We start from the raw sequence: 70,764 nt of genomic DNA, 5'->3' as shown, positions 1-70,764 counted from the left end.
AGCACTGGGTGATAGTTCTCCTTTTTATGCAAAAAACAAAACAAAAACCAAACCAAAACAAAAAACTCCTGTGTATTTTAATTATGTTTTTAATTATTCCTAAGATGCAGAAGTCCTCAAGTTCAACAAGTCCCCACGATCCACAAGCAGGATAAAGTGGAAACTTTGTAAAATATGCTTGAAAGTCTTAGAAGGTCCCTTTGAAATCAGCACTGCTGTTCACAGGTGTAAAATCACACATTAACTTACTCCACGTATATTCGGGGGACAAAAACTTTTAATTCTGGGTACTGCTCGTTTTTTAAAGAGTGCCTCGAGGACTGTGGTCTTGGGGAAAGCAGAAGGGCTGGAGCAGGGTAGGATGAAGACCCTGTGTGCCAGGACCCTCTTCTGATGGAGTCAGCATCACAGCAGTGGAGGAGCTACAGGACCATCCCAAGCAAGGGCTCTTGGGAGCTTGAGAGGTCCTTGGAGAAAAAAGTGCCTGAGGCACCAATCTGTCCAGCCATGGGGTGTCTGATTTGAATACAGAGAGGGTGCAGAACATGTTTTAACTTTGCAAACGTGTACCCAGCACTGAGATGGCTCCACCTGACTGCACCAGCGCCACGGAACCTGCAGGTACCGGCCACTAATAAGGGGATGAGGTGGCACAGCATCTGTTATTTAGTACAGGACTTTTAACTATCTGTTGGAAATTAAAACTTACCTTGGGCACAGGAAGAATATATAATTACGTGTGGACTGTGCTATGAAGGTTGGAGCAATTTGCTTTCTCCAATTTGCCTATTAATTCAGTTTAACACTCATGGAATTAGTAGGGCTGTTCCATCCATGTTCATCCCCTCATTTTTATTTCCTTTTGGAAAAAAAATTACAGCTGTATCATGTTTAATAAACCTTGAACCTGAAGAGGCCAATAAATTACAAATTTTAGGTGTGGTTTTGAAAATGAGGGTGATACTGGAATTAAATTGGTGGGTTGGGAATTGCCTTGAATTCTGAGCTCTGGCCCAGACAACTGCTTACTAGAGACGGTGCAGGCACATTAGGGATTGAATAGGAACCGGCCACACACAAATTTCAGCTGGAAACCAGAAGAGAGCTGTTAACCATTACAGCAATCAAATACTGACTTTTCTGAGGGGGTATTTGGAATGGAAAATCTCACTGCTTTTAAGTTGTAGTTTATTAAAGTCATTATACAATGCATTGTCTGCAGCAGCAGGGGACAGACTTGATGTCTCAGGAGTGCTAAGGTGCTGCGTGACATTGATCACACACCCTGATATTTGAATTTCAGAGGCAGCAGTTGCTTATCCCAGCAGATGCCTTTCAGGTTTATTGTAGGGTGAGTTTTCTTCTCCTGGGCATGTAGATGAGTTCTACTTTAGTGTTGGAAGGATTATGATATGAAGCTGACATGTACTGATGATTCAGGCTATAAATGGACTACAAACATTGTCAAGGAGAAACTTTCCTGCATGGAAGAGACTTCTCCCATTAGTTCTGGAGTTTTTGTTCATTCCTTCGAAAAGCTGCCAGGTGCTTCCAGAGAGTCAGTGGAGTGGGCCATTCTTAGTTTGGCAGATCTCTGTGCTGCAGCTGCTGCAGGTGATGCAGCAAATGGAGACCTCTGCCTGTGGGCTCCAGCAGTGCCTGGGGGCTGCTCTGCAGACATCCTTCTGTGCAGTGGGACAGGTAACACCCACAGCAGGGAGGACAGATGATAGGCAGGACTGTTCTTCTGGGTTTGGACTGTATTTTAGTAGCAAACCCCCCCTTAACAAGTGAAACCAAACACATAGCAAGCTGCAACAACAATTTTTGGAGAGGGACCCCTCAGACATACACCCGCCTTAGTTGCCCTCTCTGGACCTCACACTGTTTCTCTCTGTTGGCCATGTCAAGGAAACCCTCTCTGTGTACAGTTTTTGCTAAATCCATTGAAAAAAATCCACACAAGAAGTAAAGTATTTCCTTTTTGGGAACCCAGTGTGGCAGAAATGCTTTGCCACTCTTTGCCACTTTACATGTCAGGGCAGCCTTTTCACCCTCCATAGAGCCACGTGTCTAATCAGTGGACCTAGCTGAGCTACTCATTAGAAACTTGGCCAAACCACAAACATTTGTTTCCTTGCTTTATGCCAAACTCAGAGAAAGGACGAGGGAGTGGCATGGAGCTCATGTTAATGAGTTCTTCATTCCCCACAGAGAGATAATCAGAGCACTGCTCAGAGATTCATCAACATTTTTTTTTTTGATTTTTTTTATTAGCACTTTGATGACCTACATGTTTGGGTTTTTTTTGAGAAGTTACTTCAGCTAAGAGCTAGATAATTCCTCATGCAGCTGTGGTTTAGGAAGTAGCTCAGGGGACACACATGCCAAATTACTTTAGCTCTAGTTAAAAAAAAAAAAATAATAAATATACCACAAGGTTTCCTGGGTGCCTCCCTTTTCAATCAGGGGCATTATGTCCTCAATCCGTCTCTTCTGGGTCACGTGTGGGGGGGTGGTTTCTTTTTCAATCTTTGCAGCTTCATGAGCTGTACAGCAGAATGCCAAGCACTGGTGGTACTGCGTGTTCCCCACAGACAAAGGCTCTAACAGCTCCCTGACCCTGCTCGCTCTGGGAGGGAGCTCCCTTGGGAGCAGTTAAAGGCATTTCCAGGGACCAGCACAGATCCCACAGAACCCAGCGGGCTGCCTGAGGAACAGAGCTGCTGCATGCTGAGAGCTGGAACCTCTTCCCTGTTGCTGCAGGGTGAACCTCTAACCAAGGGATTCTGCAGTGGCTGCTGAGGAGCCTCTGGCCCTGCACGTGTGGTGGGAACTCACTGCAACAATCTACACTTTACAGTGAAAGCCAATGACAACAAAAAGCTCTCATGGGCTTGGCAGAGGCTGCTCAGAAATTATCTAAATTTTGGTATTTGCAGCTTTCCTCATGTAAGGAACTGCTTATGGTGGCAGTCAATAATGGCAGCTGCTCAGGAGTCCCTTTGGTTTAAAAGTGAAGAGCTGCTGGCCTTTTGCTGTCACTCAGGAGGGCCATCGGATGGAAAATGTTGTAAAATCTCTTCCCATGCCTCCCCTGCTCCCCAGTGACCAGATTTCCTTCTGGTCTTCTGGAGAGAGCTGTGAGAATATATACATTAAAGACAGGGATGTAGTCAAATATTGCAGGATAACCGGGGTTATGAGAGTGTTATAAAGGGATCCGATTTACTTTTTCCTGAATCAAGCCCCAAGTGTTTCCTGTCAGACCTCGGTACAATGGGATACAAATGTACAGTCCATTACGTTCACATTTCCTCCAAACTGCTGTCTCTTTCCTTGAACACAGAGTACAGGAAAGGATGCTTTCTGCCCCCACTCATGTCTCTCAACTGACTTTATCTCATTCGAAAAGGGAATTGAGACATTTAGCATGCACTGCCTTCAGTAGGTTGCCTCCCTTCTAATGTCTATTGCCTTAGGATGAGAGAGGTTGTAAACATGGAGGAATGCCTTTGATATCAGAGAGTTTCACTGGAGTAACATCAGCATGAATGAATGCAAAATGAGGTCCATGGGGAATAAAATGCTAAGCCTGGGGAGAAAAAAAAATCAAGATTCACAGCACTAGTCCAGAAGAATAGTAGCTCATACCATATAAGAACCCCATAGTTCTCATTTCCTCCTTATCCCTTCAGGACAGGAAAGAACATCCTGCTCTTCTAATATGAACAAAATAAAAGTTATTTTTGGAAGGAAAAACTCATGTTCAGAGCACATTTTTAAAAAGACATCGCTAATCTGTGATTCTGATGATGCATTTGGAGCACAGCAGGTCCCTTTGCATCAAGAAACCCACATTTATTGACTCAGCACCATCTACGCTCAGGCAAAAGATTTGTGTTGGTTGAACAAGGTGGGGATTCTTTGTCAGCACATTAATGGTGACTTGAAGCTCAAGTGCCATCTCTGATATCGGTGTGCTCTCACCAGACACACACCAGCTGGGAAGCCCAGCCCTCTCCTGGGGGAGAGGAGCCTGGAAGTATGGGAGCCTAAGGTCATGGCACACTGATAGATGTGCATGTTGACTCAGTAAGTCTGAAAAAGGCTCTTTGTAACTATCCTGGAGTTCCACTTTCTTCTCCATTACCCCAAGACAAATTGAATACAGGACAAAGACAGAGTCCCCCATGCTCATTGTTGAGGTATCTTGGCATGCTATGCTTTTTCTGCTATCTCAGGGCCTGCAGAGGAGCATGTGATGCAATTTCCTGGACAAATGTTTCAAAGTTTAGAGCATCAAGTCAAATTCAGAGCTGTTAGGGCCAAGTGTTGCTTTTTGTATTTGATGGATCACTTGAAAGGACAGCACAGCAATGAAATCAGCCTCAGATTTGTTAATGTGCATAAACAATATTAATTCATGAATAATGTTTTATTTTGGATTTTGATAAGTAACTGTCACTCCCAAAGCTTCTTAGGAGGCAAGTAAGATAGAAGAATGTGTATTAGTGCAGTATATAACAATAAGGACAAACAAATTGTAGAGGACTTAATAATTTACCAATTCAAGATTAGCAAACAGCTAATGTACTATAAAAAGAGTTCCACTTTCCCTTTAAAAACCATTCATAGAGTGTAAGATTTTAGCTCCTCTCAGTGTCAAGGGCCCCAAATACCTAAGCAGTCTCTTGGGAATGACCTCATCTGTAGTTTCTGAGTGTATTCCCAGGGATTCGTAATGCTAGGAATGGCTGGATGGAAAGCTGGGGGCAGGAGCTCGCTGCCCCAGCACAGCAGGGCTCCCCAGATTGCAGCACGGGCCAGCAGTGCCTACAGAGAGCTCCTGCAGCATCCAGAGTGTGCCCAGGGCAGTGTCCTCCTGTCACTGCAGCCATCGGAGCAGGCTGAAAAAAACCATCCCGAGATATTCCTGTGAAATCAGTGAATTACTCACATACTTAAAGCACTGATTTCCCTGGTGGGACAAATTGTGTTCAGTGGTTTTCATACGAAAGGATGTGAGATTGCTGCTGCTGACTGTCTCCATTTGTTCTCAGACAGGAAGTGGAGAAGGGCAGTGGGACCAGTGATGAGGTCTGTGCAAACAGACACTGGAAACTCAAATCAGTCACAGAAGTATGTGGATAGAGAGAAAAGAGAAAAACCTTTGCTTCTCTTTGCCCAGCAAATCCTGGTAATTCTTCAGAATGTGTACTAACTATTTCCAAGTATGTCTCTTACCGTGTGATGATTTACCCTAAATTGCAAAGTCTGTGGTTTTCACTGGGATATCTGAACTCTCTGGTTCTCCACAGGGGAAAGATAAATGAATCTACAGAGCAGACTTCAGTGTCACAGCTGAGGGAGATAAGGAAACTGTGGAGAAGTAAAAGCACAAATTCCCTTTAAGAAGGGAATGAACAAGAAGGGTATATGAACAAATTCCCTTTAAGAAGAATGCATAATTCTACACACCATCACTTACATACCAGAAAATAATACACAAATCCACTATCTAGTTAGAGTTCTGAATGTGTGTGTTATAGAGCAGATGAAGCAGCTCAAACTACTGTGCAGAAAACAGATCTTGGGTTGTCTAAAGATAGATGGTGAAAAACTATCAAACATCCAGAGTTTCCTAGACTTCACCGGAGTGAGAGATACATCAGTACAAATTGAGTCTCTGGCCTCCTGGAGCTCTGCAAATCATCAAAAAGGACATTAATGTCATTAGCAAAACCAACAAACGTGCCTATACTTATTACTTGTTTGTAATAAGATTTGGCTAGTGTATAATTAGCAGGCTGCAGAAGTCTTTTACGACCTCTGAGAACAGTCTCTGCCATGCTGAGGCTTACCAGAAAATTCCCATTCTTTCCATGTAGTTACAACTTCCCCATTGATTTCTACCCCATCAGATGGACTGACATATGTATATGCTACATGTCATATGAATCCATGTGAAATATATATATACATACACATACACATGCATTACTTTGGTTTGATAATGTATTCCACAAGGATAATCTTTGACCAGGAAGACTTGTTCCCCAAGGGGCAATAACACTCTTCTGCCAAGAGTAGACACAGGATTACCCATTAGTAGGCTTGCATTAGTTGGCTTGAGCATTGAACACATCTCACTGTGTGTGGTTGATCGAGCTGGTTCTCTGCCCTTCTGCTGGGATGCTTTTTTCTCAGGGCTTAAACATGGCTGTAGTGAGTTCTTTAAACATGTGTCTAACTAGGGCAAGGGAGGTTGGAATGTCACTGGGACAAGTCACTGAGTAGCTGCTGAACTGGGGCCTTGATTTGGATCCCAGTGCCAGCTGGGTGCCAGAAAATGGCTCTGAACAAGACAGCAATTCATGCCACCACGTTATAGAAAGCCGGGGGAACGTAATTCTTTGGTTTAGGCTTGTATGATGGTGGATGGGAAAATGGCACACAAGTGTTCATCTGACACTGAAGCAGATGAGAACAGCGGTGTTGGAGTTGGCCCTCTGTCAAGCTGAGCTGCAGCTACAGATCAGGCATCCTGCCTGGCTTTCAGATAGGAAACCAGCTCCAGACCTCGCAGCTCTGCTGCGTTTTTCTACAACGGGGGGCTTTTCAAAGCTGTTGAACGTATACATGAGAACCGGCTGTTCCACTTCCTTTTCCAACACCAGAGGTGTAAAGAGGCCAGCACATAGCCAAGAAATGGGGCCCTGAGTCAGCTGGGATTTTCTGAGCATCTGACTGATAGATACCCTTCCTCGGATGGAGCACTCCAGCTGCTGGAGCTGGCTGCTGCTGCTGCTGCTAGGGGCCAGCTCTCAGGTTCCTTTAATGTTCTCTGTGCTGTGCTCTGAAGCTCAGCTCAATCATACAAGTGCTTTGGGAAGCTGGCATGTTGTGCCCACCCTGGGACACAATGTGCTTGGGACAGCAATGTGCTGGGACTGTGGGAATGATTCCTTCCCATCTCATGGATGAACAATACATTCCCTTCACTTGTGATATTGTTATCAATGATTCCAAATGAGATAGAAAAAATTCTTTCCATGCTGTGTAACGAGCTTCCTGGCAGAGAGATCCAGATGCAGATATGATACTCATGCTCTGGTACTTTCAAGAATTATCAGTGTAATGTTGGATGCTAATAGAAAGACACTGCATGTTAAAAAAAACCCAACGAAATAACTGCTGTAATTCTGTTGCTGCTGCAAACTTGGTGTATGAACATGGGCACATCTTCAGGAGAAAACATTTCATGCCCAAGCCAAAGTTTTCTGATGTCCTGACAGATAGTCTTTCAAATCCCATTATAGCAGGTATGGCCATAATTCATAATCTTTCTTCTACCTGGGTGCTCATTTTCCCAATCCTCGACTAAAGTGTCCTGAGCCACTGATTTGTCTAACTGGATCCAACACTATGCTTCTGTTTTGAAGCCTGCTAGCAGGCAGACAACACCAGCCAGTTTTACTTACAGAGCCCCTCTGGTTTCTGGGGAACTTTCATTTCTCTCAATGTCAAACTGGCAATTCAAGACTAATGAACTGCTGTGAATACTCTGCTTTATCAGAGGAAATAGTTGGAGGCTGAAGTCTTGGTCCCTAACAAGTTTTTGCGAAGATATTAACATGTCTTGCCAAGACCTAGTAATTCCCTCGCAGCCAATGCAACATTCCTCAGAGGCCATAAGGCAAGACTGGAAAGGGGGATCATGTGGCTGGGCCCAAGCTGAATTAGCTACTCCAGAGAAACGCCCTGAACATGTGACTTCTTTGCAGACATGGATCTAAAGTAACAAACCCACCTGACTTTGGTGAATCTGTTCAAGACATCTATTCTCAAGATGTGTTGTGTAGGAAAAATAAAAATAAATTTTCAAAAAGGAAATGAAGAACTGTACATACAATGCTATAGCCATAAGAAAACAAGTATGATTGATGATTGGGGTAAAAAAAAGGAAGTGGGGAAGAAGACATTGCCCAGCTATGCCTACATTTTATTTGCTTGCTCTCCTGTGAGGAAAGTATCAGGAGAAGAATAACAGAAAAATGCTACCCATATCCCCTGTAACTGATTATGCAAAATACTGTCCTTCTGGGAGCTGCTTACAATAAGTTAAACCTGACTTTCAGGGGATGAACAGCAGGTTTTCAATTATGGCATTTGGGACCTCTGGAATGGGGATTATGAGAAGACAGCATAAGTCAGATGGCCCTTGTGAGACGTGCTTTTTATTCAGCGACAGATGAGACCTCACACTGGTACTCTTGCAAGCACTCAAGGTATGTACAGTAAAGGGCAGCACAAAGATCTTCAAACAGGCTCCAGGAGCAGCGGAACATGGTTTGGGCTGGGGGAGGATCAGTGCCTTGGATCCCAGGGTGTTACCATCGCCGTGCCTCTGCTCAAATGCCATGCAGCTAATTAGTTGTGGGAGCAGCCCTGGTGCCTGCTGGTTGGGTTACCTCTGTGCCACATGCTATTGCTGAGCTATTTCCCCAGCCTGAAGGGCAGGGGGAATTTTACCAGCAGGTTCAGTGAAAACAGGCCAGCAGGCTGTGCTTTGCATCTCCTACACTAAGAATCTTTACTTGGTTCACCACTCATTGTTCTGACAGTTGTCTCATTTATTCACTTTTTACACCAAAATCCATTCCTCTAAAGCTTATGTTTAGCCTAAAGCTTCAGCATGTGCTAATAGTATTAATCATCCTGGAAATAGCTCTGTCTGCTCTGCTATCAGCAGCTATCTTGATGACACACTGTCCCAGCCCCACATTGCTTCCCGGCTCTCCGGGGGTGGCTCTCGAGCAAGTGCACAGCAGGGAAGGGGGACAGGAGGCAGAAGGAAGCAGAGGGGGATGCCCTTGGGCTGTGCAGCCATATTTCAGAGGCTGTGCCAAGGTGCATTTAGCTGCATTTTCAGCCCTGGTTCTTTTGGGGGGGTCTGAGCTTCCCCTGAGTGTCCCATCTGTCCTGGAGGAGGCATCACACAGCAGGTTTGGGCTGGTAAACATGGTCTAGAAAGCTTCCAAGAAGGATCCTCTTGTCACAGGCTTTAGGGGCAGATGGGACTTGCAGATAGGAGAGCCAGGTCTTGGAAGTGCTCTGGGGTCCTGCAGTTCAGCTAAATGTTGATGTTGCTGTGTGACCTGCCCATAAGGTTTTGCCTTTTTACTAGCCTGACTTCTGTGTATGCTTCTCTTCAGGAAAAGGAAGGATATTCTGGAGGGCTTCAAAACCTTATCCTGAATATATTAAGAAATAGCACTATGTGTGGAATCACCAGCAGAGAAATTAAACTAAGAATAAAAATAGAGTTTCTTTCTGTTTTCTGATTAAAAAAAAAAAAGAAAGAAAAAGCAAATGCCCAAATCTTGGACTCTCATGTTTCTAATGGACAGTCTCCAAATAAAAACATCCTCTGGGGCAATGCCATGTTCCCTTCACTATTGTCTGAACCAGTTTTTCCCTTTTTTTCTGATTGTATAATATCTCACAGCCAGCTATGGCAATTGTGGAAAAATGCCAGTAACAGTAGTAAGGGTGCAAGTAACACACTGCCAGCTTTTTTGAATATAATTTAGCTGCTGAAAACCAAATGATGGCTACAAGCATATGACCAGTCACCTGCCTGCTTCCTGGCCCACGGCTTAAGAACTTCAAAATAGTACAAAAATATTTGCCAGGTAATTAAAAACCCTGACTTTTACGAAGGTCAATAGAGATGGCTCTGCCAAGGAATGCACACACAAAAAAATTCCAGCACAACTGGCAAACCACTTCCCATGTCTTAGTTTTCTATTTTAATATGATGCAAAGTACTTGCAGACCTGACTTTTCCATGATCCACAGCAGATGCCAGAAGAACAAATTTCCACTCAGGGCATTTGGTCAGGTAAAGTACTACTGTACTGAAAGTTGCACATGATGGAGTAGTCATTGAATAGGAAAACATGAGGTCATTTTTAGATATTGATAATTCATGGAAATGTAAAATATATGGGGCATAAGTGGGAGTGGAGCAGAATACTGCTATGGTAATTGTCCAAGAAATGTTAGGCTTTTATTCACAAATCAATTGACAAGGCAACAAGTTCATCTGAGATCATTGTGTATCTGAGGTGCTTCTGCAGTACTTGAATTTTAGAACCCTAGTATCCCATAGCAATGTAAAAATATTGTATGTGTAGTTGAAATTAACATCGTCACCTGACTTCTTCAGCACTGATAATTTATTTTGACTCCGTGGTCCTTGGGGTAATATTCTTCCTTCAATTCAGAGAATACTGTCAGCATTAACAGTGAATCATAGACAGGAGAGAATAATCAGCTTGCAGCTTCATATCTTTTCCAGCTAACCTTTTGCCATGAAGCATTTTTAAAAGGCAGAAAATGAACATAAAATTGAAAGTTGACTGAGCTATTTCATGATTTTTACTACAGCAGCAACAATATCCGTGCCACTAAACAAATTTACTGAGAAAATTATTTTTGCTCTCAACACTGTTGGGAAAAAGCCAAAGTTCCCAAATTACAATTCCCAAGTTCTCAAATTACAACAGTACTGCCCAGGCTAAACACATTTTAAAAAGTGAGGATTTTGTGCTTTTGCTTTTGCTCCCTCCAAAAATGCGGCGCGTTTCTTGCCTCATGAGCTGACATCCTGTCAGCCACATTGTTTTTTAATCAAATGCTTTCCTTTACCTGTTGCTTGACATTAACCCATTGCTCCTCCTCTGGATCCTCTCCTCCACATCTGTGCTCCCATTTCCTTTCTGCTGCTGTGCTTTTTAAGTTAACATCAATTTTAAAAGTTCCCTTTTAATCAGCCCAGGCCTGCTGGCATGAGCTGTCAGCAGTATTCATTTCTCTGGGCTCTTGCCTTGTGTTGCATTGCCTTGGCAACAAGATTTAGCAGCAAGGCAACAGTCTTGAACTTGTCAGAGTCTGCTGCAACGCGCCGAGCATGTATTACTCTGCAGCACCTCAGGTTGCTATAACAACTACTAACAATAAAACTCATCTCCTGGCTTTTAAATACAGGAACTTCTACAGTCTGTTTCCTGGCAGGACTGCAGCAATATTATGTGATTCCTGGCTGTGCTTGTTTTGCCTTCTCCTTCCTTTTTGCACATGATAGCAGCCTGCAGGAGCTGGGGAGGGCAGCGCAGCCCGTGTCGCGTCGGCGAGCAGGGGCACTGCCAGGGCTGACAGTGGGGCTGGGGGAACAAAATGCCAAGGGATCCCAGGGACAGTGCAGGCCACAGAGCCCCAACAGCAAACTCTAAATGCTCCAGAATGGTGATGCTCAGCACCTGCCTGCATCAGGCCTTTGGCTGTGGCATTTTGGCTTTTTCCCCTGTTCCAGCAAAGTACACCTTGTGTGGCTGGTAATGGCATCCTGGGGAGGAGACTGCAGCCATCAGAGGTCTCTATCAGCACAAAGTGCTTTCTCACATCCTTGCAAATGTTCAGCTGGCAGTATTGATGACAATAAAGGAGCAGTAGAGTGTGGAAAGTTGGGCAAGGGACCAATGACCGTCATAAGATCATATAATATCTCAAGCTGGAAGGGACCCATGAGGATCATTGAGTCCAATTCCCTGCTCCTCACAGTAGTACCTACAAATAAACCCTATGACTGAGAGCATCCTCTAGATGCTCCTTGAACTCTGGCAAAGTTGGTGCAATGACCACTCCCCCAGGGAGTCTGTTCCAGGGATCAAAAACCTCCCCGTGAAGAACCTTTTCCTAATGTCCAGTCTGAACTTCCCCTGACACATCTTCATTCCATATTCTCCTGTCCTATCACTGGTCACCCAAGAGAGATCAGCATCTGCCCATCTCCTGCCTGCTGTGAAGAAGCTGTAGCCTGCAATGAAGAAATCCTTCAGTCTCCTCTTCTCTGAGCTGAACAAACCAAGATATCTCAGCTGCTCCTCTCAGTCTTGCCCTCGAGGCACCATCTTAGTTGAACTCCTCTTAGCACAGTCTAATAGTTTGATGTCTTTACATTGAGGAGCTCCAATCTGCACAGAGTACCCTGCAGCAGTGCAGAGCAGAGTGGGACAATCTCCTCCCTTGACAAGCTGGTGATGCTGTGCCTGGTGCACCTCAGGACTGGGTTGGCCCTTTGGACTGACAGGCGCTGTTGGCTCGTATTTAATTTGCCATCGACCCAAAGCCCCAGATCTCTTCCTGAGGAGCTGCTCCCCAGCCTCTCCTTCCCAAGCAAGTACATATAACCAGGTCTGCTCAATCCCAGGTGATGTTTGTACTGAGGTACCTGTGCCCTGAAAAGCATGGCTTGTCACGATACAAATGTTGCAAATTAAGTGTGAATCACTGGTGCTAGGTATTTAAAAACCTCTTAGCAGAGACAAGACTGTTAGTGCCAGTGGAACTCTTTATGAGGAATATTTTCAGTCAATGAAACTGCAGGATGAGGATGCAAATTGAGCCAGTGCAGAACTACGAACCATGGAAATTTCTCAGCAGCTCACCCAGTGCCCTGTCACATCTCCTTCCTGTGGCTTCATTCATGAGGACAGAGCAAAGCACTCATCCTTTTCCTGTATGTCACATCCATGAGTATCTCGTGCAGACTCAACACCATTCTCACTTTTCCATAACATGGCTCATATTTCTTCAAAGGGACAGAATTCATAACCCATGACGTGAACAATGGGAAGGCTTGTACAAGAATAACTCAGGATACAGCTCATTTCAAGCGTGGTGAGGGATGCAAACAGGAACAGAAAAGAAGCAGCAGATCTTTCCTCCTTTATGAGTGAAGCTCAGGTTCTGCAGCCAGGAAGCACTGCCTGTGATACAGCAGTGGGATGTGGGAGGAGGCAAAGCTCTCTCTGAGCAAAGGTCTGTTTGTTTATAATGTAAAAATGGTGCTTTTCACCTTCCACAGTTGCTGCCAGCTGAAGGACAGTGACTGCAGGTGACAGGAGCTGCTGGAGATCTGGTCACACTGCTTTGCACTGGCTGCCTTCCTGTGGGGCTAAAAGCTGAGATCCCTCAGGGTCCCCAAGCACAGGGCACAGCCTGGACCCCCAGGTCTTCTAGAAATGACCCCAAGTAGGACTCATGTGGGTAATGCTGATGATAAAAGAATCAGTACAGGGCACAAAAGTTGCAAGCAAGGAGCATCCCTGGATATGCATGATCTTTCCACAGAGAAAAAAGTGACCTCATTTGCTTTCTCAGGCTCCTACATTCTCCTTTACAGAGTTTTGAGTAAACATTCCCTGAACAAAGTTGCTAAGAGTCCAGCCTGACAGAGATGCCCTGGCCCTCAGATTTCTCTGGAGCGCCTCATATTTCATGTTTCATTTGGGAAAAAAAAAAAAAAATCAGCCTAGGTTTTCTCACTCCTAATCTAGAGTTTTGGTTTAACAGACAACACCAACTAATCAAACATAATGAGCCTTTATTTTAAGGAAAACAGCTAATTTTAAAAGCCCAGTTTTGCAGTTACGTCTCAGGACAGCAGTGTCTAAAGAATTGAAATGTCATAGGTGGGGTCTCAAATGTCCCAAATCTCTCACAGATATCAGCTACAGATCACTGTCCCTGGGACATGAGAGTTAAGGAACATGGCCAGACACCAAAGTAAAGCACCTCAGCCTCACAGTTTGGTGTAATGTGCAGGGCATGTGCCAGCATCCAGCTTTGTGCCCAGGTGCTGATCACAGCCTGGAAATGCCTCATGGCAACTGCAGGTTTGTTCCAACAAGGCCAGGCGCAGAGCCTGGGCCACATTTTTAAGGTTTAAAGTTTCTATACTGAACACATGTAGAATGTTTAATCCCAACTTTTCTCTGCTTTGTGCTGTTATCTGAGACAGACAGTAACCCAATACTTTGTGTCTGGACTCCTGCACTTACTGGAATAAACATCTGTTTCTTGTACTGTGATTCATTTAATATATTATACAGCTTGGGACACCAAATTATTTCAACACATTCAGGCTCAAGGGATTTTTCAGCAGGTGAGTGGGCCTCGCTCACAAAGGCAGTGACTTTGGGTGGGAACTGGGCTTGTAAAATGTGGCCCTTTTATATATTTATACAAATAAATGTCTATTACTCTGCAAATATTAATTAGAAACAAAATCCACTGGCAATCTCAGCTGCTAAACTGGTGTTAACATTGGGAGGAGTGACACTATCCCAAACCAAGGCAGGAGCTCACAGGAGGGTTCTCATTCACCTCCCAGGCAGACAGGACCTAGCAGACACCTAGCTCCATTAGTTTTATTGCTGGAGCAGATAAGGAAACCTTGTGTTATAAAAATATTTCCCAGGTGTCAGGCCAAAACATGGGCAGGTCACTGCACCCTGTTAATGTTTGTGCTAGTGAAGACTTTGAGGAAAAAGGCATCATAGGAACTGGATAAAGTCTCTTTTGTGCAATGAGCATGATTTTAAAATTTATATATGGAATATATTCATAAATATATGCAAGTCATCAGGATATATTTCCTTGCCAGAATGGAGTTTCATGCAGGCTGAACAAAGGGTCTCCTAAAGCATTTAACACCAGTGCTGCACCAGTGACCACTGTGGTCTCTTTTGCATACATTAGATCTAGCTTTTCCCATCTCTTTTCCTGCTAGAATGGACAAGGGAAAATTAAGAGTCCTGGAAACAGCCACGAGGCTCAAATCTGGGCCATTTGCAAAGAGGCAAGTGCAGGTGACAGGGGATGTGTGTGCACTGTGTGGTGTTGAAAGGGAGCCAGGCAGAGAATGCAGCAAACATTTCGTTTTCATCTGAGTCGTTAAAGGTTTGCAGGCAAAGCCTGAACATCTGGTATTTGACTTAAAAGAGCAGACGTGGAAATACTCAGATATCTACCTGGCCTACTGCTGCCTCCCTTTCCTTTCCAAATGTGGCTGCTGGGAACCACCCAGCCATGATCAACTTCCAGCACTGGCCAGATAAATTGTCCTCCCAAGAAAAACGAAGATAAGATCTCCAGATAGGCTTGTTTCTTCTCTCCCTGCTATCTTTTCCCCCAAACACAACATTTGTTGTTGCAGTTTCTAGTTTCACTGTTTCCAAACACACAAAATTTATTTTAAACATGATCCAAGAGGACTCATGCCACATGTTTGAAACCTTCATTTAAGTCAGAGCTGAGAGCTAAAAATACAAACAATTTTTTGCTGTTCTCAGGCCCTTCCTTTTCTTGGCACATTACAGCACTGCTGTTATATACTACCAAAACACTGGCTTTGATTGTTGTTAGGTAATTTTCTAGAGTGGAAATAGGAAGAAAACTGGACTTGCTGTCCCCCAGATGGACACAGGTGTGCCCCTGAGCTGGGAGGATGTGACCCTGCCCTGCCAGAACTGAGATGTGAGCATGGCCAAACTCACTTGGGTTGTTGTGAGTGAAGCAACTTTCACGTGACAGTTTGCAGGACAGCCCCTGGAAACACAAACACAAGAGGGTGGTTATTGTCCAGGCAACCCCAGCGCTCACACACCGATGGGAGGGACTGTTCAGTCATGTGTGCAACCCTGTAAAAATGTGTTTTGGACCTGTGTTGGCAGGGAGGAAGCGATACCACACTTCACCTCCAACCCTCTGCGTGTCTCCTGCTGCATTTCCCAGCTTGGAAACAGTGCGGAGGCTGTGGCACTGTGGGGCCATGGCAAAGAGCCCGATGGTCAGGGAAGCAGGGCTGAGAGCACCCTTTCATCTGCCCAGTGGCCAGGAGATGTCCCAAGCCACTGGCAGACGCCACTGGCATCCCCTGTCCTTGGCAAGAGCTGTGTGGATGCTCAGCCCCCTGCTGCAAATCCTCAGTTTCTATTGCCCTCTCCCACAACAATCTGCATTACTTTGAGGGGGAAAAAGAAAGACTTGGTCACAGACTGGTTGCTGGGTCACTTCTGACACCACCAGTCTCACCAAGGTGCCAAATAGCATCTGCCATCAAAGGCTGTGGGATGCTTGAGATGGGCAGGGGTCATTTTTGGTGATTAGATTGCAAAGCAGGAGTCTAAATTTCACAGGTGCCCCAAAAGACGAAGGTGAAGGAAATGAAAGTTACAACCACAATAAAGGTATAATGGGTATAGGAGGGTTGATAAGATAAAGTAAGTTCTTTTATGGCTTGTTTCCTGGCCTTGATCACTTGATAGAGATGAAGATGACAACAGTTAATGGCTGTTATTTGGTGACGTTGGTCTCTGGGAATTTTGATTGCTACTCCTCAGGTCTTCCTCCCTCACCCTCTTTTTTTGTTATCTGATGCAAAAGCAGTATTATAAGGACATAAAAGATAGCCCAATTAGGAAAATTTAATCCAAAGCAAGGTAGATTGAAGTGCTTCCATAAAAGATCTTTGCATCAGAATTTTTACCATTTTATATGAGGTCAAGCAACCACTTAGAAAGGACAGATTCATCTCTTCAAACATTTCATAACATATATCATAGACAGCTCTGCCTGATAAATGAATTATTAAAGATTTTACATTATCTACATTGGCAAGTTCATTAGGACCACTTCAAAGCTTCCCAGAGACTTAAAATGCCCAGGAAACAAGCATCAAACCTTTTGGCTTAACTGGAAAGCTCACTCTGCCTTCTCTTATTTAACTTATTAGTCATATATTATTCAAATGAAATAAATAGTGCTGCCTCCTCTGCTCATCCAGGCAAAGCCTTTAGCAGCAATCCACTGGCTCATTCAGCCTGGGCATGCACCAACCCCCCGTGCAATCCAGACCCCCTCAGGGCTCATCCATGGGCTAAACACTGCTCCTGTTGGCTCAGGAGATGCTTGCAGTGTTTAGAGCCAGGTCCCTGCAGGCAGACAGGGCAGCAGCTCACCAGGCACAGTCACACCTCCACCTGTGACACGGCTGTTCACTGCAGAGGACTGGTCACCAGCATAGGCAGGAGATATCTGCAAAATGCTTTGTGACCTGAAAATATCTTTTCTTACAAGATCATTACTCTTCTGGAATGAGGTTCCTATGCAGAATACCCATCAGTTTGTCATTATTAATTCTATCAGGAAGGAAAGCAAATTAGTCTGAATTTCAGTGCTCAATGAGTCAGAACCAGTTAGAAGTCACCTCTGGCTACAGAAACCTTAACAATGTGGCTCTGCAATACCAGGCACTCAGTAACAACCTAAAAGCTCTTCCAGACATCAATATTTTCCCTTCTGTTTTCTGCTTCCTTTAGCACATTTTTAGGAGATAGGAATGAAGCCTTTTTTTTTACCTTTATTAAATAAAGAACTTGACGAGGAAGACAGAATGGGGACACATTTTGGCCACCAGACAATGCAGTAAGGTGTTTTTGAGTGGTGGCTTAATTCATTTCAAATTACATAGAGACATCAATATCACATTGATAGTCTGTCCACAGTGATGCTTGTTATTTCTGCCCTGAGCTGGGTCCGAAGTAGAGAAAGTTAATAAAATTCAATCCTCCTGGTTTGTTCTCCTCTCTTGCTGAGGCTGTAGGAGGAGGGAGGACAGACCTGCTTTCACACTGTAGTTGTTTTCCTTGGACTGGCTGTGGACAGGTAGAATGGCATCTCTAGACCTGGAGAAACTGGGGCAAGTTCTGTGAAAATGCTGAGCTTTCCCCTTCCCTGTCCTCCCCCTGGTACACTGGGATCTGCCAGCAGCTTGATTATTTCATACTGTGCACGCTCCCCAAGTCACACTCCCACATACAAGAAGTGTTTTCTTTCCTCCCTGTATTTGATTGCCACTGCTCCCACGGTCCATGAGCTAGCCCAAAGTGATATATAATGATTTGCTGGCAAAAAATAATCAAACAAACAATTTCACTGGCACAGGCTGATTACCTTGTATTTAGCCTCTGTCCTGAATTCAAACAAAATGAAAATGCTGCAGAACAGGAGAGGAGAAGGCGTCCCCACTTGGAGAGCTGGAAAAGCACATGACAAACATTTGAAATGTTTTGGACTGATCTTTTTCCCTTCCCTGGGCTGGTGCACAGCTCTGGCAGGTGCAGATTTCCACAACCCTCTATTAAGAGCCACAGCCAAATTCAAAATCTACCCCCAAATTATTATTATTACTGTTATTGTGAGTCAGAGGAGGCTGAAAGGACTATTTCACAACCCTGATTGGATTCAGCTGCAGAGTTCACCCTCAGCAAATGATGGTGATCATCGTGCCAATGTTGCAGTGCTTTTAAAATGTCCTGACACGTGCTTTAGTATGAACATCACTGAATTCTGGCTGGTTTCCAAGAAATTAATATTCTCAGCAAATATTCTGCAGGGTGAGCATAATGTGGTCTGTAACACAAATGCAAAACACGGCTGTAGTTTACCCCGGGGGGGACACTGATGTGTGATGAACTAAATGGGCCTTTTTGGCCCAGACTGCCAGGATTGCAGGATCCCTTGTGGGCAAGGCTGAAAGATAAGGTGAGAATAATGGAGAAACAGCAATTAGCTTCACCCAAGGAGGTTAATGAGGAAAGAAATTTTCCTGTTATAGCAGTCCTGGTCAGCAGCCTCTCCCTCCTCAGGGACAGTCTGCAAGCCCAGCCCCATCCAATGGCCATGCCAATGCTGGGATGCTGGTTGCAGAACAGACCTTTTATTCTCTTCTGTCGGATTACAAGTTTTGCTGTGCTGTGTTGTACCCTGCATTGTATTCCAGGGATCTGCAGTGTGGAGAACAGCACAGTTGCTGGCCAGGCCTGACTGCAGGGGAGCTGGAAATGCTGAGTCTGCAGAACAGCCTGAGAGAAAAAGAAGCCAGACCCTTTCCAGATGTGCACAGCAAAAGGTCAAGGGGCAAGCTGCAATGCAGGAAATCTGCTTGGGTATCTGAAATTAACCTTTTTGCTCCAAGGTGGTCAGCACTAGCACCAGCTGCCCAGGGTGGCTGTGCTTCTCCTTGCTTGGAGATACTCAAAACCCAAAAGGACAGTCCCTACACAACCTGCTCTAGCTTTGAAGCTGGCCTTGCTTTAGCAGAGGGTTGGACTGAAGACCTCCAAAAGCCCACTGCTGCAGGCAAAGCCCTCTTGTCTGGACAGTCAGAAAGCAGAGGCTTTTCTTTTGCTGTAGCCTTTCTTGGTGGTGATCTTGTCACATCTGCATTTCTGTAACAGCCTCCTGTTTCTGTCAGTGGGGTTCACCTAAAGCACCGTCAGGGCAGAGCAGGACAGTAGAAGGTATTTTCATTAGGAAGCATGCACGGTAAATGACCAGATTTTCATATAATCATAGAATAGTTTGGGTTGGAAGGGACCTGAAAGACCATCCAGTGTCAACCACGGACACTGGACCAGGTTGCTCCAAGTCCCATCCAGCCTGGCCTTGGGTATCTCCAGGGCTGGAGCATCCGCAACTTCTCTGGAGAACCTCTTTCAGTGTATCATCACCGGCACAGCACAGAATTCCTCCACCGTGCGTCATTTCAGCCTGTCCAGCAGTGTGGTGCGGGGGGAGCAGGTGTAAGACCGAGCCTCCCCTGCGCTGCCCCGGCTCCTTCTCCGCCCGCCTTTGGCGGCTCGCAGCCCCCGCTGAGCGGCCTCCATCGCTCCACGCTGGGCTCTGGACGTTCAGAGCGGGGCGGATCGCGGAGGTGCCTCCCCTGCGCTGCCCCGGCTCCTTCTCCGCCCGCCTTTGGCGGCTCGCAGCCCCCATCGCTCCACGCTGGGCTCTGCACGTTCAGAGCGGAGCGGATCGCGGAGGCGAGCGCTGACCGAGCTGTGGGACAGGCGCTTCGCTCCGCTCCCGTCCGGCTGCAGCGCACTCCGGTGCCGCGGGCTCCACACCGCCTTCCCCTCAGCGGGACACGGAGCCCCGTGCCCCGTCCGGACAGCTCCGGCGGGCACGGCACGGCACGGCGGGCGCGGCGCGGCGCGGCGCGGCACGGCGGTCCCCACGCCGGGCAGCGCGGCGGTGTTGCTGACGGTCCCCTACTCGGTGCCGGTGCCGCCCGCGCGCCCCGTGACATCAGCGGTGACGCGATGGGGGCGGCCCTGGCGGCCCACGTGGGCGCTGACGTGGCGGCGGCGGGCGGGCCGGCGGCAGGTGAGGCGCGGCGAGCGGGGCAGCCCCGGGTGGGTGCCCCGAGCTGATGGCGGGGAGCGGGACCTGTGCCCCGCGCCCGGCCTGGGCCTGGCTTGCCCCTCCAGCCGGTCCCCGGCGGGTCTCCGGGCCCAGCCCGGGCAGGCAGGCCCTGCGGAGGATCCAGCACTGACAGCCGGGCCCGGCCGGGGTGGCCAGGCCCAGGCGGCTTCGGCAGTCCTGTGGAGGGCTGGGGGAGGCTTTTAGCCCAGCAGGGCACGAACATCTCATTTACGAGGAGATATGGGGGGAGCTGGGCCTGTTCAGTCTAGAGAAGAACAGACTGAGAGGGGATCTCATCAATGCTTGTGAATGGTTTAAAGGTGGGTGCAGAAGGATGGTGCCAGGCCCTTAGAGGTGGTGCCCAGCAGCAGGACGAGGAACAATGGCCATAAACTAATCCACAAGAAGTTCCACCTCAACATGAGGAAGAGCTCTTTACACTGAGTGTAGCAGAGCACTGAACAGGCTGCCCCGGGATGCCTTGGTGTCTCCTTCCCTGGGGACATCCACAACCCACCTGGGTGTGTTCCTGTGCCACCTGCTTCAGGTGACCCTGCCTTGGCAGGGGGCTTGGACTGGACCAGAGGTCCTTTTCAACCCTAGCAGTTCTGCCATTCTGTTTGGTGACTTAGAGGTGCTGTGAGAGGGGACAAGCAATGGGCTTGTGCCTCAGTGTGTGGCTGCCCTGTGTGCAAAGCAGCCTGGCTTTGAGGTGGTGCTGCTGGCTCCCAACTGTGCGAGCCAATTTTGAACAAGACTGTTCATGAAAGAGAAAGTGGAGAGGAAATTATCACAAGGACGAGCATATCTGAAGAAAACATGACATAAACACTCAGGGTGGTCTGTGCAGCAGCCACAGGCAGACCCAGCTGCTGGCCTCACCTCCCTTCTCCAGTGTGGCACTGGCACACGCTGTGACACAGTGGGCAGGGTGGTCCCAGTCATTGCTGGTGCCGGGGCTCGCAGCGGCCCATCACTGCCTGTGGGAGGCAGGAGGATGTGTCTGCCTCCTCTGGCAGCATTTTCGTGGTTGCTCTTTGCCCCATGTGTCTGATGGAGATGCTGTCCAGGCAGGATATGGTCTGGGCTCTTGGAGAGCTGCCTCCTGCAGTCTGAGTGAGGTGTAGATAATATATGTCTAGACAGTGGCAGATTTTGGGATCCAGCTCTGACTCTTGTCATGCTACAGTGGTACTTTGCATGTTACTCCTGCTCTGCCTTAATTTCCCCATCTGTAATATGAGGAGTGGCCCCTGATAGAGTGACTGAGAAAACAAATTGGCATGAACCAGCACACGCTTGCAAGATTTAATCATAAATCTTGACAAGCAAATGCCTGACCCTTGATGTTCCCTGTTCCCTTGTGGTTCACCCTCAGTGCATCTCTAATCTTACTACCAAGAACACAGTGTTAATGCATTTTCAGGTTGTGGCTGGGGGATGAGAATGTTTTATGGGCGGGCAAAGTTTGTTAGCCACTTCAGTTTTGCCCTTTGCTTTCTCAGGCACAGTGGAGCTTATGAAGGCCGAGCAAAGAGCTGGATGGTATTTTGTGTGAGCAGAGACAAGTGGCATCCAGACGTGGGGAACTGCACAGACAGGTAACAAGGGAGCCTGATACCTTTGAAAAAGTTAGGGCAGGAAACGGGGGTGGTTCTTGCACTGCTACAGCCATGACCTTAATTTCAGATGTGTTTCATTTTAATCTCTGGACTGATTAAATGATGATAGAAATAATTATAGAGAAGCTGTTTGAACTTTGTAGAAGCTTGTAATTATGGCCAAGGGAGGAAAAGTCAACTGTAAAGACTTATAGGGGTGACCAGAGTAAGTGGCTACCTACTATCTCTGAGGAAACAGCTTCTGTTTCTCTGGAAACTGAAGGCAATTTTTATTGTAGTTTGTGAAGAATATTTTGAAAGCCATTTCTTATAATGTGGGGGTTATCCAAAATAGAAGTACTCCTTAATTTGGGTTTTGTTACTAATCTACCTTAGTTGTGTTTCTAATATAGCAAGCAAATCTTTCAACTTGAGAGTACTTTTTAAATGATTGTTTTTTTGTCCTTGAGAGCATCTCATCTTGCTAAGAAAACCACGGCTTGTCAGCAAGGAGCTTTATTAAAAGGTAAAGCCTTGTCATGCCTTGCCTATTTATATGAGACTTCTAGACTCCTGGAGACAAAGCACAGGCCAAGAAAGGAAGCTGTGTCCTTATGAGTTTATAGAAAGAGATTCTAGCCAGATTTCTGCTGGCTAGTCACTATGTTGTTGTTCTCTCTCCTGTGTGTTTCACTCTATCTGAACATAAATCAGCAGCAACGTTATAGAGTGTTACAGCAGCTCGCTGTGGAGGACAAACAGAAACAATCACAGTATTATAAAGTTCAGTGTAGCTTGCAAACACTGTGTAAAACAATGAAATTTGTCCTGGAAATAAATCTGAGGTGTAATCCCCTGCAAAGGGATGAGATGCCAGTTTGAGGATACACTAGTATGGTGCCTTTGAGTGTGATTTGCTTATTGTGTTCTGTGTTTTAAAAGACAGTGTGCCTGTGTACCTGACTATGGGCAGAGTCAGTCTCATGCAAGTCTGGTGTGCTCTAAGCCTCCTGTGGTGAGACCTGTGAATGGTGGTCTTGGGTTTTCTTTACACCTGAATGCACCAGATCTTGGTTCAGTTTGTGATTTGGTCACAGTGCTACTGTATGACATTGGTCAAATCAAACCTTGTGAAAGGGAGGCAGCTCTTCTGCCTTCCTGTTCAGATGGCAAATATCTCAGGACAGGGACTGTGCCTTACTGTGTTTTGCCATAAGAGTGTAATGTCATCTGGGACTCTTGGTAGCTACTGAGGTGTAAATAGAATAAGTGCCTGGATAGGCAAAAAAAGTTTGAGACTTGCGTTGCTGTTTGCTTCTCCTCTCTATGACCTGATTGTAGACATGGCTGTGAAATGAGCTGTGAAATTAACTGGTCAGAATAAAATACTTCATAGCATGGCCTTCAAGCAAGACATAACACACCTTGCCCTGGAAAGTGACAGCTTTAAAGTTATAAGAGTTCTTAAAAATGTGAGCGGCCTGGGGAGAAAAAAACTGGGAAGGGAATGATCCCACTTTGGGTACACTTTGGAGATATGCGTGAAGAAAAAGGTGGAGAAGTTCTGAGGTTCAGGCTACTTGATTTTCATAGTTTTTCTGACCAGTCATCCTCTGCAGCCAGCGTGTGCCTCCCACTGCAGCCATCTCTTGTGCCAGCACAGCAGCAGGGTGCTCACAGCAGTCACTGGCTGGTGAGGGTTTTGGAGGAGCACATTGAGAGGCTGGTGTTCACTGCTGTGCCAAAGACACATCCATTGCAAAAACACAGCCAGGAAGGCTGGCCTGTGCCCTTGGTTTTCCCTCTGATCTGCTGTGCCATCCAGGCTGTGCCCCACCCCTACCTGATACCAGCTGAGCTCTGCAGAGCATTTGCCAAAGGTCTTTAGAGAACATTCCCATAAGCATTCTTAGTTGTCCTCTGGCAGTCACTTGGGAGAGCTCAATGGCTGTTCCTCCTGTAACAGCTGTGTTCTTGCTAGGTGAACTAGTCTGCAGCCCTGAGGTCAATGTGCCCAGTGAATGCATCACTCTGATGTCCTCGGGAGCAGATTTCTTTTGTCTGAGTTAATTCAGTCAGCAGTTCACCATGAAACTCTGGGCTACAGTAAACCCTCTAAAAGTTGCATGTATAATTGGTCCATTTCTGAGTTCCTGATGTGCATCTCTACCTCTCTTAGCTTCCTGTGCTCCTGTGGTGTATAAGCCACAGCATCCCCGACCCTGAAGAGAAAAGACTGAGAGTTTCTCTCAGTGCACTTCATAGGTGGGGCAGTTCTGATCTGTGCATACTTGGCTCCCATGCCAGGACCTTTCCTGGCTGTCACAGGGTGTGTCTGAGGTGCTTTGTTCCTGGTGCTGTCCACGTGCAAGGAGGGGTTGACCAGTGTATCACCACAGAGCATGCCATCCTTCACCACGTGGGAAAGATCCTTTCCAGGACAGGCCAGCTTTGACTCTCTGGCCTTAACCTGATTTCTTGTTCTCAAGAAATGAAGGGACAAGACAGGTGAAATTCTGGTCTGAGAGGGATGATGTTGGCACAGCTGTCCTCAAGGGGAGTTTCCAGTGGAAACAGCTTCCTCCAGCCTGTGCATGTGGGTGACCTGGGATGGCTGGAGAAACACTGAAGTTTCGTGCTTTGTTTTAGTTGCAGTTAGGAAGATGAGTCCGAAAATTACAACAGAGCTGCTGAAGCAACTGCGGCAGGTGATGAAGAACCCCAGATATGTACAGGAACCTGTGCAAGCCTACATAGTGCCCTCTGGAGATGCCCACCAGGTATGGATGGATGCATTATGGGAATGGTCATACTTCCCTTCCCTGCAAAAAATAAAGGCCGGGTATAACTAAAATCATCCTTCATTCACTCTCTTTAATGGTTCTAGCGTAAGTCTGGGTAACCTGAGAAAAATACCGTGTTGGAAAACATTTCTGGGGTCATCTCTGGAGACTGAGGTTTTTATGTTCTTGTAACAAATCAGTCTGGATGTTCTACCAACAGCTTTTCATCACATTGGCTTCAGGGACCTCACACTGCAGAAAACGGAGCATGCCAGGGTACTTGCTGTGCCCATCCTGGCTTTTGGGAAGAAAGGGTTTACTGGGGGAGGAACAGGCCTTATCTGGGCTTTACTTTCTCCAGTAGCACCTCCTAATCAATACATACTCTTAAGCAAGGTAGCAAAGGTTTAGTTGCAGAGTTTTATCTTTGCTAGATCCAGTTATTGGTGGAATTTGTTGCCTTATGCTAGAGCCCTTCAGATCCCAGATGGAGGGGCCTTAGGAGAGGCAGGGAAGGAGCAGGCTACAGTGACACTTCCCTTTCTGTGCTGCTCTGCATCATGTTCTGTGCACTAAAGACAGGAGGCAAGTCTGGGCCTAGGGTGGTAACCCATGGCAGTAACTGTTGTGTGCTGCTTCCTCCGTTAAGAATTTTGTAGTCTGTGACATAAATTTTAAATTGCTGAACTGCTTTTTACCTCCCCTGCTTGCTCATGTGTAAGGTTCACTCTTCTGTTCACTATGTTAGGAGACCCAAGAACTGCTGAGGGTTTTCCCCTCCTCAGCCGTTTTCAGGAAACAAAAGACCTGAAGCTTTACTGGCACACATCCAAAGCTCCCTTTTACCCCAGGGTGCACAAGAGCAAAATGCAACTGAATCAGAACCTTTGCCCTTGACTTGGCACTGGGGTGAGCCGGGTCCAGACTTGCCTGTGCCCTGGGACCATATGTGCAGCATCATGTTTCCTCACAGGGAGATCCAAACTTGGGCAGGTAGGGGGAAGGCGTTTTCTGCAGCTGCTATTGTCTGCTGCATTCCTGCCTCAAGCTGCCTCTGTCCATATATAACTCTGGTTTCATTTCACTAGACATTAAATGCTGTCATGTGAGTTGAAGAATGTGACCCTCAGGACTTCTGGGTTTTTCTGTTGCTTTCTTTTCCTTGACAGAGTGCAGTTAAGCAGAGAACCCCATGTTGCTATTTCCTGCCGGGCGAGTTGGTCAGGTTTCTCTGCAGAGGGAATCTATCTGAATGGGAGCGATTACTAAAAACTGCTGATTCTGGTGCCTCCTGAATAGCTGGTGCAGGGTTTTTTTCTGTAAGGGTTGGGAATTAATGCAGTTTTTGCCAATGGCAGAAACCTGTTGATCCCAGAACAGCCTTACTGATTCCAGGTAAATTGTGATGACCTGTGATTTGAAACTTCTCCATGTTCCAAGCAAGGGTTTGTTTCCTGTGTGCAAACAAGAACTTTATAGCCTTGCAGTCAGATTTTGCTCTTAGGCAGCTCCCTCCATGAGTCAGAATACTGTAGTTTAATGATACCCAAGTGTTTGTTGGCCTAAGCCATTTCCTCCCCACAGTCCAAACAAGATGTGTATTACTGTCTTTGCCTCTCTCAGCTATTCCTGAGGCTGTCCTGGCATTTGCATCACAGAGCTTGTCAACAAATAGGGCTTTCCCTCCTGTGGTGTTGCCACAGGGTTTAGATTGCAGGAAACTTTATTCCCTTCTGGGTTGCAAAGGAGCCCCTGGATTGGACTGATGCTGATACACCCTGATGCTGCAACTTGCTGACTATTTTCACTTTGTAACACCGAGAATGTTGATGAGCTGTGAGTTCTGTGATCCTTTTAATATTGGTTTTCCTGCAAGGCTAGGTGGCTTAGATTATCATACTGCCAGGAGTCTTGCTACCAGTTGTAGCCTTTGCTTTCCATGTTTAGTTGTGTAAGGAACTGAAAGACTTGCAGAGCTTCTCAAACACAGCTGTCCCTGACTCAGACTTAACCAAGGCTGCCTTGGATTTGTGGCTCTTGCACTCAGCCCTGGATGTTGGCTGGCTGCTTTAATTTTTGAAAACTTTGATGCTGTGATAAGAAGTCAGAGAAACAGACTCTTTCCTTGGGGACCTGGGTGGTCCTGAGGCTGATGAGAAAGGAGGACAGTCCCAGCCAAAAGTGGAATGAAGCCCAAAGAGTCCTACCTCTTTTCATGTGTGCTGGGTGGCTACAGGTGCCCAAGGATCATGAAAGGATGAAAAGCCATGCTTTTAGGAATGAGCCACCTAAACCCTTTGTGGTTTGGTTAAAAATGTCAGAGCTTTTGGGATGTTGCAGTGGTAAAAGCAGGATCCATTTTTATGTTGAGTCAGTGTGTGTTTACATTGAATCTGGAGTTTACCCATATGGGACTATTCAGAGACTGGAAGAGCTGCTTCTTAATGGGAGAGAATGATGTTTGAATTAGAGCTTGGTTTTGGAGCCAGTCACAGCTTAACTGCGGCTGGCTTCACCCTCCAGGCCTTGACTCAAAACAAATTTGGTCAGATTTGGCTGGTTGTCCACATGAAGGAAGCACCTGCCCAGCTTAGGGCCCTGTGTTTGGGTTGGCAGAGGTGCTGTCTTCTGCTCAGGGCTAGCTCCTCTGACACACACTTGTGCTAAGCTGAGGAATCAGCCAAGTTATAAAGCAGGAGAGGGCTTGTGCACAGGTTGCTCTGGTGTGTTCCAGATCTTACCAATGCAGTTAGGTTTTTGGCAGTGAATACCTCCCTCCCTCCCTCCAGGAACACTGCAGTGTTTGTTCTTTAATGACACTGGTGTCGTGCCTCTAAGGGTAGCCAGATGCACTTTGCATTGCTGATCTTGGTTGACATTAGACTAGAATGAGCTTCAACATGTTCACAGCACAACCATGCAGGCTCTGGGGATAAGCAGCCCTCATTTTTTGGGGGTTCTTCCTGGCTTAGATATTTGTGATGTCGCCCCCAATTTTGTCTGTGTGACTGACAGGTGTGGTGAGAAGCAGATGTGAAAGGGCTGAGGAGGGCCAGGTTGAAGACCATCAGAGCTGCAAGACAGGCCTCAGGGAAATGCCTTGTTCTCACTGGCCTGTGGTCTATGCTTTGTGTGGCATACACAGGTGTTCCCCATGTAATTTTAGCTTGTCCAAAACATGGGCTCATCTTTGCACAGTGGGGTTGCTGCATGGAACAGAACAGGTGGGTGTGCAAGAATTCAGACTGACAGACGAATGAACTGTCTTTCCCTCCAGATCCCTGATGCTCCCTTTTAAAGCCCTTTTGGTTCATTGTAAACACTGAAAATACTCCCTGGTCTGTGAATGGGATAGCATGAGGTTTTCACAAGGAAACTAGCCTGTAGTCTCTGCTGTGTTGGTCAAGAGAAATGGAAAATAAATCGCTGTTCTCGTTTGTACTCAAGTACATAATTTGGGATGTATTTAAGTGATGTGATCCATGATGGGAAATTTCCAGTATCTCCTGTTGGCATTGGACCCTGGGAGATGATGTCTCACCTTTGAGCTGGGAAGTGTAGGAGAGGGGAGTCATAGCAGTCAACAGGCTGAATAGTCTCTAGGGAGTGATGAAATGAGGAATCCTCAGGTCTGGCATCACTCTGCCTTCATGTTCTGTCCTGCTGCTCTGATGCAGGCAGTGGGGAAACAGACACTTGATTCTGTTCCCTCGACAGCTTTGTCCACTCTGTCTGCTGATGCTTTTGCCATTGTTTTAAAGGGGCTCAGTGGTGATCATGTGCTGTGTGGGGCTGAGGGATCCACCCCATCAGCTGGAGCTGTGCCGAGGGCAGGCATCCTTTCCCAAGGTGACTATCCTGACTTCCCTTCTCCCCAAAGGGGACATGTGACATGCTGAACATGTCACAGCCCTGTGGGGCTAGACAAGAAAAAGCACAGGAAACTAACTGAGTCAGAGGAGGGCCTGCATGGCCTCCATACCCCCCTCCTTTCTGCCAACTTTTACTAGTGTTTGGATAAAATGGAGGATTTCTTTGGAGTATACACCAGCAATCTTCCCTGGCAATTGGGAGCAAAAGCCACTCAACAGGATCCTCTTTTGGGCCATGAGATTTGCTGTCCCAAGGTTCAGTTTCAGAATGTTAGTGGTGGATGGTTGGTTGGCTTCTCCCAGGAGGAGCGAGACATGGCTGTTGTGAAAGAGGTTTGATGATGGTGTGATTTGGAGCAGAAATAAATAGTTGGTCCCCGGTGCTGTGATTTGTGCTGCTCACTCACTCCTGTGATTTGTGCTGCTCGCTCACTCCTGTGCTTTGAACCCTCTGTCTTCCTTAGTACAGTGAAGAGTAACAGGTTTGAAGGGAGTATATTTCAACAATCAGGTGATTCTATCACAGTAGGGACTAAAATCACCTGAGAATTGGGCTGTGATTTCTTAGCTCAGTTCCTAAGATGTTTCTTTTGCCCCAGCACAGCTGGGAGCAGAGAAACAGACCTGGTTTTCAGACCATTTGTAAGGTACAAATCCAGGGGTTTTGCAGCTCAAACGTCAATGCTGTCAGCCTGGATTAAGCTGATTTGCTGATTTGCACTAGTTCATTAACAGGCCTACTCAGCAGTTCTGACCTACAAACTTGCCAGAATGGAATCCCATAAAAAAGTCATGTGGGCCATGTGAAGGTTCAGTTGTTCTTTTAATTTTGGCAGTTCCTGTTAATATCAGGTGTCTGTGCATTCTCTGGCTCTTCTATAACATTCTGAAAATATGTGTCCAGAAACACAGATTGTAACAGATTTAGGATGAAGATAGACTAATAGCCTCTTATTCCCTCTCATCCATCAAACCATGCCCTTGTGGTTTTGGCTGTAGTCTGATTTTGAGTAGGCAAGGAAGATGTGAAAGGATCAGTATCTATTTATGAAAAGTCCCAAGCATTAAATTTTTTTACAGTATTACCACCTTAATGATTTTCTTTCAATGTCACTATTGCAGGAAAAAAAAGTCTTAAAGGAATTATTGTAAATGCCAGTGAGGGGACTTCAATGGAGATAGTGAATTTTACAGATTTTATGTGCTGATTACCCCAAGATCAAGGGGTGCTTCTGGTTTCCCTTCCCTTCACGTTGCAGCTTCAAAGGCATGATTTGTTTGTTGCCCAAAGGGGAGACTGAGTGTGAAATAGACGTCTGCAAACTCTGAAGCACTTCAGTGTTTACAGATGTTTGTGGGAGAAAAGTGCTGCAGCTTAAAAAAACCCACCAGTTGAACATAAATACAGTATAATCACAGTGGAGTAGAGCCCAGGAATTTTTAACTCATTTTGTTCTCTCTGTGGTGTCCTTTAGGAGAAAAAGCTTATCAAAGTATTTGTCATCAGCTGATTGTTTTTTTTCCCTGCTGCTATAAATAATTGCTGCCTCTTTTGTTTTCTAGAGTGAGTACATTGCACCCTGTGATTGCAGAAGGGCGTTCATCTCTGGATTTGATGGCTCTGCAGGTACTTTTCCAGAACTTGGGTTCTTGCATAATTTTCCTCTAAAGAAATAGTTCCTTTCATGGCATAGAGGCAGGATGGAAAAGAAAATCTATCCAGCTTGTTTGGACTGTTTTATTCCCATTTCAGCATCTGCAGAATTATGTCTTGGCTACCCGCTGGAATTATGTAATATCAGCGGAATAACAAGTTTTCACTAAATGTTTGACCCCTAAATGAACCTCTCAAAGTAAAATCCTGTTAACTGTTTAATGTGGTGCCTGTAACCTGTGGTCATTTCTTTTGATGTGCAGCCAGTATGAACAGATTTTTACGTCGCCCGTTTGGGCTGGGTGAATAGTGGATGGGCTTTAGCTGGCCTTTCTGTTTGAACAGAGCCAGGGCCAGAAACTCTGCATTTGGAAACTGAACACTGTGGAAAAGTTTGCTTATCTTGCCGAGACAGGATGTTTTCTTGGCTGTAGGATAGGTCTGTGTTTCAAGAGACCTAGTTTTTACCCTAGCTGTACCCTAAGCTGTGCAAATTACTCTGTTCTGTGGTCGTTGGACTTTAGTCTGCTGAAGTTGTTTTCCCCTCTAATTGTATATAATTTTAATAAATACTGGTACCTATGTTTGAGGGTCTATTCATCAGTTCCTATGAGCTCTGGAACCTCATTTGGAAGGTGATAAATCCAGGGCTGTGGGCTGCTGTTAGTGGCTAACATGAATCCTGTATTAATTCTGCTCCTTCTGCACAGCCTCCTCATAACCTTCCTTTCTAATTTGTGCCCTTGTTATGTACTTGGAAGGTCTGTTTCCAGCCTAATGCACAGCCAGTCAGTGAGGTTTCACACAGGGGCTCACCTTGTGTTTCTTGCATCATCTTTTCAGGCTGAAGCAACTTAAAATGGGGTTTGTGTTGGGGGAATTTGGTAGAAGACAATGAGTTAATAATTGAAAACTCTGCTCTGCTAATCTGAGAATCAGTTTTTTATGACAGGGAGTATTGTCAAGATGCAGACTCCAAAGACTTGGATTCAGTTTCAGTTTGTGCCATGGTTTGTTTTGTTTTGTATTGTCAAGGGCAAGGCAGCTTGAGTGCCTTGCTGGGATGTCACTGCCCCTCAGCTGTCTGTTTGCATCCCTCCATCTGGAGTCAGTGGAATGCCACAGACAAAGAAACCAACAGAAGTTTATGTTCATGTTTCCTGTTCAGCCATCTCTGCTAAAGCTGTAACATTTGGGAAAGGGGTGCAGCTGACAGCTGGGGGTGATACCCTCATCTGCAGGCCTGGTATCAGCTGTGTTTTGTGGGTGGCCAGAGCCCAGGCTTCCTCCCCAAAAGAGGCTGGGATGGAATTCAGGGATGTACAGTATATGTTACTGTGACAGCAGCCAAGTTAGACCACAGTCTCTGTTACAGAAGGTTTGGAAAGCCCCACTTATCCAGTTCCACTGGCTGGCTGAGATTTGCTTGAGTTCATCTGAGGCAATTCATTAAGGTACATCCTTGTGCATACTGTCTCCAATAGGATTTGGAAGGTCAAAGGGCAGGGGAAACAGTGAATACCTCCACTGAAACAGGAATAACTTTTGGACAGTGATCAGAGGTGCCTTTTAGGGAATTAGGGTGAATTTCAAGCACTGTCCCTGCTGTCTGTGTCTCTGCATGGTGGCTGCCTACCCTGAATCCCCTTTCTGCCTCCCTGCCTAGGTACTGCCATAGTCACCGAGCAGCACGCAGCCATGTGGACTGATGGACGCTACTTCCTGCAAGCTGCACATCAAATGGATAGCAACTGGACACTCATGAAAATGGGTATGCAGGAGCATGGGATACTGCTCTACTGATCCACAGAGAACAGTCACTTCCCACAAGGACAGCCTGAGCTGTAGGGATATCCCATCATTCAGGGACTTTGGGACATATTGGATACACAGCTTCTGCTTTAGTGTCCTGTGACAGCCCTTGCCTGTGGGTCTAGACATTCATTAGTAGACATATCTAATGCATTAGCTTGGACTTTTTGCATAGTGTGGGAATGTTTCAATGTGACTGCTTCTTTGAACTTTTTTTTTTTTTAATCCTTGAAGGTCTGAAAGATACACCAACTCAGGAGGATTGGCTAGTGAGTGTCCTCCCAGAAGGCTCAAAGGTGGGAGTAGACCCTTTCATTATTCCAGCAGGTTGGTTTTACTTTATAACTGGGTAGGGCAACTGGATTTTTCTTCCTTGCTTCTCTAGCTGAGCTGTTGTGTGGTGGTGTACAGCTAACCATGTTTCAGATGTAGTGGTGGTTAAACTGTTATGCAAAACAGGTTGGATTTTGGTTTAGCCATATATCACAAGAGTTACACAGCAGCACGTTGACTCCAAAGCACAAGGGATCAGAACTGCTTTCTAGGCTTGCAGTGACTTTACCTGAGAAGCAGAATTCTGATCACCTCTTTTTGTCTGTGCTTTGGCTTGTCATGGGCACTTCAGTACAAAGCCTTGGTCTGCATGTGAGCAAGAACACCCAGGCACAATTCAAGCTGTTACTCCTGCTTGGTGCTCTTGGGATCTCTGCAACTTTCCCTGTAGGAAGCACAGGGAGAGGCATCATTTATATCAGAGTAGCCATCTATTCATGCTTCCAAAAATGAGGCACAATGCAAAGGTCTCTGGAGGCAAGGGGGAGATATTTATTTGTTCAGATGGATTAAGGACCTGTCTTGTGGCTGTGTGGAAATGACTCTCATCTAGCTTAGATCTAGCATGGTTCTGCACTGGGGGAGAGGACACCCTTAGGGCAGCTTCTGCTATGGCTTCTTCCAGAGATTTGTCTCCCAGCTGGAGCAGTTCTTCAGCTCAAGCATGATGCTTCAGGACTGTGAGGTTCTGTACCTGCCATTGGCTACTGTGGTGTGTTTGTGGAACTGTAACTGCAGTAGATTTTGTGGCCTTTCTTAAGGGAATGGGAAGAAGGAAAGGAGAAGACTCTGATTTTTGAGTTTGACCTTTATGAACAGAGCTGTTGTTGATCATATGTGTGTTCCTTAAATCCCCCACTCTTGACTTTCTTCCCTTTGGCAGACCAGTGGAAGAGAATGTCCAAAGTCTTGAGAAGTGCTGGCCATGACCTTGTGCCTGTCAAAGAAAACCTGATTGATACAATCTGGACAGATTGTCCTCAACGCCCCTGCAAGCCTCTCATCACACTTGATCTGAGTTACACAGGTGAGGAGCTGAACTCCCAATAGACATGGGTTGTTCCTATTGCCCTAAATCCCCCTTTTGCTCCTCTCTTACAAAGGAGAGAGTAAAACAGTGCTGCCGCACAATGTGGTCACTGTGAATAGGTGAAGAAGGTGATCAAACCTTAGCTAATGACCCTTTTGTCCTCAAAACTTCAAATAACCATTTTCTAGAAGTTGCATGATTTCAAAACAAATCCATGGCATCTAGAAGGCAGCTCATTTGAGATAGTTCATATCAGTTATTAGAAAGGAGTGAGGAGCACAAGCATGATGTGTTGGTCTGTGTTTACATCATCATCCCCAGCACAGTTAGGGACTGCAGCTTTTCCTGTTGTGTTTTGCAGGGGTCAGCTGGAGAGACAAAATTGTAGCCCTCCGTTCAAAAATGGCTGAGAGGAAAGTCATGTGGTTTGTGGTAACAGCCTTGGATGAAGTAGCCTGTAAGTCTTTGCATCTCCTTTCTCAGTTCTTTCTACAAAATAAATGTTCTTCCTGCCTTGGAAAGGAAGACCGTGCCAGGGTGAGAGGCCCTTATGAAAGCATGTTTGTTAGACATCAATTAACTTCTTATCAAGTGCAGTGGTAGTAACAGGTCACAAACAGCAAGCCTGTATTTCTGCACAATGCCTTGTTACACCGGTGCAGTTCCTGAGTACAGTTCTGGCCCAGGAAATGCAGCAAATCACCACCTTTGATAAAACAGCCTATGCAAAGGGAGACGGTCGCATACAAAGCCTGAGGCAGCGTGATGGAAAGAAAAAGACCTGTGAGATTTTCTGGCTGTAAAATATCCTGATGCTGCCTCACCCATTGGAAAAATGGAGACTGTTTTGTGCTGTGGAGTCTGGGCTATAAACAAAGCAGTGCAACATGTGGCTTTGTATACATAAAGCAAGGGTGGGGTACACCACATTCACAGTAATCTTCCTAATTGTCACAACTTCTTAAGTCAGTCTCTACCTCTCCAGTGTTCAGCCAATGCTTTGGTTAAAACAAGTATGTCAGGGCTCAACTTGTTTTTCCAGTCATTTCAACCCAGGGTCTCACTAGAGTCCCCTCTGTGTTTGGGGCCCCAGGATGGCTGGGTCTCTACACCCTGGCTCCCAGCCCAGTGTGTAGGAAGGCAGAATGGCCAGAAACAGCAGTGATTTCCCCAGGACTGCTGTTCCTAGTACTGTGTGTCCTTTTTTCAGAAATCAGTGCACATTCTGCTATAGGGGGAATGTAACACTGGCAGGGTGTGAGTGCTGCTCATCCCGTGCCCCGTGTCTGATCTGGAAAGGTAGAAATGGGGGTGCTGTTTTCCTCACACCAGCACTGCCAGCACAATGTCCCTGGCACTGGGTGAAGCCAACTTGATGAGGTCCATGGGCTATTCTGGATCTGGGACACTGAGCAAAGAGCTTTTTTTGTGAAAGAAGTACTTCTGAGAGTGGTGAATACGACTCCTCCCTGGGGAGGCCTGCATGAGCAGAGATTGTATGTCTCACCTTTTCAGGCGCATCTCCAATTAAATTAATGATAAATTGCTGCCCTGAGGTGGTTTCAGATTAAATGTCTCCAGCAAAGTGAAGCTTGGTTATGAATCAAGAGTGTTAAGATGAACCAGAGAAGGTCACGAGAGCAGCTCATTTTCGGGTGCCTGGTTGATTTCTTATCCTAAAGGGGGAAGGGGAGAAGTTGTTTTAATTTTATCTAATTCAGTTCACTGTATTAAACTCCAGACAAGTTTCTGGGGACAGAAAAAGAGCCACAAAGGAGATTATTGCCTTCTTACTGCATTGGGAGTTGGCTGAGTGAGGAAGTTTGTACCCATGCAGTAAAAAGTTCTTTGTGGCTCTTTCCTGCATTCAAGTGACCTACTGCTTCCCTGTAGAGAATTAAGCTCTATTTTTACTTTCATGGCAGAATTTGCACAGTTCGATGAATACAGTGCTGGGTTGTAATTTAGGACATGTTGGTTCTTTTCCCAGCTGTCCTGCTGGCTGGCCTTATTGGCTTGAGTAACTCATTTCAGCTAATTGGATACCCTGGAGTTTTTATTTGACCCTAAAATCAGGATTTTAGAGATGCTGGACATCTACTTCCCCTCTTGACTTTGTCTGGAGTTGTGTGGGATAAAATCTTTGTGAAAAGCAGCTAAGACTGTACAGTCTGAATCTGAGATATTGGAGGGGCCAAAATGAGAGGCCTTTTTGGGGTATTGTAGTCTTTCTTGCCTATTGTGTCTTCCTCTTCCCTCAAATGTCAAAAGGATTGGAATGAAATGATAGTTTGTAACCTTGAAGTTTTCTAGCTGTTACAAAGTAAGCTTTTATTGCATTGCGCAGACCAGAACGGGGCAGGCCCTACCTTTTGTGTCCTTGTCTTCCTTGCCTGTGCTTTTTTCCAAGCCAGCCCTCCTTTAGAAGTTAAACACCAGTTTGAACACCCGGCAGTGTTCATACTGTGGTTCTGGTGCCATCTCCTGGCATAAATTTAGGATTGCCAGGAATGAAGCAGGCTGTGGGAAGGCTGGGTGGGAGCTGGACTCACAGCCTGCACCCGTGATGTCTCATTGCTTGTCTGTGTCTTTGTGAGATTATTTTTGGCTTTCTCTAATGTTGCAGAAGATGAAACCAGGACTGTGATTCTTGGTGTTCTTATTTTTCAGGGCTTTTCAACCTTCGAGGCTCTGATGTCGAGTACAATCCTGTGTTTTTTGCATACGCCGTCATAGGAATGAACACAATCAGGTGCTTGAATTCCCTTCCTCTGTTCCCCAAGATGCATTTTTCTGGGGGAGAGCTGTTCTAACAAAGTATTTGTCCTTTCAAAACACCTATACTTGGGTACTTTAGTGTCCTTTCTGAGCTGCATTTTTCTGGGGGAGAGCTGTTCTAACAAAGTATTTGTCTTTTCAAAAACACCTATGCTTGGGTACTTTAGTGTCCTTTCTGAGATCTTTATCTCCATCATTAGTTACTCTCCTCCCCTGATCAGAGCTGGAGAGGCAGCCAAGAGCTCTGCTGCACTCCTCAGCACCTTGGCTGGCTTGCTGGGTGACCTTGGGCACGATGGCAGAGTCCTCTGTCTGTCACCCTGAGATAACGTGTAGGGCATTTGGAGCTCTGAGTGAAATGTGGCTGGCCTGGATATTACAAACTTTAGGGAAAAATCTATTTGCTGAGTCACTTCAAAACTGCAGGGACAATGCAGGAAAGTTTCAGGGCTGGCTTATAACAGAAGGCTTCTTTCCTGTGACTGCCCCAAACACTGAGCCTCAGCAAGCATGGTTCCTTTGGAGGCACCTGTAAGCTGCTGCCTAGATCCATGGAGGTAAAACCTGGCTGGGTGAGTGAGTACAGACTGTGTGAAGGTTGAGCTGAACTTTTCAACTCAGTGAACGTGAGAGCAATGTGATACTTAGAACTACAGTAGCTTTTCTCTTTCCAGATGGTGCCCTTAAAAGTTAGAGAGTGGCTGTTACTTGCCTCTGTTGCTTTCCTGTTTCAAGCACAGTGATGGGGTGTAGCCATTTTGACTGTGTCATACAAATAGAAATGGTATCAGTTCTTTCCTCTCATTGAGGTGGCACATCTTAATTTCGAGTTGGGATTTGAACTGCGTGAAAGCTGGTGGTTAAAATGACATAGGACAAAGTAGAGTGCATAATTCATGATTTCCTTTCTCTCTGAAATGTTGCCAGAATGGTTTTTCCTGTCCTTCTTTACTCCAGCCACTGTTAGATGTGATTTCACCTATTTGATCTCTCCAATTTGTTTCTCAGGCTCTTCATTGATGGTGACAGGATGATGGACCCAGCTGTGAGAGAGCACTTACAGCTTGACTCCACCCTGGAGCCTGAGTTTAAGATCCAGGTGATGCCCTATGGATCTATCCTGTCGGAGCTGCAGGCTGTTGGTGCAGGCCTCTCACCCAAGGAGAAAGTGTGGCTCAGTGACAAAGCCAGCTATGCTCTGACTGAGGCCATTCCCAAGGTCAGTGTCCCTAGCAGGGGAAAATGCTTTTCCCTTTTCTGCTCATTGTGGTTAGGAAGGGTGTTAATGAGGGCAGCTGGCCTCAGTTTCCCCTCTGCAAAGCCCAGTGCAGGCTGGAGCTTGTGCAGAAGGGATCCAGCCATGCTGAGGTATCGAGGGGTTGATAATCCTGGGGTTGCTCCTGCTGGAGCTGCCCTTCCAACTCGCTAAGCCGATTTATCCAAAGAATTGTCAGCTTAAGATAAAACAAGTACAGTGAGAGAGGGGAGGGAAGAGGCAGCAGGGTGAACTCAGGTCATTCTGCCCACGGATGCAGCATCAATCTCATGTGGACAATCAGCAAGAACTGTAAACTTGCAGAAACTGAAGCAGGAAAGTTGAGCAGGACTTCTAGGAGAGTGCATTTGGCTTGATTTGAGTGTCTGAGGGTGGTTGCCCTTATTTAGTTCAGTGGCTTGAGGATATCAGGCAATATGTGATGTCCTTTACTGAAGGCAGGAGGGAGAAGATGACAGTTGTTGTAGCAGGGAATCTTGTGAGGACACAGATAACCTGCAGGCGCTGGTTGTCCATGCACTTCTGCCGAGGGACAGTTGTAGCATCAGAATAATTTCTGCACAGCCATACATGCTATATCTTGCTATCCTTTTGAACTTGCTGTCTGGGACTCCCACTGTCCACCTAATATTCTAATAGCCATGAAAGATACCTGGGGAAGGACACAGCAACTGTGGACAAATAAACTGGTTTCCATGCATCTTTTGTACATCTCTTGTTAGCTAGAGATCACATTCTCTGGAATACCATCCAGTTTGCAGTGATGTTTAGTAACTAACAGATACTGTGAGTAAATATACTGGTTTTGTCCCTGTCCAGGGTTAAATCTTCAGACACCATCAATCTATTCCTAGGCCTCCTAATACAGAATACTGACAGCATAGTGTTTATGGAGCATTCAGGATAAGTTGTTGTTCTTTTGACTTCAGAGTAGAAAGCCCTTTGTAGTTGCAGCCAATGGTCTATCCCCAGTTTGGGTAAGCTGCTGTAGTTGATTTATGTAGATTATCCATATGAAGGACAGAAGGTCTGACCTAGAGAAAGGAATATAATGAGTTGGAGTGACGTTATTTGCCCTATGAGCACTGGAAGTTTTGGCTGATACTGAGTCATTACAGTGCTGCGTGCCCTCTGTGTGTGTTGGGGTGAGTCCCTGTTTCAAGGAGCTCTAGAAAGCAGGCAAGGAAGACTGAAATGTCTTGATTAAAAGCCACTTAGAGAGTCACTGAAAGAGCCAGAGTTTTTCTAGTTCCTCCCTGGCTCTCCACCACTTCAAAGCACTCCAGGCCAGTTGCTCAGCTGGTGTGAAGAACACCAGTGCTGAAAGTCCATCTACTGTCTGTCTCCATCAGAGCCAAATATTGACACTGGCAAAAATCCATTCCATTATTAAACACAGATCTGCAAACCCTTTACAGATTTGTTTACAGCTGCATGTAAATATACTTTTCACAGAAGATTAATAGTACTTACCAGTATCTGTAAAGGGCAAGCCAAACTAAGAATCTGACTATTTATCCTGACTGATAAAAGGACTTGTCTGACTTCCTTGTGACTTCTTCTGTAATTTAGTTTCTGCATTATGTAGTGTAGTTGTTCTGCTGTTTTTAAGTATTTGGAAATTGTAAGCCTGTAGGATTTATGTGAATTTAGTCTTTGCAGAGGATCTACTGGGCCTTTCCTTGAATTTGAGTGATATATATTTGTATGCTGATGCATTTAAGGTAGGAAACAACATGTTGCTTGGGCTGTGCTTCTGTAGGTGCTCATCCCACCTCCTCATATATATATTGAGAGCAGAGAACTGGGCAAAATACTTGGTTCTTCTTCTGATGCCAGGTATGATGAGGTTTGGGCAAGTCATCTCAGCTGGTGGATTTCTGAAGATGTGCTAAAACCAGCCAAGCATTCCTGCTAATCTAAGGACAGCTGGTGTTTGAGGAAGTGTGCAGTAATAGGGGATCAGTTACTAGTTGTTAATGCAGGGTCACCCCATCCAAGCACAGGAAAGCTTTGTCTCAAACCACAAATGTAAGCTTCTTTCAGAACTGGCAGCATGTAAAGCTGAGCTTTGCAAAGGCCTTTCATGTTTCCTCAGTTCTTGATGTGTTTGTCAGAGCTGCTGATCATTAACAGTGGTGGTGCTCAGTGCTTGGTACCTGGGAGAGGTACCCTTTGCTCCCTGATACTTGAGGATGACTGTCAGGTAACAAATCAAGGTAGCTTTTAAGTTGTTTCCACGGCCTAAGTTCTACCATAGCATCAGGGATTAGTGTTTCTCATTGGCCTCTGGGCCTTAAGTGTCCATCAGCAACAGGAATCTATGGCTCAGACATTGATATAGATATAGGGTATTTAGGATATCCAGGTCTTCACCCTGCTTCATGACAAGCTGTTGTTTAGTTCTTTGGATTTCCCTATGGCTGTCCTTCCTTCAGTCAGGGACTGTTTCTCCTCTCTGTTCCCCAGTGCACTTAGCTGACTGTTGGCAACCAGCATCTCACAGTGCTGAAGGTTGAGAGAGGCTGCCAAAGTACAAATTGTGGCCAGGCTGAGTTATTAAATCTGCAGGATTATGTAGTCTGACTAATCCACAAGTAATCCCTGTCCTTCTGCTGCAGGCTTACCGATACCTCACCCCATATACCCCCATCTGCATTGCAAAAGCTGTGAAGAACGCAGTGGAGACAGAAGGCATGAGAAGAGCACATGTAAGTGAAGCCTTGAGTGTCTCCTTGCACATGGCAACAGGTTTGCTTTACTTTTAGGGAAAGAAATAACATTTTCCTTTCAGTTTTAATGTTTTGGATAAAAAGCAAATAAGAATTTGGATGGCAGGATAAAAAAGGTCTTCTGTCAGACATCTACTGCTGTTGAAGCAGGTTTTTTGCTTGTTTTGCATTCCCTTGAAGAACAACATTTGCAATAGTGTGAGGAAACAGCCTTACTCTGTGGGAAGACTGTGCAGACTTGAGAAATGTTGTTTGCAGTGTGGGCCCTTAAAGGGATGTTGTTTCCCCTTTGCTAGTTCTGTTGTCTTTGTCAGTGGAGTCTTCAAATTGTTATCACTTGAATAAACACAGCCTAAATAACACACAGAAATTCTTCGACACATGGCGCAAAGCGCAGGCCAAGATGTTCAGAAGCAGCCAGTGTCCTCAAAGCACTCTCTTAGTCTTGTCATCATGACCTGGAAATGGAGCTGATTTCCCAGGAAGCTTCATATTTTCAAGCAAGGAATCTGCCTGTGAAACAGGTTCATGGTGGAGCTGAACTTTTCTCTTGTTTATCCTCTTGTTTATCTGTTAGTTTTCAAGCAGCAGTTTTCACAACAAGAGAAATGGGCCAGTTGAAGCAGGGCTGGCAGTTCTGGGCTTGTCCCATATTTTCTGCATCTTCTCAGGAACCAGTACTTTCTATTTCAGTGCTTTTCTCTCCCTATTAATTAAGGTGAAGTAAAAATAGTTGTACTGAGAAGAGGCACTTTGTCACCTGCTACCTGAGGACAACTGTGCCTTGTTCTTGTACACATCTCCTGCTTCTTGCCCCTACATGCTGCAAGCACGTAGGAAAAAAAAAAAAGAAAAATGTGGGTCGGTTGTAAGGCAAAAGAGCCAGAAGCTGTGTGACAGAGACTGTGTGGTGGCTGAGTGCCCAAAGGACACGTTCCCCTGTCACATCACCAGAAGTGTCGTGTGGTTGCCTTCTATGATCTGAGATGCAAGATCCTGGCTGCTAAAGCAAAATAGCCTTGAAAGTGATGTGTGGGGTAAAGCTAGACTTCACACAGTAAGATATGTCCCAGCAGTAATTATTAACAGTCATTTAACTCTCCAGATAAATTTCCAGTGTTTGTATTAATTACAGGGTGCAAAACCTGAAAATACCTCTTGAATCATCTCTTAGTTTGTGTTTCTGAAACTTACAGGTTGAATTCTTTTGCATCAAAACCTGTTTATGGCTTGATAAATCTTTCTCCTTCTCAATTGCCTTTTCTTGTGCCTATTTTAACATAGATTAAAGATGCTGTTGCCCTGTGTGAGCTCTTTAACTGGCTGGAAAAAGAGGTATTGTATAACTTTTTTTAACTTGGAGGTTCTGTTGCTGTGTAAAATTCTTCATTGGCATAAACTTTTTGTTAGTCTTTATAGTATCTTTACTAAAAGTGGGGAAACAGTTGGGGGTTTATCTGGTGGTTTTTTTGTGAGGATTTCAGACATGCTTTTATTCAAGGCTGAATTAATTTTTTTGAAAACATTCTCCCATTCGTTTTTTACAGACCAAAGCTCAAACAAATGAAAAATTACCTGAGCAGGTTTAGTGTAGTGTTAATGCTGTCTTGTGCTGGTTTGGTAGTGTAAATCATGAAATAATATTCAGCTTCATACAATACTTTGGAATTATTCTCATGATAATCAGCATTGTCTGCCAGTATGAACAAATCTGGCATTTATGAATGGGAGGTGCAGTGAAAATGGGATATAAACAAATTATTTGTGTATTCACTAAGTTAGAAGTACTCAGTGGATGTGCAGAGTGCCAAGTGTTACACAGCAACTTACTAAGCCATGCCACTGCATGTCAGAGTGTATTACTTTATTTGTGGAGAAGGCTTGATGACTTGCAGAAGGTGCCTCTTTACATGTCTGAGTACCTCAAGAAGACAGCCTCAGGGGTTATGAAACCTAGCTCTTGCCCTGCTTTGCCCGTTTTCCAGTCCAGGGAAAGTTGGGTCACAGGTTTGAATCTATCAAATGCCTAAAGTAAATTTTAACACACTTTTTTTTTTTGCAACTGCTTCCATTCCTGATTTAAAAGCAAAAAATTTCCAACAGCATGGGCTGTTAAAGAGAACTATATAACCTTAGTGTCACCTGACTGTGAAGAGGTGTTGCCTTGTGAGATTTTGCCTGTGCACATCTCAGTGAAGTCAGTACTGCACTAACTGCTCCCTAGTCAGGGTTCAGCAATCCTGCTGTGTCTGTCTCCACTTCCTTCTTCTCAAATGCCCTGCACAATGTTGCTGGGTTTGTGTTTGTCATTACTGAGGAATGAGGACAGAAAATCTGGAAAGAAGCCACTTCCAGGGTTTCATAAGGCACAGACAAGACCCAGTGTTTAAGCATATAGGGTTTTCTTAACTTGTTTGCACTAATCCAATGCATGCCCTTGTCCACCAGGTCCCAAAGGGAACAGTAACAGAAATTGTTGCTGCAGACAAAGCAGAGGAGTTCCGCAGGTAAAAAGTAAATCTGCTCTGAGGAGGTTTTCTGGGTGGCATTTTTTATCAATTGTTTTTATTTTATTCTTTAGAAATGCATCTCACTTGCAGATATATTTTACCTGAGGACCTTTACTAATGGATTTATTTGAAAACTTGAAAGAGTTGGGAAGAATTGGGTCTCTTGGGAAATACAACTCCCAGCCCACTGGATCCTGTCCACTTTCCTTTTGAGATAGCAATGAGGAGCACTGCAGGTTAGGACACTTAAATACAAGACAGTTCTTTCCTTGCCACAGAGAAATGTATATTTCAAAGTCAGATTTCTTCCTCTTCTGATAGAGAAAGAGCACCATTTATTTTGAGAGTTACTCCCATGTGTACATCCGCAGGGCCTCTAAAATGCCTTTGAGTAAATAAGTAACAAAGTAGAAATTGTTCAGCAGATCTCTTCCTAGGTGATTTGGGTTGTGAATTTTCTTCTAAGGAAAGAGTAGATCTGGAAAACACATGGTTGGGAGAAGAGGGCTTCAAATTGTACATTTTTCTACTCAAATTTGCTTGTCCAGATGTCTTTTAAAGCCAAGGGGAAGGCTGAGGTGATGTGAAATTGAGGATGGGGCACTCCAGGTGCCCTAGGTGCTTGGTGTGCTCCTCTCACTTGTGCTGTAGTGATCACAATCTTTTCTTTCAGTCAGCAGAAAGACTTCGTTGAATTGAGTTTTGCTACCATATCAAGCACAGGTCCAAATGGAGCCATCATTCACTACAAGTAAGAGAAACACAGCTTCTCCTTTCAGCCTTCAGCAAACATAGTTGGAATGAGCTGTCTCATTTCCTCATGGAGTCACAACAGAGTACTCCATGGAGATGTTGTTTGCTATCTTTCTTTACTCCTTACTAAGTAAAGATCTTTCCCTGCTGGCAGCATGCATGTATTATGATGCTGATCTGCTTAGGCCATAGAAAAGGGCTATTTTGGGGCTGGAAGTCTGGGAAGGATGAGTGTGAAGTGCCACAACTATTCTGATATACATCCAGAAACAGATGTTGAGGGTTTTGTTGGAAGCAGCAAAGCTCTGTACTGTAGTGCCATTTGCTGTATACAAATCCTCTCCTCAGTGTGATCCCTGGCTCAGCATGTGTGGGATTTCCATCACTGCCACAAGAAATCAGAGCCAACACATCCAAGCTTGTAGTTAATATAGTTTCTGGACTGCAGATGTGGGCTGGAGACCTTAAAACTGTGGAACAAAACCCTTTGTGTTTAACTGAACAGGCCAGTTCCTGAGACCAACAGAACGCTGTCAGTGAACGAGATCTACCTCCTGGACTCAGGAGCACAGTACAAGTGAGTGGATAAATGGTGCTGAACTGCCATATGTTCTTTTCCCCATGACCTCTGCAGGGTCAGCTCACATTTGCCTTGGCAAGCAAGGCAGTCTGGAGTTTTGAGTAGACAGATCAGGGCTGCTGACAAGCCTTGCTGGGGTCAGGGACAAGATGTCAAAGTACAGTTCCCATCTGAGTCCCATCCATCCCCAGTGTGATGGGAGCTGTGCTTTAGCTGGTGGCTTTGGTATTAAGTTGCAGGAACAGGGAGCAGGCCTGACTGCCCTGGCTTAGCCTTAGGCTGCCTACTCAGCAGCCTGCACAGCTGGGTGAGGCACCTACCCTGCTAGGATCTGCCTTGTGGGCAGATTTGACTGATGTTGAGCTCAGGACAAGGTGGGGCAAAGAAGCAGGACAGCACTGCCCTGTGGTCTCTCTGCCTTTTCAGAGAGACTGAGACTCAGGGATCCTCACCTTAGTGGCCACTTGGGTTTTTGGGAAGGCATCATGCCTGAAAACTCACTCAATGCTGTTTTGACAGTGCCATTCAGTGGCCTCAGTTCCTTTACTGTGGAACTCTTGACTCCATGGAAAATGAAAGGAGTGATGTTTTTAACCAGTGTAAATAGAAGAGAAGTGGCTTGTTCAGGAAGATGCAGGACAAGCCTGGCTGCTCCTTTGAGATGGGCTTTGTCTTTAGAGCTATGCCTTTTTGTTATGTCAGTCAGGAAGAGCTTTGTAAAAGAACCATACAGACATCCTTTGATAAGATTTTTACAAGGAGATCTTTTTTCCTCTCCTCTGATGGCCTAATTAACGATTTCCTTAGTGCCACTATGAAAAGCAGCCCTTTGGATACAATGTAAGCTGGACATCAATGGCACTTACCACAGCATTGTGACAGGGGTGCTTTGCTTGTCCCTGCTGAGAAGTTAAACCGTGAGCTCTTTGTGCCCACGGCCTGTGTGCTCTGGGAAGAGCACAGGGACAGGAGTGAATGTTTCAAAGGGAACTCGTTGTTTCAAGAGCCACTCTGTTTTTGACAGCAGGCTCAAAATGCTATTTGCAGAAGGAACTTAGATCCAGTTTCTGACGTATTAGATTAACCCCTATCCAAATGCAGGATGATTTGCAGAAATCGTAGACAAGACATCCTGAAGATGAAAGGTATACTACCCCCCCCCCTACACTTCCCTTTTCAGAGCTGGTAGCTGTCATTTTTGCACAAGTGTGTGTTGTAAAGCTGTTAGTGCATTGTCTTCCATACAAATTGGCTGAATTTGGTCTGTTCTCAATGGACAGGTACCTGTTGGTAAACCTGAAATTAGCATCGTTTTTATAAGCAGTTTAGATTCTAATTTGGGAAGAGCTTTGGGATGCTTGTGATTGAAAGATAACAGTGTGAATTGTAAATCATTATTGCTACATCTGGGGCATTGTGTTCAGGAATTTTTGGGATTAGGAGCAGTTACATCATCAGCCTTGTGTAGCCCAGAGCAGATGACTTTATCCATTTATGAGCTTGGTTGGTTTGCTGCAGTGTGACTGGTTTCCTGTGCATTCTCACTTTGATCTTTCTTTTCCCCGCATCCTTTTGGTTCCTGCATCTTTGTTTGCTTCTGAAGAGATGGTACAACAGATGTGACCAGGACAATGCATTTTGGCACACCATCAGCCTATGAAAAGGTAAGTTGGGATCACAGTGTGGTTTGTGATCTGACCCTTATTAAAGATACTTAAATTAGTAATGTGCTCTATTGCTATGCAGTCAAAGCAATATGGAGTTCTCTATGGAGTTACCATTTATTTACCAGTATGTGGCAGCATTTGGATAAGGACTGAAAAGGAGACTGTCATACTTTAGACTTCCAAAACATCAACTGTTTTAGAGAATTGACACCTTTCTATCTTAAAATGCACAGCTGTCATCTGCAAAATAACGTTTCCTCTAAGAAATAAGAAAATCAGCAGATTGAGGATAAACATTGCTGGTTTGTCCAATAAGGGAGACAGGGGGTTCTAATTTAGTGCAAAGCTCAGTGTCTGATACAAGGCTCCAGTCAGATTGTGCCTAGTGTATGATATAAAAAATCAGTCTCAGACTTACCTGAAAAGGTCTGTGTTTGAAATTTAGCAGTGTAATTTTGTTTATTATAAATTGCTTCTTTAACTTTTTATTAGTCTTAAGTAAAACTAATTTCATTATTACAGTTCACTTAGTGACAAAAATATGCTGTAGGGTATGCCCAGGAAGTAAAAGTAGAGCCACAAAGAGAATCAGTCATGTAGGTCAGGTGAATGCTGCTGCTAAACCTGCAGTCTGAATTTGTGATAGTCTCTCTGGAGAGGGATCTTCAGAGTGATGTAAACTCCTTCTGCTCATGGTTTGCTTTGGCATTACCAGCCACACAAGAGCATGAGCACGTTTTTCCATGTCCTTTGCAGTTGCTACAGGATGCATCCTCTCTTTTACTTCTTGGGGAATACAAAGCTTTTCCTTTCCCTCTTTACTTATGGCACACATTTCTTTGACAGGAGTGCTTCACCTATGTCCTGAAGGGACATATAGCTGTGAGTGCTGCCATCTTCCCAAATGGAACCAAAGGTGGGTTGGTGAGTTGGAGTGTTGTGACCTCTGAAGAACCATTAAGTGGTCTGAGAACAGCGTTATGATTGACAGGTCTAGGCAGATCAGGCAGATGTTATTACTGTCTGTTTCCATTACAAGACTTTGGATTCTGGATTACTGATGCCTTCTGTCTGAGCATTGACCAGTGCTGCAAATTCTGAGGCAGGCAGCGTGGAGGATTTTGTAAGTGCTCTGGCTCTAGGGTGGTAGTGACTTCCATCAGTTAGTGGCTCTCTAACACATGTGCTTGGAGGTTGTCTTTATTCTTTACTAATGGCCCTATCAAAGTGAGAAGTCACTTTCCAGCTTCATAAGGACTGGCTAATTCTCTTCCAATTACTGTGGAATCTCTCGTATCAGTGGGAAAATGCATGGGAATATGACACACAAAGGAGCTGTTTTTCGTTTGTGCAGGAAAAGTTGTGGCATATCATCCACCTCTGGTGAATTTGTTACAGAGTTATTTTGTCCTTTGTCACACCTTATACAAAACCAGCTCTTTTTAGAAATTTCTTCAGTTTGCATTCTTGGGTAGGCAAGTTAAAAGCAGATGCACAGTGCTATGAGAAACCCAAACTGAAACTGAAGGGTGTCTGAACTTGGTTACATGGGCTTGGTGTTGACATGCAGGCAACAGAAATTCTGTGCCCCCTGGATGAAGCTGTGTGAAATGAATGGCCTTCCAGGTAAAAAAGCCTGGCTGATTAGTCCACTAAATACAATTGGCAGGTCTCCTATTTTCAGTTCAATAAGTGCAGCTCCTTTTAAGACCAGTACTGAATTCTCTGTGGGACTTTTAACCATTAGATTCTTTCCTGAAAACGTCAGTAGAACAAGCAGCAGTACAATGTTTCTGTTACAACCATCTCTTGAAGACCTATGTAATGGAAGAGAGAGGGGTTCTTTAGCTGAAAAGGGGATTGAATGTCAGAATTGCCAAATCTACCCTGTAGCTTTTAGCCATCCAATGACTTGCTTTCTTGTGGGTGATGAGCCTTTTTGAGGGGGTGGTGGTAGGTTTTGTTTGTTTGTTTTCCTTTTTGTATGTTTTCCAGGTTTGAACCTTCAGCATGATTATCAGTGTTGCTGAGGGAGCCTGACTTGATTGAATTCTTTCTCCTTGACTGTCTGCAGGTCACCTTCTAGACTCCTTTGCCCGCTCTGCCTTGTGGGACTGTGGCCTGGATTACCTGCATGGGACAGGACATGGAGTTGGCTCTTTCCTGAATGTGCACGAGGGTCCTTGTGGCATTAGCTACAAAACCTTTGCAGATGAGCCCTTGGAGGCTGGCATGATTGTCTCTGATGGTATTTAGCACTGGTGATTCTCTCAGGTCACTGGGGAGAGACCAAACTCTTCAAGATGCAGAGGGAATAAATGTGACAGTGATGTAAAGCAAAGGCTGGATCAAAAGCTCTGGGCCTGCCTCCTCAGCTTGCTGTTTTAGTTGTCATTTAAGCTCTCTAGGTAAAGACCCTCACATTAGCTTTTCACCTTCCATGAAGCACCTTTGCAGTGGGGTGCTGCAGGGCTGCTTCCTGCTCTCTACAGCACAGTCCTGGGAAGAGGTCTGCTGACCAGCTGGCTCTGGCATACTCTGGAAGAACTGGCTGCAGTACAAAGTGGACACCAAGCTTTCAGGAGCTAATCCTGTCTTTTCTGTGGGCTATTTGAGGCAGCTGTTAAATCTATGCATGCCTTATTCTTCCAGTAGTAAATTAACAGCCTGCTGGGGTTTGCTGAGAGACTTACATTCCTTCAGGGCTGCAAGCCTGCTTCCTCTCAGGAAGTCAGGGAAACAGTCTCTAAAAGAGTATTTTGAGGAAGGGGTTACCCACCTGCTTTTCATGAAGACATTAATATTTTCAGAGTTTCTGGTATTTGAACACAAGTATTCTGTGCTCTCTCTTGAATTCCAAGGAGTTTCTGAAGCTTGAGGGCTGTCTGTCTTGTTCCTTCTGCTGTCACCTTGCTCGGGGCTTCTGTGCAGATTTAGTAGCGTCAGAAATTTGCCTCTGTGGTTGCCTGATGTCAAGATTTCTTAGTGACTTCAGTGGGCTAAAGGCATAGAGGGGAAGTTTGGCCATAGGGAATAAGTACTTGCAGAGTGCAGCAATGTGGCTTAGTTAATCATTGTCTGTTTCTGCAGAGCCTGGCTATTATGAAGATGGGTCCTTTGGGATCCGAATAGAAAACGTTGTCCTCGTCATCCCTGCCGAAACCAAGGTGAATGACCTGCTCAAGATGCACCTTTCTTCATGACTTGCTGGCTATAAAACTTAAAGTACTGGAACTTGATGTGGGGCCATGCTGCAGACAGTTAAATCCTACTCAAGATTCCTGGTCTCCAAAACCCCTTATTGATGAGCACTGGTTCTAAATCTCCCTTGAGAATGGGAGCACAGAAGGCAATTTTGCTTCTGCAGAGTTTCCGTGGGTTGAAAAGTGTGTGTGAGAGTTGTTTTAAATTGTTTTTCTCTGTGTGTTGAAGCAACTTTATTCAGCCCCTTGGAGTCATTGCTGTAGGTTGATCTGAAGCTGGGATTTTCCTCTGTGGTAGGGATCCATCAGTGGCAGTAGAAACAAAACTACGGGAAGATTTTGACATTGTAGTTGCCAGTCTGGCTGGGTTATGCTTTTAGAAATGTCAGACTGAAAATGATCATATAGTCATCAAGCTGAAGTCCTGTACAATTTTCATCTTTAGAAAGGGACTGTTGAAAGAAGTAACTAAGGCTTACATCGAGATTCTTTGCTTGAGCTGTAAGAAAAATGTTGCTGTAAATTGCTACCCTCTCATCTGAATGTTGCCTTGGTTATTCTGTAGGGATGACATAACCAAGGAGTGTGATCAGGGTGGAGCTGTTTCTAAAATATAATCTCTGTGTAATCTCTGTCTTTCTGCTGCAGTACAATTTCAAAAACAGAGGCAGCCTGACCTTTGAACCCTTAACCCTGGTTCCAATCCAGACGAAAATGATTGATGTTAATTTGCTGACAGAAAAGGAGGTAAGTAAAACAGGTTTGCATTGCCTTCTTTGCACTAGAACCAGCTTATTTTGTTCTGTTTGCTAGAACGACTGGCCATTGTTCCATTTCATAGATCCAGAGAGCAATCCTGAGCACTCTGACTTATTTTTAAGCTTGACCCACTTTGAAGTGAGGGGGTGAACTAAACGAGCTTTTCAGACATCCTTCCAATCTACGTTATATGATGTAGACAGTGAGGATCCCACCAATTATGTTGTTGTGGTAGTTCCCTTAATATGATACTTGCTGCTGCTGTCTCTTTTCCTACTCCTGCCTTGATTTGCTTTTGGCAGATGTCTGCCTTACCATGCTGTCTCCTCAAGGACTGTAGTGGTGACTGTCCCATCGCATTGTCTGCGTCTGCTTGTCACCAGCCCCATTCAGGCACACCCCATTGCTCAGTACACATGAACTCTGAGCAGCCTTCTCTGGTACCTGCTCAGCAGCATTTATTTCCTAAACAGCTTCATACTTTAAGCTTTCTGTTTAAGTCTCTCACTACCTTCTCCATGGCATATTTCATCCTGTTTTTCTACTATACTCCTTATTTTACCTCAGCACATCCTCCTTTTTGGAATGATAACCCTGGTTTGCATTTCCATTTGCTGAATAGGGATGTGAAGGGTACAAAGATCTGCCCTACGGTTACCTGTTCAGATCAGTAGGGCAGCTTGTGCCTCAGGAGTGCATTGTCCAGTTACAGTTTTGCAAAGCTATTTATTAAGCTGTGCCAAGGTAGCTATTCAGACTTGCTGGAGGCAGTGATTTGCAGAGACTTTACTTGTCAGCTGAATTGACCCTTGGCTCCTCTGAAAACCCAGGATGAATTCCTTCAGTTCCTACCCTCATCAAATTTACAAGTCACTTCCACATAACAGAGATCTGTCTCTTCAGGACAGGATTCCAGCCCAGCCTAAGAGCTCAGACCCAAAGAGCACAGGGGCCTACAAATGTTTTTGGCTGTACATAACTTGTAAGGTCACGAACTCTCTTCTGTGTTCATGCTGAATGTCCTGCCCCTCCCTTTCTCCAGTGTAACTGGGTGAACGAGTACCATCAGAAGTGCAGGGAAGTTGTGGGAGCAGAGCTGGAGAGGCAAGGCCGGCACGAAGCTCTTCGGTGGCTCCTCCGGGAGACGGAGCCTCTGGCCCAAGGGCAGTAGCACCAGCACTGGGGTGTGGAACATCAGCACAGCTCCTGTTCCGATCGCCTGCGTCTTCCTGCAGCTCGGCACCACTGGGAGGGCATCCTTCAATAAGCATTTGGAAATCAGGAAGGGATTTTGTGTAGTGTTTCTTGCCCCACAGCATGTGCGGGTAATGTGGGGCTGAGGAGGGTTACTGTCTGAATAAGTGTTTTGGGGGGAGGGGTTGAGCATAGAAAACAAACAATAAATAAACACGTTGCCTTTGAAACAGAGGTCTTATTTCAATAATGGTTCTAAGAGGCAATACTGGAATATTTTATACTGTCTGGTTTTTCACTGTGAAAACTCAGTATTTTTGCATACTTGGGTTCCAGTTGCTAAGATGTTATCCACACAGCAGGACTGATTACTGAATAAAAGATTCCAATCCGCTGTTTGCTCCATCTGTCTTCTCTTGCAGTCAGTGATGCGTTGGGTTTGGCAGCTTGAAGAAAGACAGGAACCTCGTCTTTCCACCCTTATGTGTGCATCTAACTCAGACAGGGAACAAATATGTTTAGGACTGCCTGGTGCCAGGCGCTGGGCAGAGGTTATGGAGAGAGCTGGCAGGAGCAGTCAGTTCTGGTTTGTGACAGGTCCTGGAAGGATATGGAGACACTTGGCAGAGGTTTGTGTGTGCAGAGCGCCGAGGCCAGTACTTCTGTCTATTGTTATGTCTTACTGAGTGCTTGTATAGCCCATGGCAGTGCAGGATGCGTGGGCAGTATCATGGAATTGCAGCTCTTCCTGGACACAAAGCAATTAGTAAGTTAAAATAAATAAATATGCCCACAATGAACAAAGGACGAGCGGCGCGGCGGGGTCGGGCCGGGCGCAGCGACACCCGGTGGCCGAGCGAGGTAGCGCGGGCTGAGCGGTTTTCTCAGGCTCGCTGCAAGTGTTCGATCCAAACTCCGCTTCAGAATCAGATAATAAAGGAGCAGTCGGGAACAGAAAATCAAATTCCTGATATTTCAAAGAAATTTTCTGAGCAAATGGAAATGTTTGTGTACATAGTTTTCTTTCCCTCTTCCCCCCGCCCCCAGGTGTTTTTTCCCAAGAAGGTGATAAAACAGGAGTGCAATAAGTGCTTTAAAAAGTCAATATCACCCCTCAGTCGCTGCAGACAGGTACATGTATTTAAATAGTCAAGTGGTTTCTCACCACCCGCTGGAAGCAGCAGCTTTCAGCTCAGCTGTGTCTGCATAAACCCAGCTCACACCTCAAGCTCTCCCAGGTGTCTCACGAGAATGTGCTGCCGCTCAAAACAGAACGGGCAAAACCTTTCTGCCGAAGGAGCCCGGTCCCCTGTGAGTACAGGGTCAAAGGACGAGTGAGGGCTCTCCACGCAGGCTGTGCTGTGACAAGGCGGGTCTTCCCCAGCAAAATCCGTGTGTGCTCGGTGAGGCTGAGCTCGGGCCGGTGCTGCAGCCTCGCCGGGGCTGCTCTGCTGGGAGCTGGGGCAGACTCTGCCGCTCGCTGCGGGCCTGTGGGGCTGCGCTGCTCGCCCCGGTGCTCCCGAGTGATTCAGCATCCCGCAACTAGCGGCTGTGACCCAGCCGGGAAAGGTAAATGTAAGGACAAATGTAAGGACAGGTGTTTCCCACAGGAAGGTGGAAGAGGAGGATGTCTACCAAACAGAGAAACACAGACGCCAGGGATGCTTTTGTCCCTGTAGTCTAAAGCCAGTGTGGCTGGCTTGGACACTGTGTGAAGGGGGAGCACAACACCAAAAGGAATTTTCTAGGTTTGAAGAGCCTTAGTAGACCTTTCCCCACCTCAATACCCTCCTTGCAGCCAGATGCCACTCTGGGACCATTCCCTCACAGATCACAGAAATTCATGGCTCATTACCATCCCAAAGCCTCCTCCTGCACAGGGTCAGAGGTAGGAAAACCCATACTTCTGTGCTGCTCTAGGCACCAGTCCTGGAGTCTCAGCAGATCCCTCCCACCATTCACTCCCAGCCCATCCTCCCTCACCACACAACCCTGTGGGCTTTCCTTGCAGGGAATCTGACACCAGTTCTTGGTCACAGCTTGGAGATCTTTGCCCCTTTCTTGGGTTTGGCACCTCAGCATGGGCACACGGTGTTTTGTAGGGCAGGGCTGTGACACACATTCCTAGCTAAGGCGTTTATCTCCCTATTCAGCCCTTGAAAACAATACCTTTTGTATCCTGTCCTCTCTGAGCTTTAGGTTTCCAATGGAAATTGAACTTGGATTCTATTCTTTTCCTTTTATCAGGTTTTGATTTATTCCATTTAGTGCCTGCTTTCCCTGGGTGGTCTCTCCCTTCCCCTCTCTTGGTGAAAGGAAAAGGTTAAGAAAGAGAGAAGTAAGGAAAAATTGAATGGAAACCAATGCCATGTTTAGGTGTTTACTTTTGTGTGAACCATGCACAGAAATAGCAAAAAAAAAAAAAAAGTTCTTCAAGTGAAAAAAATTATTTCATTCTGGGGAAAAAAAAGTCCATAGAGGCTTTTGTTGTTGTTGTGGGAAAGCAGGAAGAAAAAAAAAAAAAAAAAAAAAAAAGTTCTTCAAATGAAAAAAATTATTAAATTCTGGGGAAAAAAAAAGTCCTTAGAGGCTTTTGTTGTTGTTGTGGGAAAGCAGGAAGGAAGGAAGGAAGGGGCATTTTCAATAACAACATACTTAATGGTCTATTTTCAAACCATTTTGTTTTGCAGTACTTTTAACCTAGTGGGCATCTTGTAGCTTTAGATCATGCTGCAAAGCTCATTTCTGTGCTGTGAGATAGCATCTCCTGCAGGGGTGTTTGTGGGTTCAGCCCGTCCAGTTCTATCCTTGCACCAACCCAGGAGCTTGATGGCTGTACCTCAGCAGCACCATGTGATCCTGTTTCTACACTATTGCTGTGTTCAGGGGCTCTGGAATTCTTTCTTCCCTTGGACTAATAATGTTACAGCAGGAGACAGACCTTATTTGCCAATGAAGGAAAACCCACCTCAACTCCACAGTTCCATCATGAGTCATGATGCGCACACTGGCAATAGGCCTGTTGGTGTACAAGGCTTTTGAGGCAAATAAACCATTTCTCCTTGAGCAGAGGGATTAATATTCATTCATCACCAGGCACATATGCTCCGTGCCTCCATAGGCCAGGTGACTGCTTGGATTCTCCAGTCACCCCTTCTTCCTCAATCTGTGTGTATTACCTTGAGTGTGCTTGGTAGCAGTAAAATTCAGTTGTTTTTTAACTTAAATGGCTTGTAACTCACCTATAATCAAAACCCCAGTATTGTTTGCATGACTATTAAACTGGTCACTTCCCTTGGAGCAAGGTTTGATTTACAGTGTTAGAAAGAAAACTTTTGAGAACACGCTCACTGAGGGCCTCCTCAGCAAATCCATCAAACCAGCCTGATGTGCAGGCTGCACACAGGAAAATGATTGCCCAGAAACACTGAAGGGCTGGGGGTGTTGTGGGGCATTGGTGCTTGTTCCTGTGTTTCCTTCAGCAGGGGACAGTGAGAGCCAGGTGGTGGGAGCAGCCAAACATCAAAACTCTCCTGGGGATCCAGAGATCCTTTGCCGCTTCTCTTCCTCAGGAGTCTCCTTTGGGTGGCATGAGGCAGAGGACAGCATGGGGCATTTTGGAAGATATTCAGGGTATGCTGAATAAGGCTCCGTGGTCATTCAGGCAACGGACAACCCCCCCACCTGCTTGTTGTCACTTGATGCCTGCAGAGGCCCTGTCTTTGCCCAACACAATTTCCTTTTGGCACTCAGCGGGGTGACTTGGCTGCTGGTGCTAAGGATTGTTGACATTTATTTTTGTTGACATGTAGCAATTCACACCTTGTTCCTGGAGTCCTCTGGCTTGTTTTTGGAGAAGAAACTGCAGGCCTGGACATCTGGCAATGGTGTCTGGAGATCAGGAGTTAAATAACTTGCATGGTGTCACTGCCCTCAGCTTGTTTTACATGATTAGGACAAAACTCCCTATGGCTTTGGATGTAATAAGAAAAAAAATGAAACAAGAACCTCTGGAGGGTAGAAATATGAACTGTGTTAGTGCTTAATTAAGTTGCCTATTAACAGTTGTGTAGTGGCCTGGAAGAATTTTAATGTACCAATTAAAGCAAGGAGCTATCTCCTCGGCTTTCCACCACCTCTGGGGATGCTGTCAAGAGCGGGGAGCTTGCAGATCAAGTGTTGTTTATTTTGTTGCTTCCAGCTTGTTAAAAATCGTTCTAAATTTGGGAAGTGGCGGATGCCCGTGGATGTGTTTGCTTCCACAAGGCAGCAGAGTGATGTCTGTCTGATGGGATTCACATGGTAAGAGGCAGGGCTGATGCTGACCCCATAAACTCCCTCCTGTTTCTTAGGGTTCCTCTGAGTTGCTGCAGGAGGAGGAGGGGACTGGCAGCCCTGGGGCAGCTCCGTGCTGACAGTGGGGTGTGCTGGTTTGGCACATCCAACCTGGACACCTGGGTGTGCCAAGTTATCCTGCCAGTTCCCTAGCTGTCCCATCACTGTATCAAACCTTTCAGGAGTTTTCCTCTGATTTAAGCCACAGGAATGGGAATTCCCCCTCCAGACTTGTGTGAGCTGATCAGAGAGTGTGGCTGCTCTGATGCCTAAAATGGCTCTGATTTACAGCCAGAAGGTACTTAAGGCTATTTTGGTGCCAGCAGACATCAACTTAAGACATATCAACAGACAGAGAGAAACGCAATTTTTAAAAATTAATTTAAATTGCTTGTATTTTACTGGCCTGAGGGCTTGTGAAGGTTGCAGGGAAATTGGTTCATCAGGGCTGCCCACTGCCACGGGCTGCTGAAGAAGTGTTGTCCTGCTCCCACGAGATACCATGTGTGCAGCAACCTCCATTATCAGATGGCATTTGAATTTAAGAAAATCAATTTCTGTCCATTTTGCGTGTCCCTGTGGATGGATGGCTCGCTCTGGTTCCTGGTGTCAGGGCAGGGTTTTGCCCACAGAGTTTGAAGGTGGATGGCCTCCCATGTGTGTGCTTGGCTGTGAGCCCTTTCTTGCAGCTCTCAGAGCCTGTGACTGCCATGCACCAATCTGCATTGGGCTGGTCCTGTTTAGAAACCAGGCTGGGGCCAGCATGTTGTAAACATCTCCCAAAGCAGAGCATGACCCAGCTGAAGGGTGCCTGCTGTGTCCTTTTGGTATCCCCCTGTCACCCTGCATCCTGTCAGGGCTGGGCATCTCTGGAGCTGGAGGAAGTCCCCACTCGCTGCAAGCTGTCCCTCTGTGCATCCTGTCTCCTCCACAAATGCTGCTCTCCCCTCTGTGGGAACAGACAGTGTCCTTTGCTTCCATCTGCTTCTGGAACACATCTTCCAATAAACACATCTTCCAACAAACACTACCATATTCCTCTTGAGGTCTGAATACAAAATGAGCTGGGGAGTTTCAGACAAATGTAGCATTAGCTTGGAGAACCGTGGTCTTCCAGGAGGTGATTTAAGGAGCTTAGAGTGGTTGTGAGAATATCTGTGCTTCAAATCCAAACAGGCAGCTCGGTAAGTGCAAAGTTGAGGAATGTGTCCTCTTCTCCTTGTATTCTATTAATATTTAGGGCTGGGCTTCAATTATTCATTCCTTCAGGGTGTGCTTTTATCATCTCAGTGCTATAGCTTTAGCTTGTGCACTGTCTCTGGACACTCAGAAAATACCTTTTCATAGTATTTGTGAAATTTCATATCTGAGAGGCCTTTTGCAAGAAAAATGTATGCTGTGCCATTAGTCAGAAAAAGCAAATCTTCCTCATCCCCACCCAAGGCTTTTCTAAGCCCACACAGAGCTCAGCCTCAGTAGATATACAGGAGATGGCCTTGGCTGGGGATAGGCTAATCCAGCACTTGTTGGTTAGAGATGATTTCTTTTTTGTGGTGTGAAACCAAGGATATATATGATGAAATTAGATAGACCCAGACCAGTTCCATACACACCCATGACCCTTGGCACAGGCAGCTCGTTTGTCTGAGCCGAGGACAAATTGAAATGTGCTGTGATTAAATACTCCAAATTGTTGACATCTGTGCTGTAAATACCTGACTTGTTAACAGCCCATCTTCCTGCTGGGGCACAAAGCCTGACAGTCAGTTTGCTCAGATGAGGATAATCAGATCACATGTTTCTGAGTGCAGCTTGATCAGGGAAGAGTCTGGGAAGAATTCTGCCTTATTTGCACAATATTTGGGCAAGAATATTTTTGTTTCGTTAAGTAAAGCCAACCATGAAATTAGCATTCACTTTCTCCCTTCAGGAGGCTGAATGCCTATGGGAACTCAACAGTGCAGCAATTTTAGACTTGGTCAAAACAAGAGACAAACAGAAAATCATTCTTTTTTTCTGCCTTTTGAAAATATTTTTTAGGTCTATCCTGTTCTGGGATGAGATGATAAGATCATGAAACATTTTATTTACAATAAAGCATAAAAATTGTTGAGCTGAAAGTGTCACATCCATCAAATATTTTAATTTTTATTATTATAGAGATGTTTTGTAAATACTGGCTATTCTAACTAAACTGAAAAGATTGGATTAGTTTTCAAAGCATTAGAAAAAAAATATTAGTTAGAAGTTTTCCATTTAGAATTTGTTGGAGCAAGGTAGTCTGACATTTTTTGAAACACTGTTAAAATATTTTTTGACATAAACCTGATGAAACCTGGCCCTAAACTCCTGTGCGGGCTGAATTTTGAAGAACTTGAACTTTTCAGACAAGAAAAACAAAAGCATAAAAAAATCCCCTGAAGTAAAACATTTTCTTGACAATCTGCTAGAGTGCAGTGCTTCTGAGAAAGAGGAGTATGAGCTGAGACATCCAAGAGTGTGCATCCTATCAGGGCTCCGACCCTGTGTTTGCACAAGGAGCAGCTTCCCAGGTGAGCAGCTGGCTGCACTGCGCCTGTGGCCAGCAGCTCTTTGGGCATCCCTGCTGCTGCTGAGAGCTGCTCTGGGGTCTGTGGGCAGCCAGCACCCTGTGCCAGCACAGACCCGTGTGCATCCCACCTCTGCTGCCCAAGCTGAGCTGCGTTCTGTCCAACTCTTGACTGGGTTATGGCAAGGCAGTTTGAAAGGGCTCCCCACCTGGGGCAGAGGCAGCAGGTGCTGTTACTGTCCTTGGGTTAAGGCCAAATGTTTCTGCTTGGGAACACAAATAACCCTGGCCATTGGTGCTTCTGCATTTCCCCTGCTGCAGGCTGTGGGTAGCTGAACACCTGGCAGTGCAGGGGATGGGATGGGATGGAATGGAAATGTCTCCTGCAGTTTGCCTTGCTTCTGCTGTAGAGTGGAGGTGATGGGAGGCAGGTGTCTGAGTCATTGTTTACAAAATAGCCCCTCTTCACAAGAGCACTCTTTAAAGAAAAGTGCACTCGTTTTATTATTACTACAGGAGCAAAGCTGTGTGTTTCCATACCACCATGAGGGGTGAACTTGTGTTTGCCCCACAATAAGCAGAGAGTCAGCAACACAAACCTCTTCCTGGGCAGGAAGCAACAGGTGAGACTGTGTCTATTTTGGGGCAACTAGCCCCTTATGTAGCCGGGCTGAAATACAACCTCTCCTGCAAAAACTCCTCTGAAAGCATCGTGGTAACGTGAGCAGCCTGATGGAGCTCCCAGCTCACTCACCTTTGCTCACTGGTTCTTTCCACCAAAAGCTGCAAACCCATTTTATATTAAAGGTTCTGCATAGTTACAAGGAGGCTTAGTGGGACTCAATTTTTCTTTGTGAAATATCAGTAGAGACAGCTTTTTTACATGCTCTCTCCTGCTCCTGCAGCAATGGCTATAATTTCTTACCGGCTCTGGATTCTGCAAGCAGCCCCAGCTGAGCACCAGGGAGCTGCCAGTATTAAAGAGGGAGCAGTGTGGGCCCTGACACCGGGGTGGAGAGCAGGAATGGTAGCTGGCAGTAAAAGCTGACAACCATAAATTATTGTTGCTTTTAAGTATCAGCTCTCAGTAGAAATAAACCTTGAATCCTACCAGGCATAGCTGTAAAATTGCATGGATCTCACTTTAATCACCAGCTGAGCACCCTGAGCTCTCTGCTGCTGTCTCAGGGAGGGTGGCACAGTGCCTGTCTGTCCTGTTTAACAAAAAGTGGAGATAATGTGAATTCAGCACTCTAGGAAAGGTGTTGGCCCTGTCCAAAAGTGGGCTGTCCCCAGGGAGCAGCCTTGCCCAGGAGCATTCCCAGTTGTATCAATGTGGCCTGCTATGTCCTGCCACTCCTGTTCTGGAGCTCCAGGGCAGGGCTCATCCATCCTCTCCTGCCTGTGTTCTTCCTCCTGAGCGGTGCAAACCATCTTAACAGCAGTTGGGACACCCATCTTTTCCTCAAGCCTGAAGAGATGAAATTAATCACGCAATGTGTGTGATCACAGGCTGCTGTGCAAGATCTGGATAAATGCAAAAGTTCCTGAAAAAGTAGGAGGTTTTCTGCAAGAGAAAAGTACAAATACTGGGACAGAGGAGGCTGTTCAGAAGATGTTCCAGTTCTCTGTATGCAGAGGGACATCACTCGATCACAGCTCAGATATTCTTTGTAGGGTGAAACATTGGGGACACAGTTAGACCTGCAGCAAGAGAAGGGAATTCCCAATGTGGGGTGGAAAAACCGTAAAAATTCAGAAAAATTCCAGCTGTTGAATCAAGAGGAAACATGCAATGGCACCAGATAAGCAGCAGAGTCACAACCTACCTGGTAATGATCCTGAGTAGAGCAGGTTCCCTTTACCTTTACAGAACAAAGCAAGGGAGTGTTCTGCTGCTACAGCCAAGCACTTAAAAGTGCATTTCATAAACATAGAATTTTTAATACATGCCATCCCACCATTAATAAGTCTGCCAGCATTACAAATTGAATAGCAGATACATGGTTTTGCCAGTTTTGAAACATCAGCTAATTTAGCTTTAATCTGCTGTAGAGCTAGAAATAGTCCCTGTAAGGATGACACTGTTTTGCATTCAGTGCATTTCTTGAGATGAGAAAACCAGCAAGCATTAATTTAAAGTGATTAATTCAGTAACATGCAAATGTGAAGGCTGTGTGGAAGCAACAGATCACGTGCTGCAGAATCAGAGTTCAGTTCCTTGACTCCCCTGGGTTCACCACCCCAGAGCAAACCTCCTGCACACAGGGAGAGAGAACACAGTCTGAAGGAAAAGTGCTGATACCAAGGGGGAGGTCCAGGATGGCGTATGGGCTGGCACCTGGGTGGCAGAAACCCATCCAGAAGGGTGCTGGGCACTGATCTGGACATAAGCCTGGCCAGGTGGGACACTGTGGTCCAGAGACTTCATGCACAAGGGTCCTGAAATGAATCCCACCCAAACAGAGTGTGGGGGGGATCTCCTTGGAGGAGGAAGGCAGAGGGACCTACCCCTGCTGTGTATATTGCACATTGAACATGACTCTCAGCTATCTGTGACATTTTCACAGCACTCAACTGTGCCAAAGTGCTCTTAAAAGAGAGGAAACAACCCAAGAAGAGAAGCCTTTCCATAACCCTCATAATTTGCTGGAGAATGGTCAAGGGACCTGTGTGAGCTCTGCCTGGTGAATGGGGCAGCAGCAGATTCAAGCCCAGCACAAACTGGTCTCAGCTACTGCTTGTTCCTCAGGCTCAGGATGACTTTTGGGAAGGTGGCAGCCCTAAGTCTCCCCCATCCCACTGGGGACCCCTCCACCCTGGCTGCAGTAAAGAAACCACTGTAGTGATTTGCCTTCCACTTCTGAGGACCAAACCTTGGCTTGGTCTGTAACACACACATTCCAGCTGGCAAAGACAAACGGGGTCATTAAGAAAATAAAAACAGCAAACGTATAGAGAAACATGAAAAAAATGACCCTGGGATGCATTCATATTTTATGCATTTACTGGGATAAAACCTTGAGTCTATAATATTAAATCAGAATGTCAGAGATAGCTTATGCTAATTTAATTAAAGGCAGCATCCTGGTGCACATGGGTAAGGAGCTGAATTAATATTGTGCACCACCCACTAATTTTGCCTGCCATGGGTGTCCTAAGGCTGGGTTGTCCTGATGTGCTCTTGGCTCTGTTTTTTCTGGACAGGATGAGTATATCCCTGCACACACACGGTCTACCAAAACTAGGCAGAATCAAATATACCACTTTGAAGTCCCAAAGCTTACAAAATCTGTGATAATTGCATCTTTAGGTACCTTGGCACTAATTTATCCACCTGTGCTAGGGAAGTGAGAGATCTTGCCTGCCCTTGCTTCCAGTCAGGGGAACAAGAGAGGGGTTTCTCAAGGAAGCCTGAAGTTAAGTATTATGAACTACCAGCCTTTCCCTAAGTATGGAACAGGATTGAACCCTTCTGGAAAAGAAATCAACTTGTTAATGGAGTTTGAGATATCATAAAGGTACCATAAGCCTTCAGCTTCACATTGCACATGTCTATATCCTAATTTTGCTTTGGGCATATTCTCTTCCTTCATATGTTTGGGAAAACCATCCTTCAAGAGCCACAGCAGGGGGTGATTTTGGAAAGTTTGACCTTTACCTAGGTGCCAAAATAGAGCTTCATTAGCTGGTTGGCAGGGACAGGGGATGGTGAGCTCTGTCTGCCGTTTGGGTGGAGAGATGCATCCAGCCACTGCTCTCCTCCCTTCCAGCCCTGGCCTCCCACTCCTGGCAGTTTGAAATTACAGGCGTGGGTGATCCTGTTGTTTTTACAACAGGGACATCTTAAATTCACAAAGCAGGAACAAATACCTCACATCCTCATATGCTGGACCTTATCAAAAGCTAGGTGACTCTTTAGGAAATAGTCTCTGTGTGCAACTCAAACCTCATCCAAGCTAATGGGAAAGTTTTGGTGGCCCTCAAAGGGCTATGGATCAAATGGATCCTTGTCCCAGGGCTGGATGCAGAAAAGAGCTTATGTCTTCTTTGTGCAACACACTGCAATGTGCTGAACTTGCAGAATATGTTGAACTCCCTCAAAGTTTCTTGGTAGCACCAGAGCTGCCAGACAGCTTCTGAACTGCCAAGTCCTCACTGCTTCTTCTTTGGCATGGTACTGCTTGTGAAACAAACCTATTTTTCTTTCCCAGCCTGTGTTGTGAAAAGGGACAACAGGCAGTTAAAACATTGTTGTGTGAAACCTGGTTATCAATCCATAATACTAATTTCACATTTGGATCTTCAAATCTTCTTGCAAGGAGCTTATTGAATGCTTTTGCCCTCTGCAAATCAGGCAAAGAGCTTGAGTCCATTGCAGATGGAGCTAACTGGGGCTGACCCTGTAGACTAATTTGGGCCCATCAGAATCAGAGGCAGTGTGTTTGTCTGTTCACTTTAGTGGGGCACAGGCACTCCTCCAAAGTGCTTGGTGGTTAAGGGTGCCGAGAAAGTGGAGTTTCATTAGTAACTGTGAGAACTGTGGAGCGAAGTGCATCTCTGAGGGTATGAGGATTGCCTTGCTGGAGAATATGACTGTCATTATAAGCTGGGATGGGAGCAGTTTTGATGAGAAGAAAGAAAAATAGGAATAAATTGCAGTATAAAGTTTCCTGTTAGTGCTCTTTCTCCAGACAGAGGAAGCACTAAGCATGAGTGCATTGTAAGACTGCAGTAATACCTTCTGCTGATAAGTAATAAGAAGAGCAAAGCATTCTCAGGATGGTACCTGTAACTCCTCTCTGTGAGGCTAAAAATGGCTTAGGGATGTGTAAGAGCCTTTGCAAAGGAAATTGCTTGTGTGCAGAGATTTCTGTGCTCTGCAGCAGACTTGGTCACAAGGCCAGTCCTGCCCATTAGCTGTGAACACAGTGAAAAGTGTTATCATGGAGAAAAGTATCCAGCTCTTAGATAGTCCAGGTGTCAGGGAGAATGAGGGGTCATTGCCACCATCAGGGACATTAAGATGGGACCTTTCTGGAGTGTGTCACTGCTGGAACAGCAGTTTCTGTGGTCTGTAGAAGAGATGCTTCAGAGCTTTCTGAGCTGCCCTCCTCCCTGGTTTATAGAACACCTTACTGCTGCCATATAGCACTGGCAGAAAGCTGGCACACTGCCCCCAGAAAAGGTGCAGCTGCAAACATCTGTTCTTCAGCAAACATGAGGACTTTTTTCTTCCATTAAAGCTGAGCTACTCAGGTGAGAAACACCTGTTATGGTTAATATGGCAAACCAGGAATGAAATCTGCAATGCTTGGGACTTGGATTTGCACTTAGTTCTGCTTCCCACTAAAGGGTGTGAATGAAGCAACTTAATAACTTACTTGTCTGAAGACTATGTAATGTCAGACCCCCAGAGGAGTTGGAAGGACTCCTCTCACCCCTCAAAATTTCCTGCTGGCTACCAGGTATTCTTTTATCATCACTTTAAAGTGAAAACAGTCTACATTATTCTCTATGAGCTGTATTACAGAACACGACTTGGGAATGACCTGAATAGGAAGGTCTGACAGATTTCTTTTTCTAAAGGCTCTTCAGGGAAAAAGCAGACATGACCCTCTGCTAAATTATACCTGTGTTAAAGTAGTGTATTGCCACTGCTATTGACAGCTTTGCACTTGGCTAAATGGGTGTGAAAGAAGGATTGGGACCAACATCAAATTGTTTTCCACTGAGTATAATTGTTATGGTCTCCACTAAGCCCAGGGGAGTTTAGAAAAACCTCCTTGGCTGTGACCTCCCTGCCCCAGGTTTGACAGGTCATTAGAGGTGGTGAATCATCCATATCTTCAACACAGTGATTTGGGGCACTTAGAATGTAAATAGTGATCTAAATAAAATTTCATTATTTTGGAATAAATCAGTGGGAATGTGCTGTAGATGATTTGTGAGAAAAGTATTTGAAGACAATTTGTTGGGTATGAGCTGCTGAACTCATGAAAAATGCTGTTGGACCATCCTCTGCCCGCTGCACTAAGATCATTCATCCTTTCCCCATTCTGCTTTCTCTTCCTGTGTGGGGATTGGAATTTGTGTTTGTGTCCCTGCTGAGAGGAGGGCTTGTAGATTAATTTCCCTGAGCCTGGGGAGGAATAGTGTTTTTCATTAATGAAAGTTCAGATTATTTGGGTGCTTGAAAACCTGAGTGCAGGCAGTGCCTTGTTTTGAGTTTGGGGTGTGACCTGCTGATCCCGTCCCTGCTCTGAGGTGGAGGAGAGGATGCTCTGGGGCCACACTGCCACCTGCACTACTGTAGGAGCAAGTAATCCTATGGCCCTGGACATGGGGAGTATCTGCACTGTCCTGGTACTTTGCTGCCTGCCCCAATGGGCTGTGCACCACCATGGGATCAGATCCCACACAGCCAGGGATGAAAATCCAATCTTAAAATCATGGAATCATAAAACTGTTTAGGTTGGAGGAAAATCTCTAAGATCATTGAGTCCAGCCATTTACCCATCACTGCCAAGACCACCACTAAACCACGTCCCTAATCACACATCTGCACTTCTTTCAAACACCTCCAGGGATGGTGACTCCACCACTTCCCTGGGCTCCTACTCCAATGCCTGACCACCCTTTGGGCAGAGAATATCCAGTCTAAATCTCTCCTGGTGCAACCCGAGGCTGTTTCCTCTCATCCTGTCACTTGTTACCTGGGAGAAGAGGCTGACCTTCCTCTGGCTACGCCCTCCTTTCATGGAGTTGTAGAGACAGACAAGGTCTCCCCCGAGCCTCCTTTTCTCCAGGCTAAGCACCCCAGCTCCCCCAGCTGCTCCTCATGTGATGAGTGCTCTCTGCACACACTCCAGCGCCTCGGTGCTCTTCTAGTACTGAAAACACGCACAAAACCGAAAGCAGAAAACTGAGTCGGGTGTTGCTGGGCTGGACTGGGGCTGCAAGCACATCTTGGCAGGGTGCGGGGTCCCCAGGGCTGTCCGGGAGCCAGCGCATCCCGGGCAGCTCCGGGCAGGGAAGGCTCAGGGGCATCCCCCGCTCTGCTCCGGCCGCCGCCGCCGCTTCCCATCGGCAGAGGGACCCCTCGGACCGGCCATGGGGAGCTGCCGGCCGGGGACACATCCCCCGTGTCCTGCGGGAGCGAGCCAGCGTGGGAAAGACCTGTGGACGAAGGAAAATCAGATGAGGCGGAAAGAAATAGCAGATAATCAAGTTTTCCCAGTTACTTGCTGGTTTTTCATCAGTTTTGTTGACAAAGTGTTTGAAATTATGAAGGTAAAGTAGTCTTGATAAAAGTAAGGCATGTTGCGACCAAGCTTGTTCTGTAAAGTAATTCATGATTTTGTGATTAATGATTAATCACTCCCTACCTAAGACAAGTAGGGAGTGATTACGGGTTTAGGTGGATGCAAGGTGCAGGTGTCTTTACTTGGAGAACAACATTTGCCTCTGCTATGCTGGTGCCTCAGTCAGTGTCATACCTGTCTCCATCCTCTCCTTCCAAAAAAAGGGAAAAAATGTCCCATCGATGTCTTGGAAGTAATAAATAGAATCACAGAGTAATTAAGGCTGGAAAAGATCTCTAAGATCATCGAGTCCAACCATTACCCTCAATTAGCAATAGGAAAAAAAGCAGAGCAATCAAAGGGCATCTGCTGCATCCTAAGAAACTGCTGGGCTTCACTATGCTAAAAGCTGCAATTATTAATGTAACAGATAATGAGGTTGATTTGAAACTGTTAGTGAAGTCAGCTGCAGCATTTCTTTTCACCCCATCAAGGCTAAAATATGAATTATGCACTTGCAGAGAACAGTTTTTCTTAGAGGGAGTGCAGCTCCTGGTTTTGAAGGAGAACACAAACTCCCCAGCTTCATCTCTCTGTGAGAATGGCCCTTTGGAGAGGAGTTTGCTGTGCAGCCTGAGGCCCATGTGCTCAGACTGCTCCAAGAGCTCTCTGGGTACCCCTATGAATTCTGCTGCTGAAAATGCCTCAGAATGTTCTTGTCTTTCCACTGTCCTTCAGAAACTTCCATTTGGAGGGGGAAGAATTTTAAGTGCATTGATCAAGATCTTTTCAGGAAGCCAAACACATTTTTCAGTTTGTCACTCTTTCTTTTTGTGGAGGATTTCCTTTCTTTCATAAATACCAGCTGCAGTGTTGTAGGTGTGCCTAGGAGATGCCAAACACAGGTAGACAGCTGAAGCCTGAAGCTTTATACCCAGCTGAAGTGGAAGATGGGTCCCTGTCCTGGCTGCTTGAGTCATCTGTATTCATGTGTGCTCCAATAATCCTTCCTGCAAAGCCAGCCATATGCCTTCATACAGCTGCGTGACTAATCCTTAAGTAATCATTTATTTGGGGAATGTCACCTCTGGGTGTGCAATTTATTGGTCCATAACTGTACTTTTTGAAGGGAGCAGGTTGGAATAATCTAATTAGCATTTCCTGAAGGGGGATAGGACCCCTTCCCCTTTCTCCTTGTCCCCAGCAGAGTACAAGGAGTACATGGTGTGCATGTGAAGAGATGGGAATCTGAGTTTCAAGGAGATGAGGGGTGTCTGAAGGCTGATTGCAGTGTGAAGGACAGACTGGGGAGGAAACACAGGCAAACACAATGTGGGAAAAGCTGCTTTGCCTGTCTGCTGGAGCTGCCCACTGTACAGCAGTGGAGTCCCAGAGTGCTTTTTGAAGATGTGGTGGGAGCCATAACACTGTGCCTTGCTGAGGGATGTTCTGTGGCTGGAGAACACCTGGGCTTCTCTGAGGCCACATCATGGCCACACTGTGCTGTATCAGTTGTATGCAGCACAGACATTTCTAGTTCTCCAGGCCATGACCTTCCAGGTGGAGAGTTCTGTGGTGCTTGTTCCTCAAGACCTTTGGAGGGCTGGAGGAGTGTAGCTGGGTCTAGATGTGTCTCTCCTTTTACAAGCTGGTATGTTGGGAAGGTCACAGCACAGCCAGCTAGTCTTTAAAGGTGCTAGGAAGTCTGACAGCCAGGAAGGATGTTGTACCTGGAGCCAAATCCCATCCCAGAAGCCCCTTGGAGTGGAGAATTTGCCCTCTCAAAGACTGGATCCTGAAAATAATGCTCCAACTTTCATGTACTGCTTAACACCAATGGAAAAAACATTTGCAGTCCAAATTCCTCCTGGCTTTTCTTACTTTTTTTTTTTTCCTCCTCTTATAAGGCAACTTAGGAACTTACCAGCTTGAAGAGGAGGGTGCTGGCAGTCCCTGGGGCTGGTTCCTTGCTCTGGCATGAATACCAAGACATGATTTGAGTTGTTGATAGGACTCAGGGAAAATCCAGTTCGTTGCAGGACTGGTTGCTATGACATTTTTTAGATCACAATATCAGGAGCTATTGGTGTAAGAGTAACCTACATTGTGCTTTGTGTCTGATTAAAGCCTTTTTAACAGGAACTCTATGTGTTTGACATGAATATAGATGATTTGGGCTTCATAAACCAAAAAAAAAAAAAAAAATCTCTATATCTCTATTTATCTCTCTTTACCAGTGGTGGTAAAGTATAACTCCTGTGGGACAGCTTTAGGGTCCTTATGCCTTTTAAGGGATAAGTTAAAAATAAAGCTATTATTATTCATCTGTTGCTTCCTTTGGCAATAATATTCATCACTTATATTTTGGCATGGTAGGGAAGAATTTCTAGGTGAGGATTTGATCTGAAAAGTCAGAGGAAATGTTTCTACAAAAACTGATTCCCGCAAAATGAAGAGTGGGCTGATTTTTAACTCTAGTGTAAGATAAAGAGATCAAAACTGGGCACTTCCAGACAAGGCTGAAGGTATGTTTCTGCCCTGCTGACTAAAACCTGGAGGTGGTTAATGGGTCATTGGTCTGTTGTCCCAGGGACATTATATGTAAGACAACTTTGCTGACTTTCAGTCAACCTTCTTAACACTGCTGCAGTGAAGGAAAAAATAGCTGGTTCAAATGAGGACCAAAATCTGGATGTCTGGTTCCAAGAGGACTTTTAAGGCAATGCAAATGTTTCTTAAGGCTATTTTCTTGCATTCTAGTTCAAACTGCTCTCTAATCTTGTGTAGTAGCATCTGGTACTTCAGAGGGAGGAGGAGAAGAATGAAATGAAACCTCCCTGTAGACCCAGGGAATTCAAGTTATTCTTGTCTTAAAACAAGATTAGCAATCATTAAAAGGACAACTGACAGAAGAAGAGTGTGGGGCTGTGGTCATTTCCATGAAGTTATCAATACCTCCCCTGTCAAGAAATCTTCATTTTCAGTGCCTCTCATTAAAAAAAAAAGATCAGTGGGGTCATCATGAGGTCACTGACATGATGTGCATTGGTTACTTTTCCCAGCTGATGCTATTACCTATTTTGACTTTGCCCTTTGGGTTGCCTTTGGCACTTGAACTGTATTAGCCACTGGTGATATGAATCAGCGTGCAGGACTGACAGACTCAGCCACTCAGGCAAGCTGGAGATGTGCCAAATAAATAATCAAAGCTCCTAATGAGGCTGCATAATGCTGAGGGCTTGCAGGGAACTTGCATTGTGGTTGTGTCACAGTTATTTGAGAAGAAGAGGAAAAACCTAATGTTTGTTACAGCAGAGAGAAAATCCATCTAGAATATTTTAAGTCAAGTGATGAGCAGCTATGGTGCTGTTAAGATTTTCTTGCCACATGGCTTATGATGTTTATTATTTATGATAATACTGTTGGAGCTGCAGTGGTATGAAGAGAAGAGCAGAAAGATCTTTTAGAAGAGGTAAAAGATCTTAGTTGTAAAGAAGCCATTGCCTCTATCTAAACCAACTTTTTTTGCATTGTTTTCATATATGTGTCCACATCTGCAGAGTGTGCAAATTGTAAGCAGATCATCTGCTTTTTTTTTGGCTAGAATGATTCCTCAATATTGCATTTGAAGGCTATAGGCTTATCTCCTTCAGGAATTTCCATGTGTTAAAACATCACTTATCAGCTGGGACTTGTGGTAACCTATTGACTACTGGTTCCACTGAGGAAAATGCTGCTTCTGCACTTCAGATTTACCAGAGAGTGGAAGGAAAGGAGATGCAGAGTTCACATGCAGCACTGGGAACAAATTGCAGCAATCCTCAGTAACCTCACCACTGGAACCTGCTGTTCATTTTGTGGAGGGCCAACATGGTCAGGTCTTGCTGTAACAAACTACTCCTGAGCACATCTATCCTCATCTGGCCAGCCAGCTAATCCCTGCCTGTCCTCAGTTTTGTGCAATCTTGCTGTAAGTCATGGCCAGGGAAGGAGGAGAGAGTGGGAAGCTTGTCCTTTTCTGCCCTTTGCTGTAACATGTATTTTCAGCCTCTTGGTTTCTCTTCCCACCCAGAAATAAAGTGGAGGGGGAAAACCTGATTTGACAGAGGTAACTAGAGCTAGAAGAGTTTGCCAGGTGAAAGCCTGTGGAATAGCAGGCACAGTTTACCAGTTCTCTGCAGGAACTTCTCATCACATTTTGAGTATTTCTGAGAATCCTTTCCTCTTTCCCCATCTTTCTAAATGCAGAGTTTGGAATTTTTCAGCCCTCCTTAAAAAAACCCCAAACAATCAGATGTGCTATATAGTCCATTCTCTCAGCCTCTTTAATTTTGTACAATTTCAATTCTGTCACAAGGACCATGGTCCCTCCTCACCTGCTCTGCTGGGAACCTGCCAGCGCTGCAATTTCTAAACCCACCTTTGTGCCTCCATGCATTAAGAGGGATGGAGGACACAGCACATGGGACATCCTTGTGCCCCCCAGCCCTGGTCTCAAAGGACCTGGATACTATTTTGCCCGGCTGATCCAGGGCATGTTGCCTTTGGGAACAGCTTGCAGAGCCCAGACAAGTGAGGCAGAACTACCAACCACGTTAAAATCCTCAGACACCTTATCCAGAAGTCAATTAATTATGCCCCAGTCTCAAAATCATTAGTCAGCAGTGGCCATTTTTTTTTTTCAATTACGGGGTTTAAGGGATTACTGTGAGTCATTACCCTGAGGCATTAAAAGCTGCATTGCTTCTGAAATGGTTCAGGTAAGGAGGTGGTGCAGCAGCTGCACCCAGGGCAGCAGGGAGCTGGGAGCATGACCCTTTCTTTTAGTGTCTAGAGCAGATCTGGAAGGAAAACTTGCCCTTGTGTTAAAAATTCAACTAATTCCACAAGCTTTTCACTTTGTCTCTCGAGGGGTCAATTAAAGCTTCACGGTCTTTCCTGCCACACTGGCAAAAAAAGATCTTCATCTCCCGTTCCTTTGATTAACTGTGTTGTTATAAACAGACAATGCAGCACAAGCAAGGGAAACTAATATGCCTTCCCCCCAGCCAAGGTCCTTGTAAATGAATCCATTAATTTGAACCAGGGCACCCCTGTGCTGGAAAAGGTGCAAAGCTGGCACACAGCTAAAATCCTACTGGTGTTGTGGGGACAAGTGGCCTCAGGTATGGGAAACCCTCCCTGCACACACAGACTTCACACATGAGCCTGGGCTTGAGCTTGCTGAAATGGTTTACTGCAGATCCTTCCCCCAGTTTGACCTCTTGGTTCCACAAAAAAAGATGCTCAGAGCAGGCATTTAAATTTTTATGAAGTGCTTGCTTTATTATCTTAATAAATTCTTGTTTGGTTTGCAGAATGCATCCCCATTGAAGTTAAGAGTTTATATGAAAATTAAAACGACGCTGTATCTTCTTAATTAGACAAATGTATAGATAAAAAGAAACAAATGTCAGCTAGCACTGGAATTTAGCTTCGCTGGGAGGGCTGTTTTATATTTCTCTCTCAAGATGCTTGCAGAGTTTAATGCTGGTCCTGCAGGGATTCAAAGGGACAGCAAAACTGCTCTTATCATTAGGCAAAACACAGGTACAGTCCATTCTTCTGTGTTGTGACTCTTGTCTGTGCTGAATTATTTACTTCCAAAAATAAGTTATATAATTGTTGTCACATAAAAATTAAACATATTTAATTTTCACAGGTGAACAGCCAAGGCTGAGCCCATGAAACCTTTGCTCTGGCACATTATTTAAGGAGCACCAACTTACAGGCTTAATTGGTGAAAAATGGTGGGAGAATATTGGTCAATTAATTTTTTATTCTGATTGTTTTTGGCTTTCAGAAGCAAGACATTTAAGAAGGATGTCATAATTAGTTCTTACTTACATCTCCTAAAGGCTCCAGCTGTAAATCAAGGGCAGC

General features: G+C 45.4%; 1 protein-coding gene across 1 annotated transcript; it reads left to right on the top strand.

Annotated features, from left to right (window-relative positions):
• Positions 1–20,051: 20,051 nt before the first annotated feature.
• Positions 20,052–51,058, top strand: XPNPEP1 (X-prolyl aminopeptidase 1). The gene is made up of 21 exons (XM_041415884.1): positions 20,052–20,079; positions 21,624–21,719; positions 24,369–24,499; positions 29,938–30,001; positions 31,695–31,799; positions 32,075–32,167; positions 33,057–33,200; positions 33,565–33,660; positions 35,874–35,955; positions 36,990–37,200; positions 39,879–39,968; positions 41,274–41,324; positions 42,438–42,496; positions 43,173–43,250; positions 43,758–43,829; positions 45,436–45,496; positions 46,346–46,415; positions 47,574–47,747; positions 48,590–48,666; positions 49,351–49,449; positions 50,504–51,058. The coding sequence occupies exons 3-21, from the start codon at positions 24,383–24,385 to the stop codon at positions 50,630–50,632; spliced, it is 1,872 nt and encodes a 623-aa protein (XP_041271818.1). The 5' UTR covers positions 20,052–20,079; positions 21,624–21,719; positions 24,369–24,382; the 3' UTR covers positions 50,633–51,058.
• Positions 51,059–70,764: the final 19,706 nt, after the last annotated feature.

Source organism: Onychostruthus taczanowskii, unplaced genomic scaffold (assembly GCF_017590055.1).
Source record: "Onychostruthus taczanowskii isolate IOZ18803 unplaced genomic scaffold, ASM1759005v1 scaffold5, whole genome shotgun sequence".
NCBI classification, from domain to species: domain Eukaryota; kingdom Metazoa; phylum Chordata; class Aves; order Passeriformes; family Passeridae; genus Onychostruthus; species Onychostruthus taczanowskii.
The sequence above is the reverse complement of the archived record's forward strand: the minus strand, read 5'-3'. Positions and strand labels throughout refer to the sequence as shown.

What these genes read in the sequence shown, in the direction of transcription:
- XPNPEP1 (XM_041415884.1), top strand. Translation starts at nt 24,383, where the DNA reads ATGAGTCCGAAAATTACAACAGAGCTGCTGAAGCAACTGCGGCAGGTG. An exon ending in AAAGCAGAGGAGTTCCGCAG is followed by an intron (nt 42,497 to 43,172) that starts GTAAAAAGTAAA and finishes CTTTTCTTTCAG; the next exon opens with TCAGCAGAAAGACTTCGTTG. An exon ending in TCATCCCTGCCGAAACCAAG is followed by an intron (nt 48,667 to 49,350) that starts GTGAATGACCTG and finishes TTTCTGCTGCAG; the next exon opens with TACAATTTCAAAAACAGAGG.